Genomic DNA, 58,147 nt, shown 5'->3' on the forward strand with positions numbered 1-58,147 from the left:
ATACTTAAGAGAAAGTTAACAAATATGGTGAAGTTTGGATAACAATCTTTGCTACAGTAAAACGCATTGTTTCGTCAATAGTGTTTCGAAATTATTTACAAACACGCCAGTGATAGTGCAAAGGTTGAGCTTGTTTCTGTTCCACCAGGTCAGGAATAAAATGTTTGTAAAATGTTTGTAAAATGTTTTACTTATTTCGGATGTTCCTTCAGAGTTGAAGATAATTTCTTCCTAGTCCTAACCTCCAGCAGGACGACGGGGGATGGGAGCGGGCAGGGTTTGCGCGCTGGACCATCGATAAGTCCGAACGACAGTCCAGCGCGCAAACCGCACGACCAGGCAGCCATCCATATAGCTGCACAACGAATGTCACCTTCTAAATAAAGTCTGCTTCTGAATTTGGAATTAATAAGTAAAAAGCTAAACAAAAACTTACTTCGCAGAGATTTTTTTTTTATTGGAAATGAAAGAAGAAGGTGCAAGAATTTAGCTTGACATAAACTAAAACAAATGTAGTAGAATTTAGTAATAATATAAAATGATATTTTGAACAAAATCCAACTCACTACAAAACAACAACAACAACAAGTCTTTTCACACTCATTCTGAGGTCGTCTTGGCACCCAGGACAGCTTATGACATTGCTGATTATCTTGCATCCTCCATACTGCATAGTCACAAACCAATTGCTCAATTCTTTTCACCGTAACCATACAAACATTAACAAACACACTATTTAACAAAGACAATTGGACAATTAATTACAAACTTTTGCAAAGGCTATTTTTATGTCAATTTTTTATTCTGTATTCCAAATTTATATATATATATATACATGTATTGTTTAACCTTTCATCAATTATTATTCTTTAAATCTCAAGTTTTGCTGAAAATAGATTTACAGTAATTATTTTAATAAAATGTTATATTTAACATTATTTTTTATTTGTCTTAAAATAAATAAAGATTACGTCTATTGTTTTTTTTAAATATTTAGTAATGCTTCTAAAATTGTTTTTACATAATTCCGATGTTGATTCACAGTTGAATCTAATCTACACCCTAGTCCGAACCTCACGCAGGACGGCGGGGGATGGCTGTGGAAAGGGTATGAACCCAGAAACTATCCAGATGACTGAACCACAGTTCAGCGAGCATCCCATACGACCAGGTAGCTAGCTATCAAACTTGTTTGGGATTCTCACGATATTGTTTGAAGAGATAGACTTGTGTTGTATCTCTTTCTCTCTGACATGCGCATTTGAAGGTACCGTTGATATAAATAATAATTGACTACGATGTAGAAAATAATGACACAGATTGATATAATTGACTTCAGTTGAATTCTTGTAAAATCGAACTTGAAACAATAAATGTAAATAAAATACAACTCAAGAGTATGTTGTTAGTAATGATCAATTAATCTAACCAAGTATTTACTTAAAACCTAGTAACATCTAGCTCTCTATCCGAAGTCCTAACATCTAGCTCTCTATCTGAAAGTTCTAACATCTAGCTCTCTATCCGAAAGTCCTAACATCTAGCTCTCTATCTGAAAGTCCTAACATCTAGCTCTCTATCTGAAAGTCCTAACATCTAGCTCTATCTGAAAGTCCTAACATCTAGCTCTCTATCTGAAAGTCCTAACATCTAGCTCTCTATCTGAAAGTCCTAACATCTAGCTCTCTATCTGAAAGTCCTAACATCTAGCTCTCTATCTGAAAGTCCTAACATCTAGCTCTCTATCTGAAAGTCCTAACATCTAGCTCTCTATCTGAAAGTCCTAACTCTAAACTGACAATTCCTGCAACTGACTAAAAAAAAAAAAGCGTCAAATACTTCCTTCTAATCTCGTCCCACTAAACCACAAAATATTTTCTCTCACGCTCAAGCAATCATCCTTCACATTTGGTTTCCGGTCTTTTTGTGACCTCTCCCAACTCACGAACTGAGATCTGCAATCATCTTATACATAAAGATGTTACTTCAACAGGGAACATAATTTTAGCTGGACAACGAAACATTATCGAAATAATTGATTCAAAATTGACCGTGTAAAAAATAAAGGTAATGAAGGGAATTGAAAAATGTCTTAGAAAGCAAAGCATTTTTTAAATTGCTTTTTGAGTAAACTTCAATTTTGTATTTTATAATGCTTGACTCTTTTGGAGTTGGTCGACCACAGCCTTAGGGAGGCAATTTAAGAAAAATGTAGCTAATTACCTGCACTCTTCGCTTAATGCTCGCAGTAGAGGCCATTTACCCCTTCCGCAATTTTCTCGGAAGTCATCTCCTTCTATGTAAGCAAAATTAAAACCAGCTAGACCAGTTTTCTTTATGTACTTGATCTAGAATAAGAATAATTATATATATATATATATATATATATATATATATATATATATATATATATATATACTACAAACACAAACTCAAAATCGACACCGCAGTGGTCCACTTAGGCAGGCAAAAAGGCAGGTTTCAATATTTTTAGAAAGAAGATCAAAATGAAATTCTGTCAAAGCCAAATAACAGAGAAGAATGGAAAAAGAACGTTGACAGATCTTGTGTGGTGCCCCAACGATTCAACAGACTAAGAGATATGTGCAGGAGAAGTTAAATGTGAACCTGGCCTAAATTATGTTTTATAATGAATATCTAATTGATCTAATTGTTTGTATAGGGTCAATCTCTTATTCAAAGCCTCATAAAAAATAAACATTTCGTAAAAAAAAAATAATCCTTAGTTAAGTGTCTTACAGACATGAAGAATGGAGAAAAAGGTTGAAAGATCTTGTGTGGTGCCCTAGCGGTCGAGCAGACCAAAGGATGGGTGAAAGTGAATGTGAAGTTTAATTTGAACCTGGCCTACGTAATGTCTTATAATGAGTATCTAATTGATCTACTTGTTTTGTAAAGGATCAATCTCTTATTCAAATCCTTAAGAAAGAAACATTTCGTTTTAAAAAAAAAAAAAATAAATAATGTAACTATGGTTATTAACATCCTGCAGTTTGTTACTATTAATAGTGAATAGTTGTAAAAGTCGTGTATTTTTTATGAAAAAAACTGTTTGCATAAAAGTGATTTAAAAATATTAAATATTATGATGTCGGTTTTTCACTACCTTTTCTAGTTTACGAGATCTAAACGGGACGGACGGACGGACGGACAGACATTCAACACAAAACTAATAGCGCCTTTTCCTCTTTCGGAGGCCGCTAAAAAAACATCATTCAAATTAGAGCCTTGATATTAATTGAAACTCAAGTGCTGAGGGGAAATATTAGAATCAATTTTTTTTTATCTGTTAAAAGAAATATAAACTGTGAAAACAAGAAAAAATAAGCATAACCCTTCACCTTCACCCTGCCTAAGTCTATCGGACCATTGGGGCACCACACATGATCTGTTGACATTTGTTCTCCATTCCTCTCTTTACCTTGGTTAGAATCTCTTTCAATGGCAAATCCATCCATTATTTGTTGTCTTCTTATCGCTTTCTCTGTCTGCCTCTTCTTCTTTTTCTTGCTACTGTTCCCTAAAGGAAAGTCTTTGAGAGCCCTGATGAACTTGTTATATGGCCATAGAGTTTTAGTATGTCATTTTGACAGTAGTTAGCAGGTCATCGTGGGGTCTAATATATGTACTAATCTTTTCTCTAATCTCTTCAAAGAGGATTAACCAATGTCCCTCAAAGAGCTTTGCGCTCAATGCTTTTAGTGGTTCCACGTTTCACCCTAAAAGCTACGGTCTGCGGGCTTTTTCTGTGCACGGACTAAATGTTTGGAACCCACTCCCCATTGATCTCAGACAGACAACCTGCTAAACTACATTTCAAGATTCTAGAAATAAAAAAAATTACCCTTTGGGCCAGGATTTTGTGATGTAACCATCACAAACGAGATACAAGACACCGATAGCAAAGATAAACAGGTATGGGACCTCTGTTGTTTTCATGGCAATCAAATCATTAAATAGAAAAAATCTGATATCTGAGTGAGCCTGGTGTGAATGTACATTTTGTTTCCTTATAGTTATATCGTAATGCACAGATTGTAAGACAAATTTCCTTACGGACAATAAAAATTATTATTATCATTATTATTATTATTATTATTATTACTATTATTGAAGAAGAACATTAAGACCTACCTGTATAAAACTTTTTAGATTATTTTATTATTTTAGCTCTCTTGTTTATGTTTGTAATGTTATCACAGCGCCTTGAGACTACATTTTGTTTGTTAACAGCGCTTTATAAAAAAAAAATATTAAAAATCAAAGTTTGGCTAAAATCCTTTTAATGGGTGAACTGTTTTTTTTTTTTTGTTATCTGTAAACAATGGCTGCAAATTAACATGTCATGATATATGCATTACGTTGGTTATTAAAAGAGATATATGATATCAATGACACTATCATCTTGTTCAGTTTAATTCTTCCAATTAGTAGTGTGAATTATAAAGATAATTATTTTGAAAAGTGCAGTCTTATAATCCGTTATGTTAAAAGTCCTTTAAATCAAGTCCGCATTTAATAAACAAATATGTTTAATACGATTTAGAAATAGCTGAGATTTAATTTGTTTTGAATGACTTTTAATGCAAAGCAATTACATGTTAATTATAGACCTTAGATCTATTTTATACCCACTCAGATTTAATTATGGGGGGAAAAAGTCAACTGGGCGATTCAGAAGTAAAGAGGAAATGAAGGTTCTAAATTAACATGGCTTACTCTACAGATAATTTGAGCATTGTAACCCTAACGCTCTAATCAAACATAAAGGTGTACCCCAAATAGGACAAGACTCACCGATTAAAGCCCACCTGCATATTTATGGGATGCAATGAAATAATTTCTAAATGTACGCTTGGCCAGGTGTTGAGACAGATTCCTTCTTCTTCTTCTTCTTCTTCTTCTTCTTCTTCTTCTTCTTCTTCTTCTTCTTCTTCTCCTCCTTCTTCTTCTTCTTCTTCTTCTTCTTCTTCTTCTTCTTCTTCTTCTTCTCCTTCTTCTTCTTCTTCTTCTTCTTCTTCCTTCTCATTGTTATGTTGGAGTGTTCAGATGACTAGACCGATACATGAGATGAACTGCGCAGTGGTTTCCAAATCAGGGAGCTCTCCATATAGTTTTCTTTCTATTGGGGTGTTTTGGGGCCAGTGTCTTATTCGGGCCTCTTGGTAAAGAGAACAGTTTTGATTGAGACAGATATTAAACGATATTACGGCACGTGTAATCTCGTCAAAAGAATTCAAAATGCACAAGTTGATGTTATATTTTATATTTTTAAATCAACATATCTGTGCTAATTTAATTCTGATGATTATTATTGTTAGGCAATATTCTACTGTTATGTAATTTTTTTTCTGTTTTGCATATGTAACTTGCTTAAATGTTGTTGTTGTTTTTTTTTATTTTAGTATTAAAATTAATTTTGGATGTGGTAAAATAACTCATTGACATAAACGTTTCCTGTATATTTTTCAAAATGGGTCTCATTATGACTGCCTTACTAATATCTTCTGGTGCGTTATTAACACTTTCTACTATAAAATAACTGAATTATCAAACAAGGCCACCATATACCGTCATTTCCAATAGTGTGTAACCAGTTCTTCAAATGCCAGGGGTTAACTTTGGATCTTCCGTCAATCAATTTAAATTTAGTCTTATCGCTCAGTCTGTTTCTGTGATTAAACTACTTTTAAAACCAGTTTTATTTGTGCCACTGACTCCGAGTATTGTTACCTCTCGCCCAACCTATTAGTGAATGCAATTTTCTAATGCATTTTTCCTTTAATGGCGTCATGTTCTAATTTTGTATGTGCTATTCTGAGGTTTGCAAACAAAATTTCCAGTTGTGACTCTTTTATGTCCGCAGTGACCCATTCTTCCTTTAGTGTATGTCGTTTGTGCTGACTGTCGCCTCAAAGAAAAAAAAAGTAGTATCCAAGATTATCATTCTCTGAGAAAATAGTGAAAGTTTTGACTGTTATCTCCCTTTCTTTTTTTTTTTTTACTGGGGAGATTTAGTGATTCTTTGTCTGCTTCTCCTCTTTTCTTGTCTGGTTCTTCTCTTTCTCTGTTTCTGTCTAATTCTCTTTCTTTCTTTACTTATTTATTTAAGGCTTCTCTTTCCAAACCCATGTCACAGTCTCAGTTGACATTGCCTGATCTAAAGTTCACGTCATGTTAAGAGTTTAAAAGACACGTTGAATTCCTGATGTAGAAAACAGGAAGTAGAATGAATAAAGTTGACTTTTAGTTCAGTCAAGTCAGTCAAGTGTTATCCTCTGTATGAGGCAGTCTAGTATATTTTTGTTGAAGATAGACAGTAGCGACTTAGAAAAGTCGAGTAGTAATTTCAGTTAGTAACTTTTAGGCAGTTGTTGCCAGTGGTCTTTTGAGACATGTAATTGTATTCCTAGTATTATTCTGGATTATTCTGTACAGTGTTACCCACTGAGATGCGGACGTGATTTGTAATATACTCTGGAGAGTTTAACGTATTGGATACATTTGATACCGCTGTTATGCGGATAGGATTATTATTTCTTGACTTGTAGCACTAACAAGGAGTGCAGTATTATTATTATTGTTGTAAAATAAACTTTATATTTGTCTGCTGAAACGGACTTAAGTCAGTTTGTAGTATCTGTGTTTGTTACGTGTCAAGAGTACTCCAGGAAGCAAGAACCCAGCATTCCACGACATTCGCATTCTTTAACATTACGCCATTTAACCTTTTACACCCCATCAGATCTTTATCTAATCTTCATGTATTTTGTGACATAGTAATAGGTGTGTGTCTTTTACATTGATTCCCGATAAAAAATAGAGCTAAGCTCGGTCAGCACACTAAAACAAAATAAGAACCATGGTGACAACAATAATTAAAAGAGAGATGGAAGGGGAGGCTACTTAGTACATTACCAAAAAAATAGAAGTCAGGTCGATGTTTATTTAGGTTGCACATTCATGGGCGAAACATGGGTATACACTGATCTCGAAAACGGCTCCTAGAAATGTGACAGTTCATGTATAACGTTGTGAAAAGAATCAGTAGCACGTTGGTCAATTTGGGAAAACTCTAGTGGACCATTATAATTTTCTAAGTATAACAAATTCAGTTTAATTAAATGTCGCTAGAGGACTAGAAAATTTTTATCTTCAAAAAAAAGTTACGTGTTCGGGTATTTCCGAATGTAGACCCTATCAAAGAGTTTAATATTCAGGAACATTGTCTTCAAAGTCTAGATCTAAAGCTCTATCAGTAGATTTATACATTCGCTTAACCATATTTTTTTTTCTCTGGTTGGTGTGTGTGTGGGTGGGTGGAAATGTTCCTTTTTTTTATATCTAACATTCATTATTTATTAAAAGAGAAACAAAAATCGCTCTATACGTTATATCAAGTAAGTATTATCTTTTTAATTTTTTTTTTTTTTTATATCGGTTAACCGTGCTGTAGTCAGTATTAGAGACAAATTATATTCGCTGTAGACAGTTAAGAGTATTACCTTTTTTTACTCCCCCCCCCCCCCATCCACAAAAAAAAAAAATAATAATTTTTTCTTTTTGTTGAACCAAAATGCTGTGAGCTAATTAGTTTATTACTACTGGAAAAAAGTTTGACGAATCTATTTTTTTTTTAAAAGTTTTGTATGACATTTTATCAAAAGTTAGTCAAATTATTTAAATTAGGAACATTGGATTGTTAAAACAAGCAATGGTTATCTTATATAATACAGACGTTACTTCAAAAAAAGAAGATGAGAGGTTAAACAGAAACCTAACCCTCAACAAAAAACTCATTACAAAAACACGTCTTTTCACTCTGGCTTTCTGGAGTCGTGTGGTGTAGTCAAAACAGCTTAGGAAAGTGCTGTTTATCTAGCATCATTCATACTGCATAACCACCAACCAATTGCTCAATTCTTTTGACCGTCACCAAAGAAACATACACACACACATACACCATAACAAAAACAATATTTTCCAAAGGCTTATATTCCAAATTTTATATTCCAAGCTTTTATTTTGAATTTTGTATATATTTTTCTTTTCTTTCATCACTCATTATTCTTTAAATCTTAAGATTTTCTGAAAAACAAATTTACATTATTTGTTTTAAATGCATTTTAATAATTTAAAGTTATTTAAAATTATCTCTAAAATAATGAAGATTATTTGTAATGCTTGCCAAATATTTTTTAATGTTTGTTAAATGTTTTTAAAATGTTTCGGATATTCCTTCAGAGTTAAAGATAATCTCCTTCCTAGTCCAAATATTCCGAAAGACCACGGTGGATGGTAGCGGGTAAGGCATGAATCCGGGACCGTCGACACGACTGAACGACAGTATAGCACCCTAATCCCACGACTATGAAGCCATCAGACAGTCACGATGTTGAGATGGATTTGCTTTGTATCTTCTCCAGATCATCAGACATCAGACAGTCGGTGGTGCCGTTCATATATATCACACTCTACTACGATGCAATAAAATGACACATTATAGATACAATTTTCTTAAGTTAATTTTTTAAAACTCGAACTTGAAACGATAAATATAAATAAAATACAATTAATATGCAGGATAGAATGATCTTAGCAATGATCAATTAAACTAACCAACGGTTTGATTAAAACTAGTGACAGCTATCTCATACTCTTTAATCCAAACTATAGATGACCTTTATTGCAAATAACTGAAACCGATTTTAAAAATTCAACTACTTTCCTTATAAACTCGATGCGAAAATAGGCTTTACTGCGCAAAACTATAGAACGTATCAGCCTTGGCATTTCGTTTTCCACTTTTATGAGACCTTTCCAAACTCATGTACTTGAGATCTACACTAATGATCATCAACTGGATTAGATACGTTACTTCAAAAGGGAAGATGATTTCAACAGGATTATGAAAAATTGTCGAATTATCGATTCAAATGTTTAACTGTGTAAAAACGTTAATAAAATGAATTGAAAAATATCTTCAAAAAGTATAGCTTTTTTAAAATTGACTATTTGAGCAAACTTGTATTTTGTAATATTTGGCTCTTCTGGAGTTTGTCGACTGCTACCCTAGGGAGGCATTTGAAAAAAAAAAGACATGAAGTTAATTACCTGCACTCCTCACTTACTGCCCGCAGTAGAGGCCATTTACCTCGCCCACAGTTACCTCGGAAGTCGTCTGCTTCTAAATTAGCAAAATTAAAACCAGCTACACCCAACTTCTTAACGTACTTGATCTAGAATAGATGTATTATAAATCCAATTATTTGTATCAAAGACAATTTTCATATTAAGGTATTTAGTAATAAAACAAAACAATCTATTTAAATGTGCAGCCATTCACGAAACATTAAAATAAATTTTGTTCTTTCTATGTTACAACAGTGTACCTTTAATGTTCGATATTGCTACACGCTTATCTTTTCTCAAAAAAAATAAACAAAAATGTGTATTTTTGTTCTTACATGTTTTACATTTTGAAGATTTTTTTTAAACATTAAAACACATGAGTAAACTTTATATCTCGGTGTAACGGATAGAGAAAACATCTGTACACAAATATTAGGATTTGGTATCAAACCCGTTTTGACCTTAAAAAACGAAAATACCCGTGCCATGTGAAGCCTACAACATATTTTCATTACGTGCTTTCACAAGTCTTTTTTTTTTAACTTTTCCTTTTTTAATTACCCAACCATTTTGAAAAAAAAATTAAATTAGAAATGATTTTCATTGAAAAAAAAAACATTTACCAGACCATTCCTTAAATTAATTAAAGATCTTAAAGATAAAAACAAATGAAAGACTTAAAAAGGCTAAAATTTAAAAATTAAAAAAAAAAGTTTTAATTAGATATGTTCTGTATTACAACGCATTAATGACTAAGAATATATATTTAAAAAAAAAAAAACGGTGGTATATTTGGTATGAGTTTAAGTGATTAGTTTTTAAATGATAGTTGATTGTAAAGGTAAAGGACGGGGTAAAAATGGAAAGGTGTATCTGGGTGATCATTTTGATGATTTTTGAACGACCTAAATTCAAACTAGATGGCAATCTAGTACAATTTCTTACCTCGTTAGACATATCAAACAAAATAATTAATTACCAATAGCTAATTAACCATTTGATATTTTTTATCGGTTCTTTTTGTCAAGTTTTTTGTGCAAAATTTCAGTTTGATCCGAAATTGGGTGTAGGAGAAATAACGAATACAAACTTTTTACCGGACAGACAGACAGACAGAGTGATTTGATATAACCTTTGTAAAAAAAAAAAAAGAACAATTTGGGTCCAAAATTATATTTACAAAAGATTTACCCTTTCTTTTACACTGAATTCATCATCATAAAATACCAAATCCTGCGCATTTACTTGAAAAGGACTTATATTTAACACACGCGTAATCTGACCACCTTTTTTCAGGAAGTCGCAAACCTAAAACAGGAAATGTTCATTGTTATTTTTTTTTACAAAATTAATATATTATCTAAAAACATTTTTTTTTAGATTAAATAAAATTGTTTTATTAGTCGAAAAAATAAGATGACTTTTGATTACCACCGTTCACCCCAGCTCTACTACTCTAACCCTAACGCTATTGACACTAACACTAACGTCACATCCAGAACGAGACTAAAACACACACACACACGAAACTAGCTCTAGATGGTTCTCGATCATTTCATCCCCTGGTCATTTCATCCCCTGGTCATTTCATCCCCTGGTCATTTCATCCCCTTGTCATTTCATCCCCTAGTTATTTCTTCCCCTGGTCATTTCATCCCCTGGTCATTTCATCCCCAAGTCATTTTATCCCCTGGTCATTTTATCCCCTGGTCATTTCATCCCCTAGTCATTTCATCCCCTGGTCATTTCATCCCCTGGTCATTTCATCCCCTGGTCATTTCATCCCCTGGTCATTTCATCCCCATTTATTTTCATCACCTGATCATTTTATCTAACAAATAGAAACGTTAAATATCATGAAATAAGCACTATTTAATATATTCATTTTTTTTTTAAATAACAAAAAGTGTAACACATTAGGTAAGAATAAAATTAAAATTAAAAAGTGTTTTGTGTTCATCTACATCAATAAGATAGATTGACTATCGTTTGTAAGTACAAAAACCGATTTATATTGCTGAATAATGTTTGTAATTCTCTCCTGTATTTGTAGTGTTTAGAAGTATATGAAGCAAAACTTTTATAAGCGACATGATATACTTAGGATGGGTGAAGTCAGCCTTTATTAGAACAAATAAAACCTTATTTTAAGGCTAAAAATGAGGCGATCATTATCAAGAAAGAGCGATTGAAAAATAAAATAAAGTGAAAGATGGTCGTCAGGAGTTATCAGCGGCATGATCATTAGTAATCTAATCGTTCTCACCTCTTAAATTATTTCCACTACTTCCACCAGACCTTGGCCTTTGATCATTACGTCATGCGCAAGATAATATTATAATATTACATCCCCCACATCCAATAGAAGCGCTATAGCTAATTACACACCCAGATTTACAATATATTATAAGATTTCTAATCAAGAATGCAAAGTGGAAGAGGAAACACTATAAACGCATTAATGACATCTCTGTCGAAAATTATCAAAAAGCATTCTACGTAATAATATTTATATATTAGATGAAATGAGAGGTTAAAGTCAAAGCCTTAACAGCACAAAGAAAAGAAATGACCAGGGGATGAAATGAACGGGGATGAAGTGACCGGGGATGAAATGACCGGGGATGAGATGAGCAGTCAACCTCTGGATGAATTTGGCCCCATTAAATTCTTGGCGACGAAGTATGACCTTGAAACCACCAGACTGAAAGCGCAATCCGGAAGTTTCTAATTCTCTGTGTTTCTGTGTAACTGTAGTGTACTTGGGTATAATTGGTCTTTAAATATTGTAATATACTCAGAAAGACACAAAAATAAAGGCACATTTCTCGTGCCATATAATAGGACAAATTTGTACAAATGCTCCTTCTTCCTTAGTGCTATTTGAGCATGGAATGGGTTGCCTATTTAACAGCGTTGTTTGAGAGCCACTGCGACATGCAGTAGTCAAGGTTCACTGTGAACACTTGGTTTTTATATTTCACAAGAAATTTGAAATCTCGTTTAAAACCACGCGCAAGCCTTGTGTTGGATCTGGCCACATGGTCAGACGGTCAGTTTTTCTATTCAGTCCTCGGAGAGAAAGGACACATGTCTTGATGAGTTCTATTTGTAATGAGTGAAGTGTTATTAAGTATCATTATGAAATGTATTAAATGTTGAATCTTGCAAGTAATTATTGAAGTATTATCTGTCACTTTATGGCTGGATTTTTGGCCAGAGTGTTAGTACTTTACCTTTAATAGATATATTGTCTGCTAATCGATGAGTTATTTTGTAAATTTCAATGTCTGTTGAGCTACTCTAGTTACAGTAGACATGAGCGACAATAGAAGTGCATTGGAGCAAGAGAAGAGAAGACCAGATACGTTTCTATACAGTCTGTCTAGTCTGTGGCATTTTACGTCTCGAGAGACGATCTTTTCCCTTTGCAACTTCTTGTGTGACTAAAGAGGCCAATCCTTGATACACAGCTGCGATCGCAGGTTGGGCATATATAATCACCAGGCGCCGTTGCATTTTCACCCTTCTTTCTGCTTCTATTGTGTATGACATCTGCAATCTGTGACCCTTCCTTTGTGCTCTCTCTCCATGTGGATCTGTCCAGTGCCACCTCTTCCCAGTTGCAGGGTCGATTTTGAAGAGCTTCATGTCGCGTTTGCATACATCCGTATAACGTAAAAGTGTGCGACCAGTGGCTCTCCTGCCTTCTATTAGATCGCCATACAGGATGTCCTGTGGAAGTCGACCTACTGGCATTCTACGAACGTGGCCAAGCCAGCCAAGGCGTCTGCTGCTAATAACAGAGCGGATGTCCTGGCATCCTGCTCTATGTAGCACTTCCTCTTGCCACCTTTTTTTAATGATCCGCCTTAGGCATCGGAGGTGAAAGACATTCAGCTTTTTTTCCTGCCATGAGTAGGTTGACCATGTTTCACTTCCGTACAGCAAGGTGCTCAACACACAGGTCCGGTAGATTAGGGCTTTAGTACTGCTAGTCAGCAATATGTTGTCCCAGACTCTTTTCTGCAACCGTGGCATGGTGGCCATTGCCTTGGCTATCCTGTTGTTTATGTCTTTATCCAGTAGAGTGTTGTTGGATATGATGGAGCCAAGGTAACAAAAGTGATCAACAATTTCTAGTGGTTGGCCATTAATGCTTACTTGAGGTGCAGTGTTTGTGTTTTGGACAAGTATCTTAGTCTTGCTTTGACTGATGTTTAAGCCGAACTTCTGGCAAGCAGCAGATAGTTAGTCAACCAGGGACTGTAGCTGAATATCAGAATCAACCACAATAGCTGCATCATCAGCCTACAGGAGTTCCCTGACGAGTAGCTTCCTAACCTTGGTTTTTGCCCGCAGCCTTGATACATTAAATAGTTTTCCAGAGGATCTTGTATGGAGAAACACACCTTCGTTTATGTCGCTGTACGCATAATGCAGTAGACAGGAGAAGAATATGCCAAACAGAATAGGTGCGAGCACACATCCCTGCTTGACACCACTGCAAACCTCAAAAGGTGCTGATTGGGCTCCATTGAATTTGACATTACATTTAGTTTCCTCGTGAAAACACTCAATTAACTTCAGTAGTTTGGGAGGTCAACCTATTTTCCTTAGGAGTTTAAAATACAGTAGACACTTTAATAAGCACCAGAAGAGGTGTTACGGCCTAAGCTAACCGGGAAAACCAGTGACTTAGAAGAATTTAGATCAATAGTTAATATGCATGACTAAATGTATGACGAGTAAAACGTAACCATCCTCATGTATTACATAAGATAAGAAACAGATATCCAATTTTGCTTAAAAAAAAAACTTACTTCACCATAATCTATAAATCTGACTATGAGGTATCGAGGCGCAATTTGAGGTGGTCTATCATTATAATAAAAGATCGCCTCTAAATTAGTGCTGACTATTGTTTTAGACTTTACTGCTCCTAGCGAAACAATCCATTTGAAATAGTAGTCCTGACGACAGACGAAAGAGAAAAAAACAAAAGCAAATTGCATGTCAGAAGTTTGTATAGTACTAGTATAAATACAATGAAGACTAAACTAAATAATAAGACTAAATACAGTGTTTTATGACTTACTAAGTTAAAGGTGTCCTCTGGGTCTAGTCTATAAATTCTGCTGTGGTGACGACGACCGAGCGCTTCAAGGGATTCCAAACCTGACCAAGAGTATTCACCTACCGGTAGCGTATTGAATATTACGTAATCCGTAGAGCTGAAAGTGATGTCAGAACAAGTTCTTAACGTAACTCGAAATAAATATACAATGGACAAAAAAAAAATCAGATTACAAAACTATATATTACAAATAACAGATTCTCGTGCATTAAGCCTTTTATTTATAAGAAAAAGCTATTTTGTTTGAATATTTTTATTTTAGGGAATTTTTCTAATAAAAAAAAGATAATCAGCGAGAAAAAAACAAAAAAGAATGATGACATTTATTGAATAGCTTATAAAAGCTTCTATCATTGACGTAAAGTATCGTGTATTGAATATTTTCATTTTAAGAGGTTTCTAGTTATTACTCACTGTTAGTCGATTACTTGGTCATTGTTTTATTTTTACAAATATTCTGTTTACGATTTTTATTATTATTCAGTGACGATTAATCATCTGTACTTTCAATTTTTATTTAACAATAATATTCCATTAAAGTTATCATATTACTTACATATTTACTTAGAATTATTTATTTTTAATCGAGTTTTAAAGCAGTAAACTAAATGAGAAATATCCCAGTAATGTGTTAAATAGATTTACAGGCACTTCATATATCATACGATTGTGGAAATAATGCACACATCTTTTTTCAAAGAACTTTGTAGCAACATAGAACCTGCTTTTCCCAGCTTCCCTAAATAAGAGACACTCAGCTGTAGTAATTTAATTTGAGAGAACTTATTCTAGTTAAGTTTAGCTCAATGCGTTTATCTTAAAAGTATGAGTGAAGAGAGGTAAGGTGTGTAGTATTAAAAGTAAGCATGTAAGTAAAATGGCATGTAAGTAAAATGGCATGTATATTATTAGCTTTTATATAGCGCTACTTTCATGCTTATAGCATGCTCAGAGCGCTTTGGTCCAATCTCATTTGTGGACCAGTGGGGACGGGGGAGGGGGTATCTAGGAGTTGATTTTCCGTGCTGCCTTTAGGCGCTCAGTAAACACAACTCTGCCCGAGTCGGGTGTCGAACCTCGAGCCCCCTTCTAGGTAGCCAAGCCAAGCCAAGCTCGCACTTAGCCTCTCGACCACGCTTCCCAAGTAAGTAAAATGGCATGTAAGTAAAATGGCATGTAACTAAAATGGCATTTAACTAAAATGGCATGTAAAGTAAAATTACATGTTAAGTAAAATTAGATTCCTGATCCATATATTTAACAGCATAGAGTGTAACATTCTCTGACTAACATATACACTTATTAGAGCCCTAATCAAAAGTTGTAAAACTTTCTAGAGAACTTTGAGAATAATAACAGAATATGCATCCTCTGCTTGGGACCCTTTCCACTCAAGAAAACATTAAGAAACTGGAAAATACACAAAATAGAGCAGTGAGACTCAAAACAAACGAATATTCACTTTTGACTAGGGTAACACCTTCCTGACAGAACACTTAAAAGTAAAGTAACAATTATACATAAAGCACTGAACCATAATCTTCAAATACAAAAACAAAATCTAATAAAATACTCATAGGACACAAAGATAAAGGCACATTTCTCGTCCCATATGCTAGGACAAATTTGTACAAAGGCTCCTTTTTTCCTAGCACTATTAGAGGATGGAAAGGGTTGCCTGAGCTAGCCAGGAAAACCAGTGACTTGGCAGAATTTAGGTCATAGCTTAAAATGCATGACTAAATGCACGACGCGTAGGACGTAATTATCTTCTCTTTTGAAGTAACGTCTGTGTCACCACCACAAAGTTGGTGCCATAGAGTAGAAACCCTATTTCTATATTGTGAATGTTATTTCTATATTGTGAATGTTATTTCTATATTGTGAATGTTATTTCTATATTGTGAATGTTATTTCTATATTGTGAATGTTATTTCTATATTGTGAATGTTATTCGCAACTCATGTTGCCCTAAGGTGAACACTTTTGACCTTAAGTGAACCAGAGTTAAGGGCAGTCAGTCAATATAGGGAGTTGGTAGCAAGCACTTGATAGAGTCACTTAATATAGTCAGTTGAGTTAGTTGTTTAAAGAAGTTGGTTATAGATTAGTTACTAAGTTGTCATTATATTCGTCGTATTTCTATAGAGGATTAATACTGACCATTCCTGAATTGAATTGTGTATCATATTCACTACGTGGTGTTATTACTTATATTAAACTTATTTGTGTCTGCAACATCAAGTGTCATTTCCTTATTCTGTGCATTCTAATATGAACCCAATGTCACCACCGCGCCTACCTCGAGAAACCAACAATAATATCACAGCATCAAAATATAACCACAGTGACATTAATGGTGTCAAAAATACAAGAGGTGACAGTCTGTATTATAAAAGATAAGATAAGAAATAAAGGGAAAAGTTTGGAATCGAGAGTATTTTTGTCTTCTCTTGCACCTCTAGGCAACTCAAGCAGTTTTGACAGTGCTCCTGCACTGGGTCTCGCTTGTAAAAGGCGATACAATTTTTAAATAAACTTAAATCCTCTCAGATTCAACTAGTGACACATTTCTGATATTTGTTTTGTGGTCTGACAACCAGATTGAAACTACGAGATACCCTAGTACAGGGGTTTTCAACCTGTGGGTCGCGACCCCCTTGGGGGTCGATTGACCATTTACCAGGGGTCGCCTAAGACCTCGAAAATATGGATTGTTATTGTCTACTCTTCTATTGCTGTGTGTGTGTGTCGGGAGGGGGGGGGGTCATGGCAGAGTGGGGGGTTGTAAAAAGGGGTCACCGAGTTAAAAAGTTTGAGAACCGCTGCCCTAGTAAGTTTATTAAGGACTTCAACATTTGCACGTTCTCGGTTAATTGTGCTCGTCTCCCACGTCATGTTGCAAAAGGTATGCACACTAAAAAAAAAACAAAATTTAAAAAAAAAACTAATTTTATTTGAATTCAATGGTACTTTAATATCAAAGATATAAAACCTACTTAATAATATGCACACCTGTAAATTCTTGGCAAATCATAATTTCTTTGAATGTATTTATAAAAGTATGTCAAATCTCCAAACAATAAAAGTTTTGGTTTCCCTGTCCTTCTTGCTTCTTCAGTAAAAGTATTTTGAGCGTCCTGAAAGGAAATGTAACAAAAGGTAACAAATATGGGGAAAAAACTCCAACAAGACCACTGAATAACCCTTCGCCTTCACCTAATTTGATTGACTTTTTACGCACTGTTAAGGTTTTTTTTTTAGAAAAATTAAACATGTTTGCCCTGGCCCCTGACTGATACCTGAGATGAACTCCTATTGACTAGTCCTCCCGTAGTGCTCTGGCAAGAAACTTAGCCGTCCGGCGTAGTGCCTCATAGCTACCATACAAATCGAGTTACTGCACAGGCAAGTCCCCCCTTAGCTCGCGGAGCTGGGGACACTCGTACAAGACATGCGACACTGTTTCGACGCTCTCTCCACAGTGACGGCATCGGGAGTCAAAGTTAGTGCGGAACCGAGCAAAGTATGCCCCAATAGGACAGTGTTCCGTCCTGCATTGACTGCTCTGACCTCCTCAGTCGCCACCATGGATCGTCGCGATCTGGGTGACGCATGCGCTGCCAGACACCACGTGCTCTGTCGGATTCCTCACAGGACTTTAACCACTTCTCATGAATGAGTGCTCGGATTTGTGCCGTTGCTTGTAAGTACGTGCTTGGTGCTTCGAGGTGTGTGGCTGCCATTGCACCCTCCCTCGCGAGGGCGTCTGCCGTTTCATTGCCCCTCACGCCGCAATGTGAAGGCGCCCACTGACTGATACCGATTGTAACAGAATAATGACATAGCCCAGCGGTGAGAAAATTAGGACAAGCGGGCTAAATGTGGCCTGCCAGAGCCATTTAGGCGGTACACGGACACCCACAAAAACATAACCTGTATATGTAAAAAAAAAAAAAAAGCATGTAAGCATCTTTATACTTTTGTTTACACTTATTTTATTAGTATTATTATTATTATCATTACCATTATTATGACATTTGTATAAAGGAGTCTGACAATAAATAGGCTAAGGAAAAAACATTTACTATAATTCTGAAATGTTTTAGGAAAAGAACAAATATTCAAATTGGCAATACGTCGAAACATTCAAGAGTTGGTTCGTATTGTATTTTCGATAGACCAGTAGATCTAGTTGTCTTTACTTCATCTCAAAGTCGGATAGAAATTTAATAAATTGAATATTTAAGAATTGTTAAATTGGAAAAAGAATTTGGGGCTTAAAAAAGAAATGACGTATAGATGACGAAGTTTTTTTTTCCTATCATCCATTGTGGTAAAGCAGTTTGCTTGCTGTACTGTGAACTAAGGTGACGCTTTTTAGGTCATGAACTTACAGCGCAACAAAAAATTAAAAACAGATGTTGACTTTTAATTAATAAATTGAATAATTAAACTTTATTTTTTTTCATTATTTTTAAATCATTGAGAGTTCAATATTTTACTCTCTTAAATATAGATCTATATTTGATTGACTTTACTTTTAATTAACAATACAAATTTTAAAAATAGATCTAAAACCTACTTTCATTTTATTGATAGATCTAGACTCTAGATCTAAAAAACAATTTTCTTTTTATTTGGAGACTGGAACTCTTATATTTCTAAATATAACTTTTCAGTTTCAGGCATGAGTTTTATTCAAAAACGTAAACAAGACAGCTAGATCTTTATCTAGATCTACACTATTCTACAGAAAACATTTCAATTTCTATTAGTACGGACTATAAGTTCTAGTTCTAGAATCTAATTCCGTACACTATCATTCTTCTCTTGGGTAAACCATCTATCTCTACACTCTAGATGTTACTATGTCTAGATTTTTATCTAAATCAGATTTATACAAACGGAAACCCAAGCAAAGCCGGGTAAAAATAAAGCTAATCTAAATATATATATATATATATATATATATATATGTATGTATATAAAACATGTAAATCTAAGGCAATAACTCAACGAATGCAAGGGTGTCATTACAGCGGATGTATTTATTTACAGCTAGAAAAAACTTAACAGGCATAGACTTCAACTATTAAGTCCTTCATTATCTAAATACCAGTACAGACCACCGACACGCTTTCCAGTGCGCCCCCAGGCTCGCAATACAATTCACAGTTAGCTCAAAGACCGGCTCTTAAGTCAAGACGTCCAGAATCCAATAAATTACATATCACTCCATCCGGATCTACAACAGTCCTTCCTCCTAGTATCAACATGTCTTATACTGCTTGTCTTGAATGGTGCTCTCATGCGCACAATCAGTGTGACGCGGGAGCGGAGTTACAATATTGCCCCCTTCTCATCCCAGTTCGTCCCGAACTGATTCAGGTGCATTACAAGGAAGTGGACGTTGGTCAGTGCAGGTGGAGCTCGGTCTGTGGGAGCCACAGACGGCAGGGTGCGTGTTCCCCACGGGTGCCGCTTTCTCTTTCTCCAGTTGGCCAGTCCGTTCTTGAGACGATGTCGTGATCATGACGTTGACTGCTTCCTGACCGTTGCTGGAGACTCAGTGGAGACGCTCCCCAATTTTGACACGACGGACGTCACACGACATACTTGTAGACCCAGACTTAACCATGGTTGCAAGCACATTGTCATTGTCAGCCTTGTCCCTGAAGTATGCCCATAAAGCACCCTTGCAATGTTCAATGTGTAAAAGTTCATGAAGTGCTGAACCGGGTCCAGCTGAAATTGATTCACCATCGTTCATGTTACTCTCGCTGGTGAAAACACAAGTATCGAAGCCCACTGGTTTCCAACCCTGTTGGTGGGTTTCTTGACATTTGCACTTCCTTCGTGAAACACCGCATGTACAGTTCTTGTTTACCACCTGAATGCAGAAATCAAATTTCGAGTTGTCTTCGTATGCACTGGCAGATTGACATGGTCTTTAAGTTCCAAGGCGACAGGCTCGGATGCAGGCCCAAAGTTGTCTTGATCTGTCCGGGTTGTTGTGTAACTCTTTGCTGGTACAGTAAAAGCTTCAGTCTCATATCAGACTTCTCCTATTTCTTCTACTGTCTATTCTGTTCATCTGTGTACTTCTTGTTAAGATCGGCGCATTCTTTGTAATTATCAGTACAATCACAGTCTTTAATGAGTAACGGTTGGTTGATAATTACTGTCGGACATCTCTCTCTCAAAGCACGGTATGCATCAGTTTGTCCATCGAATGATTTATCGAATCCTGCAAGGTACTAATTTCTAGATAAGTTTGACATAGATCTCAATCTAATCTTCTAGATAAGTTTAACATCGATCTCAATCCAATCTTCTAGATAAGTTTGACATAGATCTCAATCCAATCTTCTAGATAAGTTTAACATCGATCTCAATCCAATCTTCTAGATAAGTTTGACATAGATCTCAATCCAATCGTCTAGATAAGTTTGACATAGATCTCAATCCAATCTTCTAGATAAGTCTGACATAGGCTGCCTGGTCGTGCGGTTTGCGCGCTGGACTGTCGTTCAGATTTATCGATGGTCCCGGGTTCAAACCCTGCCAGCTCCCATCCTCCGTCGTCCTGCGGGAGGTTTGGACTAGGAAGTAATTATCTTCAACTCTGAAGGAACATCCGAAACATGTAAAACATTTTACAACATAGATCTTAATCTTCTAGATAAGTACCTTAATACGCAAACTAAGGTCCACCGGACACATCTGTACAGAGCCAATATTAATATATTTTATGCTACAAATAGGTCAATTTCAAATATTTTTTTTGCTTTACTATATTTGAATACGCGCATTATTATTACAAAAAAAAAATCATTTATTTATAAAATAAAGAACAACTTGGCAGTTCTGTGTAGTTCATATACAGCAGTGATGCTCAACCTTATTCGGCCGGCGGGCCATTTTAATTTCCGACAGTCGTGTCGCGGGCCACATCTACAAAAAGTTTTTTTAAAAAAGAAAAAACGACAATAACCCAATTTTTATTACGAGCCCCTGAATCTAGTGCTTACCTTAATTCATAAGAGGTTTATTCTAAACCAATGTTTAAATATACGGCTGCATAGATGAGACGCCAAGTCACGGCACTTAATCTTGAATTTTAGATGATTCCGGATGATTCATCACATCCTTTTATACTTCTTTATACTTTCGGTAGTCATGACAACTAATTTCTCTAATGAAGAGAAAGATCCTCTGTGATGGTTGAAACTTCTTGGACAGGACTTCGCCAGTGGTGGTCCCATTCATGCTCCACACAGCTACTAACTTCTTTTATTTTAAAACTACTATTTGTACCGCGAATAAATACCTAGATTTTGCGCGGTATCAGATGTGTCGGTAGACTCGTCAATCAAAAGTAAACATTTCGAAAGATGATTTTTCTGATGGTTTCGAATGAAAGGAGATTTTTTTACCCATATCTTTCAATCGACTTCTAATCGTCATGAGAAAGGCGTACGGCTCCAACAACATTCTTCTTTTCAGGACACATTTCTTCCACCATAGCTAGGAAGTATTTTTTTATGTATTATTCTCGGAAAATGGCTTCATGTCTCATCCATCCTCCATTCTAGGTGTAATTTAACAATGGCGGCTCCAACCAAGAATGCCGCTGTTTAAGGCTACGTTCTTTTAAAAGAGCAACTCTTCCTTTATAAAACAAATATGTTGGCTTATTGGTAACAACATATTTACCCCAACGTCTAACGTAGGGAAATATTTTTGTTAACTGGAGGGTGGATTTTCTAAATTTTGTGCCGACGTTTCGGCGGGCCGGATGGAACCACGTCGCGGGCCGGATGTGGCCCGCGGGCCGTATTTTGGGCATCACTGATATACAGTATATGGCTATATGGGAATGACGTTTATTTGCATTACAAATATCTTTTGTGTTATATACATGGCGCGATTATACTTTGCAAATCTAATACGTAGCAGCAATGTCTTTCGTGGTCTATTCTAAAGAAACAATTTTTTTGTCTTGTCCTTGAATTGCTAATGTTTGATTTATTAACTCTCCCTGTTCTAATAGACGATGTCGACGTCGACTTGATCCACTTAAACTAAATTGACTTTTAAATTCATAAACCTTTATTTGTGTTGTGTAAAAAGAGCATGCTTTTCCCTATAATTTGATACCAAGTGTAACATTTTCTGATTACAAACAAAAAACTTAACGAAGATTCATCCTATCAGGATAGTGAAATACAAATGAGCAAAATGGTATAATTCTATTGGAACGAGGAAAATAATTATGGTGAGAAAGAGTTAAATAGTCGTAAGTCTAACGTTACGTTGGTTTCTTCATACTGAGACGAACACCCCAACCCCATATTGAATTTATAGGCAGATCTGAAGCCAGAAGCTATTATTGCAGCTTCGTAGGACAATTTGTTCATATTGTTAACAGGTTCTTACATCATACGATGACTCTTGAGTTCGCTTACTGGGTCCATTTCAAGAAGGCAGGACGAGTATTAGTCCGTAACCTTTGAAACTATAGTCTAATAAAAAGTTGATTGTTTTAAATTCAAGACCCCATACATCTACCAACTAAATAACCCATATTTCACTTATATTATGAGAGCTTTAAGTAGTTAAAGATGTTTCACTATACTTAATGACGATACAAAAAAGTAATTGTGTGTGTTAACAGTTACCAGACACAAAGTACACATGCCATGCCAGCGCTAGACGAGAGAGAGAGAGAGAGAGAGATTGCGGGAGGGGGGGGGAGAAGAAAATCCCCCCACCCCGAAAAAAAAAACATGCAATTGTCTTTCATTTGGACACAGATGCTACGCTTAAGTTAACTGATGTGTTGGCGACAATAGCCATTTGCAGTCTTTCACCCCCTGACCTGCAAATAATAAAGTCGCGAAAACAGTTCTTAGTATTTTTTTTTCCTTGTTAGCTACACTTTAAGATGATCGAAAGCCATCGATCTACATCAGCGGTTCTCAACCGTTTATGCTCGGCGACCCCTTTTACAACCCCCACTCTGCCGCGACCCCCTCACACACAAATACAGCAATAGAAGAATAGGCAACAACAATCCATATGTTCAATGTTCCTAAGCGACCCCTGGCAAATCGTCAATCGACCCCCAAGAAGGGGGGGGGGTCGCGACCCACAGGTTGAGAACCCCTGATCTACATTAAACTCGCCGATAGAAACTAACCTGTATAAAATTTGCAAAACTATCTTTAGATGGAGAACGATCGCCTAATTCTATTGTCATTCCGTCAAATCCGTTATCACGTAAATGCTTTACACACGCTTGAAAAAGCTCACTTCGTTTCGCTGGATAATGGTACATGTCAAAAAATGTGAAAACGACGAAAGCCAAAACAATTTTCAAATTTGGGTTTTGTCTTTTAGCTTGTAATATCCATGGATATCTGGGGAAAAACAAAACAAACAACATAAAATGGTTTAATATTGCTATCCAAATATATTTCGTTCAGTTCGAATGAAATATTGTTGAGGTCAATATTATTGGACAGTATACTATAAGGTGGTCATTTTGATTGAAATACTATTTTAGTATTTAATTGAACCGTACTATGAGTTATGAATTGAATTTTTGTCAAATCATGCTTTATGTAATTGTATTCATTTATCATTGTCGGTGCGTTATGGCATTCTAGCACCAATGTGTATTAAGTGCACAATTTGTGAACGCACTTTCTTTTTGTTGCCTTGCTTGTAAGCTGATGGAGTGTTTTTGTTCTGCTGGTGTAACGTTTGTTGAGATTCTTCTGTTCCCCTGTTTAGGGTTTCGCAGTTGTTTTGATGCCATAGTGATAGTCTACTAGACCTTTTTAGTTTGTCTTTACTTTGTCTTTACAGGGAGTTAGTATGGGATTGGAGTTCTACACTAAGTACTAGATTCAGCAGTGTGTTTTGGTGTGATTGCGAGCATTAATGTGTCACGTGGTCGGTTAGCAAGGTGTAGAATTATTGTTTAATTAATAAATTCACAGTATTAATATGTTCCAAATGCAATGTCATTACTCCATTAGTTTGTCATCAAAACTTATATTTATATCATTAAAAATTTACATTGTTACCAGTGAGTCATTTATTTATTGTAAGCACGAAGGTGCCTGGTTGAATGTCAGGGGCCCGGGCAAACGAGCTAAGGCCTTAACATAACCCTGACAATCATTCCCATTAGCCATATATCATTTCATTGTATAAATCTCATTAGATGTAATTTATAGTTTAATTGTAAATAATCATAATCATCATTGATTAATTTATGTACAACTGGGCGTGTTAGGCTGAAACCTTGGGACTAATATATTTATTAAGCAATAAGAAGCTATCATTTAATTATAACGAACACGCACATTGCAATCCAAATACATGTTTAATACCTAGACAACTTAATAATTAGTCATTAGGTAATGAAAGTCCTGACAAGGATTAATAAAGCTTAGACGAGTGGACAGGAAGATAATTGATACATTAAAAACACTATTTGATAGATGGCTGCCTGGTCGTGCGGTTTGCACGCTGGACTGTCGTTTGGATTTATCGATGGTCCCGGGTTCAAACCCTGCCCGATTCCATCCCCCGTCGTCCTGCGGGAGGTTTGGACTAGGAAGTAAACTATCTTCAACTCTGAAGGAACATCCGAAATATGTAAAGCATTTTACAAACATTAAAAAATAACCGTTTCTCACGATTTGCTTGGAAAACTCAAAGGAACATTTTGTATGCAAATTTCGTATCGTCAAAAATTGACCCAAACTATTTGATAGAATTACACTTTTTATATTTTGTTTTTTATCAAAGACGCTAGTATACGTTTTTCTTTCCCTTGTTCGATTCCAAACAAAATAAAAAAATTACCAACTAATCAACTAATTGGTTAAATTTTTTTGTATTCATTCCTGTTGTGTCAGGTACTAGAAATAATTGTCCCTGATTTGTAACTTGATAGTGATTAGGTGTGAGAAGAAATAACGTGTACTCATTTTCTACCAGCAGACTGTCAAACAGACAATGTGAATAAATATCAGCTTGCTTTGTTAAAAATAGATATTAAGATGGTGTCACAGTCTTAGTTGACATTGCATGATCTAAAGTTCACGTCATGTTAAGAGTTTAAAAGACACGTGGAATTCCTGATGTAGAAAACAGGAAGTAGAATGAATAAAGTTCAGTCAAGTCAAGTCAAGTCAGGAAGGTCTTGCTCCCGGTCCAGGAAGGTTGGACGTTGCTTTCTGGACTGGTGTATATATATGTATATAGCATGAAAGTCGATGGACTAATGATTGTTGATTAATTATATTTGAGAGTTGATTTCATCATATGCTTATTGAATATTAAAGTATTATTCGTATTTCAATGGATATCTATAGTTGGAGCTCCAGTGTCACTAGTAGTAATTGTTCTTATTGTTACCCGCTGAGATGCGGACGTGATTAGTAACTAACATATTGGATACTTTTGATACCGCTGTTATGCGGATAGGATTGTTTATTATTTCTTGACTTGTAGCACTAACAAGGAGTGCAGTATATTATTATTATTATTGTAGTAAAATAAACTTCATGTTGTCTGCTGAACGGACTTGAGTCAGTCGTATAGTGTTTGTCTTGTCATGTGTCTAGAGTACTTCAGGAAGCAAGAACCCAGTATTACACGACATTCGCATTCTACAAAGTTACACCATTCAACGTTCATTGACAGATGGTTTCCTAACAGGTCTCTCGTCGCTACCGTATGGTCCCCATACACCCCATACACTTCTCCGGCACTCCATCTTCGCTTTGCTAACGGGTCTCCCTAATTGCTCCTGTCATTGTTTGTCCCAAAGCTTTGTTTTAATTTTGGCCCTTTTCGTTTCCTAACCATGGCCACCGCTTCACATATATTTCGTGGAGTCAACAGGTCTTTCAGTGTAGTCGACATTCCTGCATCAGGTAACTGTTTATTTCTATCAGTCCCAATATTTCTGGGAAAAAATGTCATCGACGAAACTGTTGTTCTCGTTATTTGCAAGATGGCTGTAAGCTTTGTTTGCCAAACCTGTTTTCAGTGATGAACAATTGTGTATTGCTCTCTCCAGAGTTTCTTCTTTTCATTTACTCATAGTCATTTGTCCAAACCCACCCAATTTGGACACATGCGTTTTTCAGGAAGTGTTCACCCGTCACTAAATAGCCGCGTATGCTACGCCGCGGGTCGGCTTGATGACTTTAAAGAGGGGAAATACTGTTATAACCCTAGTGGCGGACTGAAAGGGTTAACGTGTGTGCGGCCTACTGACACACATGATTCAGGCCTATCACACAGGTCAAGGGCTGGTGAACAAGGGACATTACTGCTAGTTCACGCAAATATGACCCATATTGTGGTCATGTGATCGAGAGCCTTCACGACAGTGTGTAACGATAGACAGCAGAGTCCAGGACAGCAATCAGTAAGGACTGTGTGCTACAAAGTGAGTCCTTGACATTGTTGCTGTACGAGTCTAGAAGTAGACAGAGAAAGACTTGTAGTGTTTTTAGTAGGCAGTTCTATTGTACAAGAAAGCATTTGAATTTGATGTGACCCATTGTGTTGCATTGGCTTTTCATGTGATTTTAAATAAACCGCCACCTTGTTTATTGAAGCTCTTGTTGTCAAGTTCTTGTGTTAGATGTGCTGTGTTGTGTTTAGCAGTGTTTGCAGAAGGCCTGATAGAGAAGAACGCAACAATACTTACACTGCACGCACTTGGGTTTTGACAGTAATCACATTCTCTGCATTATTTTGCACGTTTTCGATGATAATATAAGGGCAGAGATTGAAATCGTTGTCTAAACTAGTCAACTTTGTTTGAGAACGTCTGAATGGGGAGAACCTGCACACTAACATCTTGCATTGCCCTTCAAGAACATTAAACATTACAAATGTGTTTGAATTATTTTTAAAAATATCATTGTCACACACAAAATTCCGTCTTAGTAAACCAAAGACTTATGTAATTTCTTATGTAAATTGAAATGAAATTACGAACACTTGTTTGTTTTACCTCAATAAGAATCAGTTTTGATAGATTTGCAAACTAACTGCATACAATTTAGAATAACCGATAGCGTTTTATTACCTTGTGATATGTCCCCTTTCAGATGTCCCCAAGAGACTACATTAAAAATACATTTGAAATCTTTAATTGAACTACAAATATTTAAAGTCATAAAATTGATATTTTAAAAATTCATCACTGATCCATACTTCAACATTTTACACAATGTAAAAATTATTTCCTTTATGCTCCCTCCACAAGGAAATAGCTCCATAAAGTTATTACAGATTATCGTACGTGGGACTGTCGTGCGCATATGGATTTCTAGGGTCCCAGATTTGAACTTGGCAAAGACTGGGATTTTTCGGGATTTTTAAGGCGCCTATGAGTCCACCGAGTTCTAATGCTTACCTGACATTGTTGGGCAAAAGTTAAGGTGATTTGTCATCCTGCTGGCCCCATGAAAACCTTGTTAACCGTAGACAATTTCAACTTTACGTCATCTGACTTATAGATCGAAAGGTCTGATTTTTTATATACTTTTGATATTATCAAACTTTTTAATAAAGCAAGTAGTTCAGAAATTAGCTACTCTGCTATAAGATATAGTAAAAACGATTTAAATACCTTTATACATGGTAGCCAAGATAAAAGAGCATGTTATTATTACATCAGTCATTTGATTCTTTTTGAGCACTCGTTTAACTGTAACGTGAAACATGATTTTGAGCCTCCTTTTTCTTGGCCACCCTGTATTGTTATATAGTACTATATTGTATATGTGCTACACTCTGGCAGAACCTGCGACCCCGCTGACCCCAAACTGTATCGGCACTGCCGTTCCTTTGGATACATCAGCTGCGTGGAGTGGGGGGGGGGAACTGATGTGTGGGCGACATCGTTCCGACCACAACTAATGCCCAGGCATTCATCTCATTTCCATGAGATGATCCATAGTCGGTTCGCGACTGAAGGCGGCCATAGATAGATTGTATATTACTATTATGAAATACTTGCTACACTAATCTTATTCTTTTATTCAACCTTATCTGATTCTGTCCATGGCTAAATCTTATCTGGACATTCCAAGACCACGTCATTAAAACGGGGACCCATTAACATACACAAACTCTTCTTTCGCGTAGCTGTGGTGTATAATTTTTAATTCCTCTTATGTCTTGTAATGATTTATATTTGCTAGGTGTCTTAATTAATTTCTTCTATTAACTGTCCCGCTAATGATTTTGTATGTGGACAGGAACTTCTATATAATATGGTGCGCAAAATGTTTGTGTAAGTCTTATTTTTTTCTTAACTCATTACTGAATACATAGTAGATCGTAGAGAGCCAATCCTCTTCCTCTAATGACGTTTCAATAAAGGAGTTATAATTGGAGGTCTCTAGAGTTGCAATCCTTCGGTTTAAAAATTACTAACATATGTTTGTATTTTTGGTTGTCATTGTTTAAAATATTCGGTCCCATTTTGCACTAGCCGTCACGTGTGCGACATATTTTACTTTTAAGCAGTACTACTTGAGTCTAATAGCATATTAGGAACATCCGCAGGGCTGTTCTTTTACAGATGAAGAAAATTAAGTACCTTTCCCGATGTGCTCGGCCTTTGGCCTCACCGCTTTTTCTGAGATTCTTGGGACAATAGCCTTTGGTAATATGGATTTAAACAATGTACATCTTTTTTAATCTTTCTCATATGAAAAAAATTGTTTTAAAATGCCGCTTAAAAGGATGTTTCAGTTTGTCTAGAGATTCAAGAGACTTTGACTCAAATCTTAAATCAGTTTACAATTATCCAGCATCCCAACTAGAAATAAAAGCTAAATCTTTACTGCAGGCTGTACATGAAATACTTTTTGCATAACTTAATAAAAGTTGTTTTTTTTTAAAGTGTGCATAGTAAAATTAAAAAAAAAAAGAAGTTTTTAAAAACTTACCAGAACCTTGACATACAAAGGTTAACAAGAAGATGGATATTGCTATTGCATTCTCCATACTAGAAGAATAAAACAGGAACCTTTGGTCAGACAAATTTAGAATAAAGAAAATGTGTATTTTATAATTTACATAGCAATTTTTTTTTTAAATCTCAAATTTTAAGAAAATTGTGTAATTTCTCTACACCGTCTTGATCGAGACTTGATGCTCACCAACAACACATTCTTTCTTCTCTAGTTTTGACACTTTTTTGCTACACTGTATCGTAACAACCGCTAAGTATTGTCCCACGTTCTATTTCGATATCATCCAATTATTTTATGTTATTGAAACAGATATAAAACTACTCAAAATTTGTATCAAAACTACTTTTTTTTAAAGATGATTTCCCCAAGAATATTAAATGTACCATATGAATGAACTGTAAAACTTTAACTGATATCAGATGTTTTAATAACGTGCAATAACTCATATTGATAAAACAAGAAGAAGAAAAGAATACCAAAAAAAATATTATTAAAACCATAACTAGTTCTATAGTAAACACTACGTACACATCAAGGGTGATTATCTTCCCACATTGAACAGTCTCCCCCTGCCATAGAGTTGTTTTGTCTGTGCGGTTGTGCTTGTTTAAATAAGCTACATAATTGAATATTGAACTACATATACACATTTTAGCATAGTCCAATAATATAGAGAGTAAGTGTGTGTGTGTGAGAGAGAGAGAGGGAGAGAGAGAGAGAGAGAGTTACCAACAAAGTGTGTAATGCGGACACTCTTTAGAGTGTGCTAGAGTTGCAGTTTACAATGGCATTATAAAGTATGCTTTACGTTGTTTTTTTTAAGCTTAGTTGTGGTCATTGCGTATTAATGTTTTGTTTCTTTAATGGTGAGCATTGAGTATTGTGGAGTGCGTTTATGCAGAAGCCTTTTAATGTTAAAGTTTAAAATGTTGTCTTATAATAGGTTGACATGTCACACTCGAAGGAGATTAACTCTTCTGAATGCTTAGCAAATTAAAATGTCAGATATTATTTTGTTGTTTCCCTTAGATTTAGTTTCACTGTCTCGGGCTACAGTACGAAATGCTGTATGATATGAAACAGTGGCGTTAATAGTGAGGGGGAACCCGGTGCGGTAAGCTTCTGATGTCACTCCCCCCCCCCCCCCCACCAGACCAAACAAGTTCCTGTTGGTTTTTTCTTATGTTGAACCATATCGCCTACATTGAGCAAAAAAAAAAAAGGCATTTTTGTTCTTTTTTAAAGTTCGTAGTTGGTTGCGATTTTTCAATAGTTATGACCTGAATTAAAATGTAAGAATAACAAGATTACAAAGAGAGTCTGTGTTATCACACAAACTCAGAGGTGGCACCCATCGAAGTCACCATCAGGAGTATTTAAGCCAGTCTTGTTTTGATCGTTTAAATTAATAAAATTGTAAAAAATCATTTGGATTTTTTTTTCACATAAAAGCAAACAGGACAACACTTCGTCTTTGATCAGACTCTTCTAACTCTTCTGGAATAAGTAGAGTAGAGATCCAACTGATCATCTAAAAAGTGCAGTAGATATCGAACTGATCACCTAAAACATAAGGGAAACCTCCCAGACAGTGTCGGTGGCACCTGGTGCGGTAGCTCAGGGGGTCATCCCTTCCCATCAAGTTTCTTCAAATAAACACTATTGCTAGTTATTTCTTTTGGGGTTGTTTTTTTTTTTTCAACCAATACAGTGAGCTGATTACCTACAATTATGGATTTAAATAAAAACAAAATAAAACAAAGAACCTTCTTCCAGATACGGCCTCAACCACCGGTTCTCAATTAAGTTAAAAAGTATGTGCGTGTAGACTTCCAGTCATTGCCAGCAAGGAGATCTGGAGGAGCGCTGTGGAATTCCCCATCGCGGGACGAAGCCCCGCCGCCAAGCACTATGTCCGGTATTAAAAGCCAACAAAATACATATTCTGAGGTATCTATATGCATTATCCTGCTATCAAAAAGTTTTATTTTAAAAAACCTAATGTGCTATTCTTACTGACTTAGACCCTTCCGAGCTGTTCGGCTCCTTGGGCGGAAAGCGGTTTCCACAAAAATCTGTCACTGGCAATGTATGAAGCCTCTTACCAGCTGCTCTGAGGACCTCCATGAAAGTGTGGCTTGAAGTTTTACTAAGATCTCTCTGCGTTTTCCTCGTATTGGCCTCCATGTCATCGCAACTCTTTGTATGCGTAATTCATTTTGTCGGAGATTATGTCCCGCAAACCTCACCTACTCTCTGTCACAATCTTACTAAGGAGTCGTCTCCCAGTTCGGCATAGGATTTCCTTGATAGAGACCCGATCTCTATAACTGACTCCTAAAATTAGGAATTAGCTGACTGTAGTTTAGTTTGTTTTAGACTTTATATCGAAAAGGAATGTTGCTAAGGGAAAAGATAGTCTCTCGAGACGTAAAATGCCACAGAGATATATAATATATATACTTACCTATCTAACTATCTACTACCTACCTACCAACCTTCAAATAAATATAAATACATCATACATACATACAAACATACATACATACATACATACATATTACATAAATACATGCATACATACATGCATACATACATACATACATACATACATACATACATACATACATACATACTTACATACATACATACATATGTACATACATACATACATACATATATATATATACATACATACATGCATACAACATACATACATACATGCATACATGCATACTACATACATACATGCATACATACATACATGCATACATACATACACACGTACATATATATAAACATACATACATACATACATATATATACATACATACATACATACATACATACATACATACATACATACATACATACATACATACGTACATATATATAAACATACATACATACATACATACATACATATGTGCATACTACATACATACATGCATACTACATACATACATACATACATGCATACATATATACATACATACATACATGCATGAATAGCTGGTTAAAGAGTATAGGATTACTAAGCAAGTTCAAAAGGGTTAGAAAAAGTTGAACCAGGATCACGGGAGATTTATTAGCTTTTCTTGATAGACTATTGGTGTTGAAGTTTGAGTGATTACTCAAACACATTGTCATATATCTCAATACAATTAGGCTAAGTTTTTATTTTTACATTTACCGCAGCATAGGTATTTAGCAGATTTTGTTAAGTTTTTTTATATAAACATTAAAGAGATGATAGTCACTGAACTTCTTTAGATTTTTTATTAGCAATTCGGTTAAAATTGGAATCTTCAATTATTTGTTATTCATGGTATCATCTCGGAATTTTGAATTTATAGCTTTGTTAATTGGCTTACAGTGAATTTTTTTTTATTTTTTTTATTTGCACTTTTTTTTTTCCTCTAAGGACATATTTCAATATGTTGAACGTTTCATTTTTTTTTGTATAAACTCAGTATCCAGTATTGTTTCCATTGTTTTATAGCTAGAATGGAATCATCGGAAAATAGTGTACACTATATTCTTTGATAAAAGAATTTAGGCGGGTCATTTAGAATTTAAAAAAAAATGTGCCCTTATCTCCAATACTCAAAAGAGCCATAGCTTTTCGTGTGTAGGTGGAGGGGAAGACGAGGCGCCACTAAAGTGCTATGCACCGGGCGCAAGCCATAATCGCTATTCACTCCCGTGGTCATTTACATTTAAACAAATGTCTATCCATATTATCTGCCCTGTTGATGATTCACTCTACCTGACAATTTATTTGTTTTTAACGATTTTTTTGTAGAGTTGGGACATCACGATTGAAGGAAAGGTTTAAACTTTAATATCTAGCAAGTGTTAATCTTGTCATTTCTTTCTACACCCCGACTCTTCGCACCCGCTCTTTTTGCTTTGAGGTACGGAGGTCGATTGGTAAGGCTTGATATATAAATCGTCCTCAATACGGATCCACCAGTATTGACACAAGCATTGACGTTAACAAAGGCCGCATCACAAATGGGGAGATTTGAAACGTACAGACCAGTGGCGTCACTAGAGGGTGCGGCTGGTGTGGTCCGCACTGGGTGACACCCATTGGGGGCGGGGGGGGGAGAGAGAAATGGGAAAATAATATTTGTGCGAAAAAAGAGACATACACAAATCTCTAAATTTATACTCAAACATGCTTAGACATATCTTCTACTGTGGTTAACGAGATTTATATGTTTAGGCTTTATTTTTTTTTCTTCGTTGGTACAAATGTGCAAACGTCACGTGCTTTACGTGATTACAAGGGGAAGCAAAGCTGTTCTTACTTGAAAAAAAAAACGGTTGTATGTCTTTTGTGCTTATTTTATATTTGCGTGTTGATTATGTAAAAAAAAATTACATCACTTTAAAATTTAAAAAAAAAAAAAAATTAATTTAAGGGACGTCTTTTTATCTTCCGAATAGAGCCTTTCTACCTTAGTAAGTAGATCGATTCTAAAGGTTCTTCTTAAGAAAACATTTTAATGCCTCTTCATAGAAGCGAATTTATGGTCTTACCGCAAAACGGAACAAATTTTCCCGTATAACCATCCATGCTATTGACGTCCTTTGCCATTGTACTACTTACGTCCTTTGTCATGGTACTATTGAATTCCTATGCCATTGCACTAGTGACGTCCTTTTTGATTGTACTATTGACGTCTTTTGCCATTGTTCTATTTAAGTCATTTGTCATTGTACCAGTGACGTTTTTTGTCATTGTACTATTGACGTCCTTTGCCATTGTTCTATTTAAGTCATTTGTCATTGTACTATTGACGTTTTTTGTCATTGTACTATTGACGTCCTATGCCATTGTACTATTGACGTTTTTTGTCATTGTACTATTGACGTTTTTTGTCATTGTACTATTGACGTCCTTTGCCATTGTTCTATTTAAGTCATTTGTCATTGTACTATTGACGTTTTTTGTCATTGTACTATTGACGTCCTATGCCATTGTACTATTGACGTTTTTTGTCATTGTACTATTGACGTTTTTTGTCATTGTACTATTGACGTTTTTTGGCATTGTACTATTGACGTTTTTTGTCATTGTACTATTGACGTCCTTTGCCATTGTACTAGTGACGTCCAATAGTAGCATTTTATAGGTAATGATGGGCTTGAGAACAATACCACCCTGAGCTGACCGCACCGGGTGACACCCAAGCTAGTGACGCCACTTATGAGTACGCTACTGTACGGCAGTGAAACGTGGACCACCAAAGCAAAGCAAGAGACAAAACTAAATGATTCCATTTGCGCTGTCTCCGAAGGATCTTGAAAATCACTAGAGAGAGCGTGTGCAATACTGAGATCCTCTCGCGGACGGGCCTTCCCAGCATCTTTACAGTCCGCAAGCAACGCCGCCAGCGCTGGCTCGGACATGTTCGCCGGATGGAGGACAATCGCATCCTGAATATCATTCTCTATGTACAACTCGCGACTGGCTCAAGATGTAATAAAACGGGACCTCAAATCAGTAAACATCGATACTGACCATTGGGAAGACATAGCTCTAGACCGCACTACATGCAGTGACCAAGAAAGTTATGGACATAGGTCTTAGCTCTGGAGAAAAGCTTACTATGCGAAAAATGGCCAGCTCCTCTACCACCAAAGTGAAAGTCACCTTAATCTGCAATATTTGTGGACGAGTGTCTCTCCAAAATAGGGCTCCACAGCCACAAGAAAAAGTGTTCCAGACAACAGGTCAACATATTTACGTCCTTTGTCATTGTACTATTGACGTCATTATGTGAAAAGTACAAGCTCAATGCAGCCCACCTTGCTAAACGAGAGTTTGATCGTAAGACAGCAAGCCCATTACAGACTTACTTGATCTACTCCGGGGGGGGGGGGAGCACTCCGTAAGGGGCAGGACGTTTTTTAGCGGCCCCCGAAAGGGGAAAAGACGCTATTAGTTTTGTGCCAAATGTCTGTCCGTCTGTCCGTCCGTCCCGTTTAGATCTCGTAAACTAGAAAAGATATTGAAAATCCGACATCACAATATTTTAGATCATTCAAAGTTCTGATGCAACGGCTACTTTTTTTTTTCTGAAAGCGAAAAATCTAATTTTTAAAATCAGTTATGCAAGCAGTTTTTTAAAGAAAAAAAAAAGCGAATTAGTATGCATTATAAGTTAAACCTAATTTAAAACAAATAGTAATCTTGTAAACTTCATTTTCATGGAATTTTTATTTATAATGCGGATTTTTTTTTTTTTTTTTTTTTTTTTGAGGATTCAAATAAGAGATTGAACATTTTTCAAAACAATTAGATCAATTATAAGACATCAGTTATGCCAGGGGAGGTGAGGTGGCTGAGCGGTAAAGCGCTTGGCTTCCGAACCGGGGTCCCGGGCTCGAATCCTGGTGAAGAATGGGATTTTTAACTCTGGAATCTTTGGGCGTCCACTCAGCTCTAATGGGTACCTGACATTAGTGGGGGGAGAAGTAAAGGCGGTTAGTCGTTGTGCTGGCTACATGACACCCTCATTAACCGTAAGCCACAAAAACAGATGAACTTTACATCATCTGCCCTATAGACCACAAGGTCTGAAAGGGGAACTAGTTAGTCCAGGTTCACATCTAACTTTACATTCACTTTCACCTATCCTTTGATCTGCTGGACCGTTGGGGCACTACACAAGATCTGTTAACCATCTTTCTCCATTCTTATCTCTCATTTGTCTTTGATATAATTTCATTCGGATGTTCTTTCTGAAAATATTAAAGCCTGCCTGGGTGGGCCGGTTCTGGTTCTTGTTTATTTTAAAATGGTAAAATTAAAAAGTTTTATTTCTATTATTTTTATCCATCAACGTTTGAATAAATAAACCCAGTAAAATGGCATTATTATCAATGTTTTTAAAGTGAAAATATTGTAAGTTAAAATAATAGTATTGACCTTTTAAAATGTTACGTTTTTGAAGAAGAAATTCCAAAACTTCTCCGCTTAACTGATCCTTCTTGAATGGTCAGAATGTTTTAAAGTTCTCTCTAGTATTTAACGTCGTAAAGTTGACGACCTTTATGTGACAATAACTAAAACGTTCGGGGCAAGTTTTCTTTCTTAACACGAAGATAATCCTAATTTTTTCTGAAGGCATGCCTGCGCTATAAGTACCTCGAACCTCAGTCGCATAATAGTATTAGCCAAATTCTTAATTTGAGCGACTTTGTTTTACTAGGATTAATATTGCGCTCAAATTAAGAGAAATTGCTTCATCATCATCAAACTCCATTAGAGTGAGGGCTTGAGAGGCTCAAATCCTCTCTTGCAAAAGCCCTGGACAGAAACCCTGCTGTCTTGCGTAGTGCATAAATGTCGCCATATAGGTCGAGAATTTTGGGTTTCCCAGACCTGTCGAGACGGAGATCAAAAAGTCTGGGGGCAGTCAAACAGAATATGAGGCACGGTTTCTTCTTCCCCGCAGCGGGGGCACCGTGAATCAAAATTTGGCCATAGCCGCGAAAAATATGAGCCAACAGGACAATGGCCTGTCCTGCACTGTGCTATAATAGCTTGCTCAGGCCTGGACAGCCTCCACCACGGGAAAGTGCGGTCAGGGCGCCTCATGCGCTCCCAGACTCCACGGGCTTTTTGGGACTTATCGCAGCACTCAAACCACTTTTCCATTTCTGTTGTTTTTTTTTAAATTACAGCCAGGGCTTGATGAAAACTTACAGCCTGTTCAGTGGGTGGAATTTGCCCTCCCTGGTGGGCCAGTCACACCTATGTGACTCGGTACCCACTGCATAATTACAGGGGCGCCATAGCGTTGTTTAATGTTATGCTTCATTATCAGAACGTTCCACTCCATTTTACTTTAGCATTGTTATGAGCTCTTCCCAATACGGGCAGATAAATTGCAATGTAATCGCCAGAAAAAAATAATTTCTGAAGTTCATAACGCAGGAAAACTCTAACTACCTTGCTGGATGAATAGGGAACCAGTGACACTTTCTAAAGGAATAACGTTTTCGTTTACACAAAACATTTTAAAATGATCTAAAATCAATATTTCAAGAAAGAACAAGACGTTTAGTGGGGGGGGGGGACAACGGTATAAGTGTGAGAAGCTCTGCTCATTCGCCTCGGACAAAGACGGATGTCTCTCACTCTTCAGATACAGCCAGCATTCATACATACATACAATCTGCATTCTAATGACTAAGACACAAACACTCTTTTCTAACTCTGACAATCAAATCCTTAAATAGAAACAATTTGATATCAACTTTTTCTCATGTAAATTATGAGTGAGTCAGGTATGAAGGTACATATTTTTTTTTATAGTTGCTATGTTCTGTTTGGTGTAATGCACAAGTAAATTGTAGGACAAATTTCCTCACGGACAATAAAGATTATTATTATTATTATTAAATAGTATAAACTAGACTTAAGGGTTAGTGTTTGGGAAACATCTCCTCCCCACACTTAAATGTTTTGGATCCACTTGTATTTCACAATAATCACTCTCCCGAATCCTTTTTTTCAACCTCTTGATTCATTCTGAAGCAAGAGAAAAAAAAAAACGTTAGCAAAATGAATAGCTACAACAAAATAACATTGACCAGACATACAACTTCCTCCCCTTCAATTCAAGGAGTCTAGATCTTTTACATTCTGAATATCAGTGTAAATTAAATGCTGGAATAAGAATTAGATCGGAGACAAACAGGTGTAAAATATATTGCACAGGTTAGGCTTGACTTAAGTGTAAATGCAGATTTTAAAAAAGGTTGCACGAGTGCATGGCATGCTTTGTTGTTTTTAGCTACACAGAAAGGGTTTCCCCTTTCTTAAATAGTGTGTGGTCGGTCTGTTTGTCCGAACGTCCATATTTCACGATTAGATCTTAGAAACTAAACAAGATAGCGAAAATGCGATCTTATTATATTTTGTAGCTTAAAAGCGAATCATTTTGCTTTTAAAATAAAATATATAAGCCTTTTTTTCTATTACAAAATTACACCATTTCTAAAACTATTTCAACAATTAAGGTTGAATTAAGTAAATGAAGAGTTATATTAGTAGACCTATATATCAAAACATTTATTCTTTAAGTTTTTAGAGAATTGTGGTTGTTATGACCCTTCATTGCACACTGTCATTAGGCGTGAAATTGTGCACCATGGAGCACAATGGAGAATCAGAGAAGATAACGTAAACAAGGACGCTGTAATTAGTTAGGCTCTAGTTTCTTATTTATGATTAAACGCGCTAAACGTGGTTATTTCGCTTAGTTACAAACATTTGGTGTCAGGAAGTGGGATCCTCAACGAAAGAAGGGATGAAGGCATATGTACAAGACATTGAAATCAACATAAGTTTTGGTTTAAGTTGATTAACGTAAGAAGGATACTGAATGGCGTCTACAAAAAACACTCGGTTAACTTTCATTACAAGAACAGAGACAGGAACTCAGAGGAAGAGAGCTGAAGGTAAGCGGCAACAATGAGGCACTCATGGAGCGTCTTAGGCAAAGCATCATAGTGGAAGAACAGGATCCGGACACCTATATGTTTAAATTGAACCAGATATAAGTGAGCTTTTGAAAACGATACGAAAAACAAAATAACTACCATGCAGGATACCATGCAGGATACCATGCAGGATACCATGCAGGATACCATGCAGGATACGGTAAAGGAAAACTTGTGGAGTAATTGAAGAATAAACTTTAAAAAAAAACAAATTAGGGAATGAACTGGGTTCGATAAAAATCTTTGTGTTCGAATTTAATAAAAGACATAGACAATTTCAAACAATTAAGGAATGAGGTAACCGAACTTAAGTCTCAGTTGGAAGAGGACGTCAAATCTAAAATTCAACTATTACGTAGTGAAATAAAGGCTGATAGGAAACAAGCTGCGGGAACCACTTTGATTGAAATGGGAAAGATTAAGCCACCGGTGTTTGACGGCCCTGTGTCTTGGTCGGTGTATCGACTACAGATCGAAGCGAGGTCAAAATCAACAGATGGGATACTAAGGCATAGAAAGAAATTGGTCTCATGTTGGCACTCAGAGAGGCAAAACCTCCAAATTGTTACAGTCAATGATGGATCAGACGAACTACAATGCCATAGTCAAAACAATAAAACTGTGATATGGCGATGATCATCTGCAAGAAGTGTTTAGTATGCCATTAAAAAATCGACAACAGAAGAGCATTGAGACATTACAGGAATTAGCACCAGACATAGAGCGTCTTGCTTACCCTTCGGCAACAAATGATTTTCTGTATGTTCTGGTTACAGATGCTTTAATAGGTGGAGTGCGAGATTCAGAACTTAAGAAAGCCATCCGAAAAAAAAAAAAAAAAGCCAAAAAAACGAAAATCAACAAAGCCTTCACCATTTGCCATATCTTATGAGGCAGCCGGAGTTTCAGCAAAATCATACACAAATGTCGTGCGTTAGATGGGTCAGAAGATGATTATCCGTGGCTGATCCGAAGAATGGTGGAGAAGGCTCAAAATGAACGGAAATCTTATCAGAATTCAAGACAGAATAGAAAGACTTCGTTTTTGGAATTGTAGCACTCCAGGTCATGTACGGAGGAATTGTAACATGATGTTCCAAGGCCAAGGTTGTGAGTCAGAAAGTCAACCACTACGGTCCAGGGACAAGGACTGGTAGCCCAGAATATCGGAACCCCTAGAATAATCACCCCTTTCAAAGTGTTAGATCAAAACAGAATCTTGAAAGTGCAAGGAAGGTTTGGTGTTGGTTTTTAGTTTCTTCTTGGTCACACGAGCTTCACGGTTAACAGCTAGCCTTAACGGAGACCATGAAATAATACGAGTGAACGGCAACACTGTTAAAACGGTTGGTTACAAACTGTTACGTATTTAAGAATAGAATTTCACTGGTTGATTTAGGGGGGGGGGGTAGATGATCGCCCCCCCCCCTCGGCCGACCATTGAATATTACATTGAATACTAACAATGTAATGATGTTAATAAATCAGCCATATAAACAACACAGACATCTTGACAACAGTTTCGCCTAACGAAACTTCTATACTGTAATGAGATAAAAAAAGATTTAGTTCGCTAATAGTTTGTACCTCATAACTTTCAATATTCATGCAGAAAATATGAAAACCTGTTAACTCCATTGCTAAACCAGCAGATAAACAGTGGGTGGATTTATCGGAGTGGGTACGCTTCTGGGTTTATGTGAAAACACAAACTCTCTTCGTATTCTTGTATCTATTTTTACAGCTAAAATTACTCCAACTAAAAAGCTAAGTGTTTCAATTGGTGATGCGTTAGATTACATTTTAAAAAAAGGTTTGGGAAGCCTTGCTTGCTTTATCTGATCCCTTCATTGTCCAAACCGTGACCAAACCTAAAGTAAAATTCTTCTAATTCATTTGCACTTTTCTACCCACCTTCCACGAGTTGAAGATTTAAACAATGTCATGCAATGTTCTTATATTCTCCTGGGATAGGAAGGGAAAAGGTTTCGTCTATTGTTTTTTTCGTTTTCAAGAAATGTATTGCGTCTTCTCATTCATCCCCCCCCCATCCTCAGCCCCCTCCGACCTTCCATTTCTAACATGTCTAAGTTCCCTTTTAACAAACTGAATGCGCCCGTTATTGTTTCCTGTTAGCCCAATCAAATGACGGTTCTTCCAAATCGTTCACGTGACTTGCCGTGTTGTGAAAGTGTTCTTAAACAACGGCTACCACAACAATAGAATCTTAGCAAGTTAGCTGCTGGATAGAGCCTCTTGTATTTCACCATTCTGAGACCATCTTAATAGAACTAGCAGTTCGGTTGCTCACTGAATAGGTGTTTCAATTTTCTACTAATCATTAAGTTTCCGAAAAATGTAATATACACACACACAAAATATTGTCATTGTGAAATCGAGGTGACAAACATAAACGTCTAATGTATTTATTTTTGTTTTTGTAAATAAAGTATTTCGATTATGAATGATTGATCGCGAAATTAGATTAGTGTAAAAGCAAAAGCTCTACCAATATACAAAATGTTGTTCAAAATTGTATATCCGTTACTGTGTTTAAACCTTTTAATTTTGTGCACAAAAACGCTTTCATTGGAGCAGACTGAGAGGGCGCGGAATCAAAACACCACAATAACCAAGCCAAATGAAAGAGAGAATGATGAGCAGCCAATGGTTGAATTTATAGTAACTGAAGGAACCAACAGTGGTAATATCACACTGACACGGTCCATCACATACCTGTAAGTGTTTTTAACTACAACTTCTAGATTCACTATTTTAGTTAGTTTTGCTTTGAATATTATACAAGTTTAAAAATCATTCGTCCTAACTTTTTAATCGATCCTAAAATGTCAAAAGTCTGAAATAGGTCCTTAAGCGTTATTTGTTTGTAGAATGATTGTAAGCATACATTTGGGTTAATATCAGAGCCTGTGCAACCCTTCTGGTGTAGCGCACATAGTCTGAACTTGGCGTTTTTTATATTACTTTACAATATACCAAAGGTGCAATAATTATCCACAATGTAATGAATATTATACAATTTATGAGGCACAAAACTGATTTATAATCCATATCTTTAAAAAGTAAAAAAGTTCCCATTTCAGACCTAGCGATTTATAGGGCAGATGATGTAAATGTCTTCTGTTTCGGTGACCCAAGGTTAAACAGGGTGTTATGTGACCAGCTCAACAACCAATCGCCTTTACTTTTTCCCAACTAGAGCTGTGTGGACTCAGAGGCGCTCAAAGATCCCAAATTTGAAAATCCCAGTCTTTCCCATGATTTCTATTCAGGACCCCCCCCCCCTTTTCGGAAGCCAAGCGTTTTCTTTTAACTTTCTTTTAAAATTACTAACTAAAATCTCCACTGCTTGCTACATGGTTCGTTAACTGATTGACTGATTTTTAGATAATAACCTTTTAAGTCATAATTGACTTACTTGTCGTTCTCTCGTTCACCTGTACCACCGTTAAGTCAGTGTTCTCTTTTACATACTATCACAATCGCTATTCAACAAATGCTCATTCAATTTATACAAGTATAAAAAGGTTACTTGTTTACCTTTGACAAATTGAAAATTGTTTTCTATTGTAAGGTTGTATTCTCATAAAAAATTATGAAGGAAAAAAGCGTCATCTGTATGCTAACTACTCGTCTTTTTAGCTTTTGCTGAAATAGTTTATTGCAAATAAAAATAGCTTTCTCTCTCTCTCTCTCTCACTCTCTCTCTGTCTTTCTCTCTTTCTATATCTCTCTCTTTCTCTCTATGTCTTTCTCTCTCTCTCTCTCTGTCTTTCTCTCTCTGTCTTTCTCTGAATTTCTTTCTTTGTCTTTCTTTCTATTTCTTTTTCTTTCTTTGTCTTTCTTTCTATTTCTTTTTCTTTCTCTCTCTCTTTATTTCTCTTTTTTTCTTTCTTTTACTCTGTGTCTTTATCTCTCAATCTTTCTCTATCTCTTTCACTTTATGACTTTCTCTCTCTTTCTCTCAATTTCTCTCTTTCTTTCTCTCTGTGTCTTTATATCTCTATCTTTCTCTCTCTCTTTCTCTTTATGTGTTTCTCTCTCTCTCTCTTTCTCTTTCTCTCTCTCTTTCTCTCATGTTCTCTCTCTGTCTTACTCTCGCTGTCTTTCTCTCTCTTTCTCTCTGTCTTTCTCTCTCTGTCTTTCTTTCTCTGTCTTTCTCTCTGTCTTTCTCTCTCTCTCTCTTTTTCTCTTTCTCTATTTCTCTATCTCTCTTTTCTCTTTTTCTTTCCTCTCTGTTTTTCTCTCTCTGTCTTTCTCTCTCTTTCTTTCTCTTTCTTTCTCTCTCTGTCTTTCTATCTTTCTCTTTCTTTCTCTCATTATTTTACTCTCTCTCTTTCTCTCTCTCTAATTCTCTCTCTCTTTTTGACGTTCTTTCTTTCTCAATCTCTTTTTCTCTCTTTTTTCCCCTCTGTTTTTCTCTGCCCTTTTCTCTCTTTTACTCTCTGTCTTTTTCTCTCTGTCTTTCTCTCTTATTCTTTCTCTGTATTTCTCTCTCTGTCTTTCTCTTTCTTTCTCTCTCTGTTCTTCTCTCTCTGTCTTTCTCTCTCTCTCTCTGTCTTTCTCTCTCTCTGTCTTTCTCTCTCTCTGTCTTTCTCTCTCTCTGTGTTTCTGTCTCTGTCTTTCTCTGTCTTTCTGTCTCTGTCTTTCTCTCTCGGTTGTTCTCTCTCTCTCTTTATCTCTCTGTCTATCTCTCTCTTTATCTCTCTGTCTTTCTCTCTCTGTCTTTCTTTCTCTCTTTCTTTCTCTTTTTTTCTCTCTTTTTCTATCTCTCTTTTTCTCTTTTTCTTTCCTCTCTGTTTTGTTTCTCTCAGTCTTTTTCTCTCTTTCTTTCTCTTTCTTTCTCTCTCTGTCTTTCTGTCTCTCTCTTTCTATCTCTCATTATTTTACTCTCTCACTTTCTCTCTCTCTCTCTAATTGTCTTTTTCACGTTCTTTCTTTCTCTATCTCTTTTCTCTCTTTTTTCCCTTTCTGTTTTTCCCTCTCTGTTTTTCTCTCTCTGTCTTTCTCTCTCTGTCTTTCTCTCTCTGTCTTTCTCGGTTGTTCTCTTTCTGTCTATCTCTCTCTTTATCTCTCTGTCTTTCTCTCTCTCTTTGTCTTTCTCTCTCTGTCTTTCTCGCACTCTTTCTCTCTCTGTCTTTCTCTCTCTGTCTTTCTCTATCTGTCTTTCTCTCTATGTCTTTTTTTCTCTCTTTCTCTATCTCTTTTTCTCTTTCTCTCTTTATCTATCTTTCTTTTTCTCTTTTTCTTTCCTCTATGTTTTTTTCTCTCTGTCTTTCCCTCTCTGTCTTTCTCTCTCTTTCTCTCTTTGTCTTTATTTATTTCTTTCTCTCTGTGTCTTTATCTCTCTATCTCTTTCTCTTTATGACTTTCTCACTATCTCTCTCTTTCTCTCTCATACATTTACTCTTTCTCTTTATGTCTCTTTCTCTCTCTCTCTCTTTCTTTCTCTCTCTGTCTTTCTCTCTCTTTCTCTCTCTCTGTCTTTCTCTCTTTGTCTTTCTCTCTCTGTATTTCTCTCTGTCTTTCTCTCACTCTTTCTATCTCTCTCTGTCTTTATCTGTCTTTCTCTGTCTTTCTTTCTTTTTCTTTCTCTCTCTGTCTTTCTACCTTTCTCTTTCTTTCTCTCATTATTTTACTCTCTCTTTCTCTCTCTCTCTAATTCTCTCTCTCTTTTTGACGTTCTCTCTTTCTCAATCTCTTTTTCTCTCTTTTTTTCCCTCTGTTTTTCTCTGCCCTTTTCTCTCTTTTACTCTCTGTCTTTTTCTCTCTGTCTTTCTCTCTTATTCTTTCTCTGTATTTCTCTCTCTGTCTTTCTCTTTCTTTCTCTCTCTGTTCTTCTCTCTCTGCCTTTCTCTGTCTTTCTCTCTTTCTCTGTCTTTCTCTCTCTCTGTCTTTCTCTCTCTGTCTTTCTCTCTCTCTTCCTCTCTTTCTGTCTCTCTTTCTTTCTCTCTCTCTCTGTCTTTCTCTCTCTGTCTTTTTGTCTCTGTCTTTCTGTCTCTGTCTTTCTCTGTCTTTCTCTCTCTAAAAAAAAAAAAAAAGAGATTGAGCCTTTACAAAACTATTAGATCAATTAGATATTCATTATAAGACATCAGTTAGGCCAGGTTGACATCTAACTTTACATTCACATTCACCTATACTTTGATCTGCGACCTCGGGGGCACTACACAAAATCTGTCAATCTTCTTTCTCCATTCTTATCTCTCATTTGTCTTTGATATAATTTCATTCGGATGTTCTTTCTGAAAATATTGAAGCCTGCCTGGGTGGATCACTTCGGGGGCCGATTTTGAGTGTGTTTCCACACAAACTGTCATTGTAACCTTGTTATAAATTATCATTTTCCCAAATTACATTTTCAATCATGTTTTTACCCCCAATGTTGTAATATGCACTGTGCGTCCGTCGAAAAAAACCGTGGTGTTAAAACGCAGCGAATTTTACATAAATATTGTTTGAAAACACGTGATAAGTTAAATTCGGACCCGCGAAAGTTAAGGGACCACTGAACTTTTAATAACAATAATTTAATTTATAAGCCACTGTTCAACAAAATAAAGGCTGGAGGTGCTGTGGTAACATAACAAACATGAACATATGACAATGTGGTCTAAAAAAGGTTTTGTGATTTCATTTGAATATTGTCTCGTTTTGTTGATTGACAAATCTCCAAACCGTCTCCCCTTTGTGACAAATTATAACAAATTAGTAGATCCCCCCCCCCTTTTTTTTTAGCTGTTACCTAATATTTAAACGTTCCCTTAAGTAAAGTTTTCTTAAATTATCATTTTGCCCATAAATATTTTCTCCCACTTTCTAATACTTTTTGGCAAAAGCAGTGGTTCTCATACTTTAACTAGTGACCTTTCAGTGTCCAAAAATAGCGATCATTGGTCCTTGCATATGTAATTAAAAATGTGTCTCTGTCTTTATGTCTTTCTAAGTATTTTTTAGTTTGTTTGTTTCTTTTTTATTTTTTTAAAACTATGGTTCAGGAATTTATGTGTTATTACTAATTTAATAGGTACCTTCTGTCCGAGGTGTCTCTAAGTCTAGTGATTATACTAATGGTGTTACTCTTATCGATTGTGAGCATTCATTTGTTTTAAATCTTACTGCCCTACTTGGTATTTGTTCTAGTTTCTTTATGTTTCTTGAGTTGAGGGATCTCAAACAGTAACACAGATTAAAAACGCAAAATACCTAGGTGTTATAAAAAATGAGACACTGTCATGGAAACTCCAAATTGACGAAACTATCAAAAAATCTAACAAAGCATTAGGGTTTATTAAAAGAAATTTCTATAAATCAAATAAGATCATAAAACTAAAATGTTATTTGACCTTGGTTAGGCTAATAATAGAATATGCATCCTCTGCTTGGGAACCCTTCAACTCAAGAAAACATTAAGAAACTGGAACAGACACAAAATAGAGCAGTGAGATTCATAACAAACGAATATTCACATTTGATTAGAGTAACACCTTTAGTAAAATCACTAAATTTAGAAAGCCTTCAGGACAGAAGACTCAAAAGTAAAGTAGCAATTATACATAAACACTGAATCATAATCTTCAAATACAAAAACACAATCTAATAAAATACTCTGAAAGACACAAAGATAAAGACACATTCCTCGTCCCATATGCAAGGACAAATTTGTACAAATACTCCTTCTTCCCTAGTGCTATTAGAGCATGGAATGGGTTGCCTGAGCTAGCCAGGAAAACCAGTGACTTGTCAGAATTTAGGTCATTGGTTAATATGCATGACTAAATGCATGACGCGTATGACGTAATCATCTTCTATTAAAGTAACGTCTGTATTATATAAGATAAGATTAGAAGAGCAAACATATTCTAATATGGCCTAATGTTAAATAGCATTTTAGTTTCATTTTTCTATTTGGTTTGTTTCATTTTTGTATAAGTGCATCAATTTTCTGATTCTATCATAATTTATCATTTATTATAACACTAGGTATATTGAGTTTTTAGTATGTTTGACTGGTTTACTATGAATAAATTAAGTACATTTTAGTTGTTTTGTTGCTCATTCTAACTGGCATTTTTCTGGGTGGAAAGACATACTCTAATTTGATTTCCATTTTTGTAAACATGGCTTTAGGAAATATATCTGATGTAAAACTCAACTAATAGGATTACTTGATGATTTTTCAAAGTTATTAGATAATAATGAGTAAATAGACGGACTTAGTAGACTTTTCTAAGACATGTGGCAAGGCTCATTACTATATCGTGCTTACAAAATTAAAACACTTTGGCATTAATGGTTTGTTACATCAATGGATTCAGGATTTGTAATAGGTGGAAATTAAACTGCAATAATAAATGGCTTCAAATCAACATCGATAATAATTAACTCAAGGGTACCTCAAGGAACAGTCTTGGATCCACTACTAATTAAATAGGGATTTAGCCCCTGAACTAATGCAATAGAGTTAGGTCATTTATGTAAATTAGAATTAGTAGAATTGTTGGTGTTGATTCGGAGCCATTTATTATTGCAGTTTTCTTCTCTTCCTATTAGGAAATCCTGAGTTTCTACATGAGAGGGTGCGCAAATGGTTCATCAAATAAGTTTATTTATTTGACTCTTTACGTGTACAACAAAACATGCTTAAAGTGATCAAAATAAAATGACACAAGTCAATCTAATTTACAAGATGACTCTTTCATTCCAGTAGTAATATTAAGGGCCCTGGTCTGCTTTAGCGCATCTTACCATTCTGAACTATCCTGGGCTTTACGTCTCTATGCCCGACTCTTAGCAGTTGTAGATCTGCCTCTACATCATAAAGTCACTGTGCTCGTGGTCTGCCTTTGGGGCGTCTGCCTTTTGGTATGTGCTCCTCTTGTCTTCTCTGGTATTCTTTCGAGGTGACCTGCCCAGCGCAATCTGTTCCTTTTTATTTCCGTTCCTATGGAGTGGTTTTCACATTGCTGGTATATTTCTTGGTTGGTGCGAGTTTTTCATCCAGTTTCCTCGTTTATGGTACCATAAATTTCCCTAAGAAAATTTCCTTTCCCAAGTATTTAGCAGTTTTTCTGTTGTTTTTGTTAGTGTCCAGGTTTCACTTGCATCTTCTGGTCTTATGATTGTTTTGTACAAATGTTTCTTTGTTTCTTAGATAGATACACGTTTCCTTTAAGTATGTGTTGTGTGTTATAGAAAGTTCTTGTTGCCTGCCACTAGTAGTTCCTTTACTTCTGACATCAGGTCATTGTTGAAATGTATCATGCTTCTTAAATATTTAAACGTCTCATTATGGTTATTAATTTTAATATATTGTTCTTCTGCCTGTTTTTTCTTGTCATAAAATTATAATTGGTTTTGTTGTCATTTATTTCAAGTCCTGCTAGCTCTTGTTTCAGTTGTGTAAAAGCTCTAGCAATGTCCGGGCCATCTTTACCCAATAAGGCAATGTCCTCTGCATATGCAATGTATTGTAGACGCTGGCTGTATATCGCTCCTATTAGTCGCGGCTCTATGTTTTCTCTTCTGAAGTTGCTAGTAATTGTTCCCCTTGATTTTATTTGTACACTTCTTATTACTCGTTCTATAGTCAGATTGAAAAGCAGGAAAGTGAGTCTCCTTGTGTTATTCCTCGTTTACACATTTCCGTGAATGTTCTCCCTGTATTATGACTTGACTTTTTGAGTTGCTTAAAGTTATATGCATAAGTCTTGTCAGTTTGTAGAGTATTCCAAAACCCTGTTGTGTTTGATATAGATATTTTCTTTTGATTTTGTCATAATCTGTTGGTATACTGTATTTATAGCATTTTTCTAGTATGCATTTTTGTGTGAAAATGTGATCTGTTTTGGATTTATTGGGTCTGAAACCTTATTTGTAGTCATCTAGGATTTCTTCTGAATACTTCCCAAGTCTATTGATAATAAGTTTAGTTAGGATCTTATAAGTTACATGCAAAAGAAATATTCCTCTGTAATTACAACTTCTTAGTTTGGATCCTTTTCTTTTTATTGGGATTATAAGTGCTGTTTTCGATTCTGTTGGTATTACTTCTTCTTCTCAAACTCTTACTATCGGTCCGTGTATTTGGAAATGTAGGTCTTTTCCTCCATATTTAATTAGTTTTGTTTAAATTCGGACCTCCCAAGGTTCTTTGTGGTTCTTCATGGTTCTAATTATTTCTGATATTTCACTCAGTGTTGTGGGTTTACAAAACAGAACTGTTCCTCCCTGTGGCAGTTCATATACTCTCCTTTGTCATCATCTACGTTAGAATTTAGGAATTCATCAAAGTGTTAGGCCCGTCTCTCAATGCTTTCTGTGATGAGCTGACCATCTCTGTTCTCACAAACATGTGATGAGCTGACCATCTCTGTTCTCACAAACATGTGATGAGCTGACCATCTCTGTTCTCACAAACATGTGATGAGCTGACCATCTCTGTTCTCACAAACATATGATGAGCTGACCATCTCTGTTCTCACAAACATGTGATGAGCTGACCATCTCTGTTCTCACAAACATGTGATGAGCTGACCATCTCTGTTCTCACAAACATGTGATGAGCTGACCATCTCTGTTCTCACAAACATGTGATGAGCTGACCATCTCTGTTCTCACAAACATGTGATGAGCTGACCATCTCTGTTCTCACAAACATGTGATGAGCTGACCATCTCTGTTCTCACAAACATGTGATGAGCTGACCATCTCTGTTCTCACAAACATGTGATGAGCTGACCATCTCTGTTCTCACAAACATGTGATGAGCTGACCATCTCTGTTCTCACAAACATGTGATGAGCTGACCATCTCTGTTCTCACAAACATGTGATGAGCTGACCATCTCTGTTCTCACAAACATGTGATGAGCTGACCATCTCTGTTCTCACAAACATGTGATGAGCTGACCATCTCTGTTCTCACAAACAAGTGATGAGCTGACCATCTCTGTTCTCACAAACATGTGATCTAGCTTGAAATCCATTCTTTTCATCTTTAATTTTCATGTACATTCCTCGCATATCACCCTCTCTTGCTAAATCCTCAATGTGAGGGATCTTGGATTTTTCCTATTCTCGTCTTTTTTTTTTCTTTTTGACAACTTTTGTAGTTCTTCTTGTTGTTTCATTGTATCACTGTCTGGTGTTTGTGGCCTCTCTCTCTCTCTCTCTCTAGCATTATCACCCGAGCATTGTTTTTCTGTTCTAAAGCATGTCTTTATTCACCGTCATACCATCCGATTCTCCTGTTCTTCTAATTAAATCCGACTACCTCTTCTGCTGCTCTTTTAATAGTATGTTTTATTTTCTCCCATTGGTCATTTATGTCATAATTTTCATGGTCTTTTCCAATGTTGCTAGAAGTGGTTTCGAGTGTGATTCTACAAGTTTCTGTTACAAGTGGGTTTTTGTAGGTTTTTGACAATCATATTGTTGTGTTCTTTTCCTTTGGTGATTTATAGAGTACATATTCTTTGTCTGAATTTGAGTCAGCCTCTGCTCCTCTGAAAACATCTTACACCTAGTATATCAGATTCATGCCTCTTATCTATGAGTATACGAACTGTTTATTTTTGTGTGTTCCCATCAGTTTAGATACAGATGGCTTTGTGAATATTCTTATGTTGGAATCTAGTCCTTTTCCTGTGCAAAATACACTAATCTTAGTTATATAAAATGTTATATATATAGTGCAGAATGTGCGCATGGTCATAAACTAGTCTAATAAGGATGTTGTCGTTATAATCATCTTCTTTTTTGAAGTAACGTCTGTATCATATAAGATAAGATAAGATAAGATAGAGATAGAGAGAGAACGATTTTGACCCAAATCGAAAGCTAGAGCTAGAGTTGTGCTAAAGACAGTTGTTGTTCTAAATGTATTTGTGATGCCCTGTAAATAAACATATGTTCCTCGTTGAGTTGCCTCCCTATATATATATATATATATATATATATATATATATATATATATATATATATATATATATATATATATATATATATATAGAGAGAGAGAGAGAGAGAGAGAGAGAGAGAGAGAGAGAGAGAGAGAGATACATAGATAGAGATATTGCGGGAAGGGGACCCTCCGACAAATCCTAGCTATGCTCATGATCTTTCAACTTCCTACTTCATGAGTTTTGACTTTGGACTTAGGTTGTTATTATTTTCCACAATGGTTATGACTACTGGATGTTGGTCGCAGCTGTGGTGCGTATCGAAGTGAAATACTGAACTCTTACTGAACTCTTCATTGATACAACTGTCCTCTGCTGCGGATTTTCTTTGGTCTCAGATATATAATATATATATATATATATATATATATATATATATATATATATATATATATATATATATATATATATATATATATATATAAGGCTTGTCTTCGAGTTCGAGTCCGAAGAATAGTGAGAAGAGCAGTATTTCCCGTGGCTGCGCAGCCCCAGCTGTGACCTACACATTTTGCCACATCCAGGGCAAGCATGACCATTGTCCGCAGGTAGTCAATTTAGATTTTCTTTTCGCAGTCTGCATTTGTTCTCGGCAGCGGGTTTTCTTTTGGCTTCAAATGCGTATCCCGCGGCCTTCGTGAGTGACCTCCAGGTGTCTCGTTCTGAGACCGCATGCAACCAGGTGCTCTCTTCCATGTTAGCCAAGGAAAGTTGACGCCTAAGCTGATCTTTGAAGAGTTTCTGTGGGGCGCCTCTGTTATTGTCACATATCATTTGTCAAACATATTATTCCATTTAATAATTATTTAACTAATTAACTCAGTTCAAGGTTATATGTCAAGTCTGGTTTTCCCAATGACGCTGTGATCATTAAGGCAGCGCTTGATAGAAAATCATTTGATCAGCCAAAGAAACCATTTCATTGGTTATGTTAATTATGCAAATTTAGAGGTTAAGACCGTCACGTGGACAGAGAGACGCGCGGAAGCTAGAATTCTTCAGTCGTAGGTAGATCTTCATCGAAGTAAGACATTTATTGTTATTAAGTCTCGAGCCGATTCTCATACTGTGTAGATCGTTTAAAATCCAGTAGAAATATTTTGAATGTATTATCTAAGTTACAGTTTAATCATGTAATTATTGTACATTCGCTGTTTCAAGTTTTGAATTAAAAGTTTCTGTATTTGAATTGAGAAGGATTTTAGCCTTTTCATCACTAGATTGCATTTAGATCTAGATATAACATAGTTCTTAGCGAGTCACAGTAATTCTTCTAGACAGCTGACATCTTCTAATCCTCAGCATCACAATTACAGGATCTTTATCTAAGTGGCAAAATTTCATTCAAGATCATTATTACTTCAAGAGCTCATTCATCTATCATCATTAAAGATCTTCTCTTCAGTAATCGTGATAGAATGGCACCTTTTACTCAACTATTTATGATCCAATGACTGTGACATATATATATGGTGTAATGCACAAATTGGAAGACAAATTTCCTCACGGACAATAAAGATTATTATTATTATTATAAATCATGGGCGTAGCCAGGGGGGGGGGAGATTAGTGACTGATCTTTTGCTTTAATTTTGTTTATTCTAGGTTAAATTTTAATATTAAACCATCACTTGCCCTAGCACAGCCAAGGGGGTTTTGAGTTTAAAACCACCTACCAGGGGTTTGAGTTTAAAACCCCCTACCATGGGGTTTTATGTTTGAAAACCCCTACCAGGGGGTTTTAAGTTTAAAACTCCCTACCAGGGGGTTTGAAGTTTGAAACCGACTACCAAGGGGTTTTGAGTTTAAAACCCCCTATCAAGGGGTTTTGCATTTAAATACCCTTCTTCTATAAAACAAAAAAAAATGCAAACGACATTCCCCAAATTCCAAGAGCACATCTAAGGAAGATTTTGATTTTAAACCCCTCTCCAAAATTTACGATAAACCCCTCTTCAATATAAAAAAGCAAATTACACATTCAAAATTGTATGAGCGTAGCCAAAGGGGTTTTGAGTTTAAATCCCTCTTCAGCTGGGTTTGAAGCTAAAAATACCTCTTCAATATAAAAAAAGCAAATTACGCAATCAAAATACTATAAGCATAGCCAAAGGGGTTTTAAGTTTAAACCCCCCGCCAGCAGGGTTTGAAGCTAAAAATAAAATCTTCAAAATAAAAAAAAATAAAAAAATTCGCAATCAAAATGCTATGAGCATAGCCAACCCTTTTGAGTTTTGAGTTTAAATTTCCCTTCAGAGGGGTTTGATTTAAAAAAAATACCTCGTCAATATAAAAAAAAAAAGCAAATTACACACTACAATTCAAGCCAATGGGGGGGGGGTTGAGTTTCAACCCCTCTCCTCCGGATGGCTTTTAAAAATAATTAAAATCCCACAAGATAGTTTTGAGTTTAAAATCCCCCTACAGAGCGTTTTAAGGTTGAAAGCCTCTCTCTTCAATATTATTTCTAAAGCAAAATACAGTCACCTAATTCTATGACCGTAGCTAAATGTGGTTTTGATATTTTAAGAAAAACCAACAACTCCAGATATATTTTAGTTTAAAACCCATCAACAGATGATTTTGACGATAAAACTTCCCTTTTTCGACATAACATCTAAAGCAAAACAGTCATCTAATAGCTAATTCCAAGATCGTAGTCAAGAGCAGTTACACATGTCTACCAGTGGCTGGGCTCCATTAATAAAGTGCAATGAATAGTCATTTAAAAGCACTAAATGTGGCTCTACAAAAATGGCCAAGACGGATTTTAAGAGTCAGTTATATAGATCGGGTCTAAATCAAGGAAATCCTATGCTGAAGTGGGAGTCGAGCCCTTAGTAAGGTTGTGACAGAGCGTCGCATGAGGTTAGCGGAACATGTTCTCCGACAAAATGAATTACGCATAATAAGAGTTGCGATGACATCCTAGTACAATTTGGCGCCACACTTTCATGTAGGTCCTCAGAGCAGGTGGAAAGATTCTTCAGACATTGCCAGTGACAGATTTTTAGTGGAAACAGCTTGCAGGAAAAATAGCATATTAGGTTTTTGAAATAAAACTTTTGAATAGCAAAATAATGCACTGTAGATGCTTCAGAATATGCATTTAGTTGGCTTTCAATACCAGAAATAGTGCTTGTCGGCGGGGAGCTCCCCCAGACCCCTTGCTGGCAAGGGCGAGGAGTCTACAATTTTTTCACAATAAACGTCTTCCAAAAAGAATGAAGGGTCAGAATGTAATCGAGATTAATTATGTACACACACACATCCATCCATACAAACATGTATATATATATATATATATATATAATTTTTTTCGGGGGGGGGGGGGACGGACGGACGGGGGGAGAAAAAATCCCCCCCAAACCCCCCCCCCGAAACAAAATCCTGGCTACGCCCATGATATATATATCATATATATATATATATTGTGATGTATGTTTAATTCTGTACTGAAGTCAACTGTAGATGTTTGTTAGATTTCAATCAATTACTTAGCAAGCGTTTGGGTTTCTTGTTCGGGTGTATTCAATGTAGTTAAACAACAGCACAAAGATAACACACATCTATTTTAACAAGTGAAAAGATGTGGTCAACACTGATGAACAATGAATAATCCAATAATCCAATAAAAGGCCACAGTCAAGTCTCTGTCAAATAAAACACGTCTTTACCCAAGAGAATCCTATTGCTAACTGATTTTCCAGTCTCTAACCCAAAATATCACAAGCGTCACTAGTCCCGTTCAATATACGTCTCCTTTGGTGCGTCTCTAACTAACTAATAATATAAACTAGGTGCCTAACAATATATATTGTTACAAATGAACAGTGATAGGTAGAGGTCAACGTATGACCCCGGCGAGATGACACAGCAGCGAGTGTCCTCTGGAATCTACATGTACAAACAAAGACAGGATGTGACGTGCCCTCACGTGTTGTTCCAGGGGACGAACAGATCTAAGTAGGGGGACAGTTACTAATGAATAGTGACAGATAGAGGTCACAACTTGTGACCCCGGCAAGATGACACTGCAGCCGATGTTTTCTGGAATCTTCATGTATAAACAAAGACAGGATGTGACGTTTCCTCACGTGTTATTCCAGAGGATACTAGCCGTGTTTGTGTAACTTTGGACAAGCGATTAGGGACTCTATATAAGCCAGAGAGTTAATGCGAAAGTCAGTCGTATGGAGTCGTGAGTGAGCCGTTACAGTCGATACAGACTATGTAAGACGTGTGCGGCTCTGTGGAAGAGAAATGTGTACGACTCGATGCAAGTTAACTAGGGTAGAGTTAACTGGAGTGGACTACTGTCGTTAAAGTCTATACAGTGAACTACAGTGGACTTGAGCCGTTACAGTCGATACAGTCGATGTAAGACGTGTGCGGCTCTGATTCTATAGGTCTCTTCTATTGTTTCTTCAGCGGTCTCATTCTCTTCACTTCGTTGGTAGCTGTTACTATTTCAACGAAAAGCAGTATCTGTCAGTTTATAGTTAGCTATACTTTGTTGCAATGCATCTCTTCACTTCGTTGCAATTCCTCTCTTCTCAACTTTCCTCGAGCCGTATTCCACAGAACAGACCAACGACACACTTCCCAGTGTCGCTCCAGGTCTCCCAAAGCTGAACCAAGTCGTACTCAAGTCTACCGAATCAGAGCCGCACACGTCTTACATCGACTGTATCGACTGTAACGGCTCAAGTCCACTGTAGTTCACTGTATAGACTTTAACGACAGTAGTCCACTCCAGTTAACTCTACCCTAGTTAACTTGCATCGAGTCGTACACATTTCTCTTCCACAGAGCCGCACACGTCTTACATAGTCTGTATCGACTGTAACGGCTCACTCACGACTCCATACGACTGACTTTCGCATTAACTCTCTGGCTTATATAGAGTCCCTAATCGCTTGTCCAAAGTTACACAAACACGGCTAGTATCCTCTGGAATAACACGTGAGGAAACGTCACATCCTGTCTTTGTTTATACATGAAGATTCCAGAAAACATCGGCTGCAGTGTCATCTTGCCGGGGTCACAAGTTGTGACCTCTATCTGTCACTATTCATTAGTAACTGTCCCCCTACTTAGATCTGTTCGTCCCCTGGAACAACACGTGAGGGCACGTCACATCCTGTCTTTGTTTGTACATGTAGATTCCAGAGGACACTCGCTGCTGTGTCATCTCGCCGGGGTCATACGTTGACCTCTACCTATCACTGTTCATTTGTAACAATATATATAAACTTACAGTTTTAATTTTCTTTTTTTTTTTTCAACAGATATTACAACTGCATATGTGACCTGGAATCTGAAATCTGTACAACAGGAACTGAATTTTTCAAAATTGAAAAAATCCCATCAGACTTATGGTCATCTGTATATTACTATGCTAAGTACTCATGTGAGTGGGTATTGGATCTTGACTTAATTTTGTGTAAAAGACTTAGCACCAACCATACGTCATCTAGCTGGAACGGGAAAAACAAAAAGATGGAGGAGCCTGTATTGAATTTCAGATGCACAAACTTTCCAAACCAATTAGTGGAGGTCTACTGGCAGGAAAATCAGACGATGACTCTACAAAACTTTTCTGATCTTACAAACCTATTCCAGAGAATTCCTATTGACGCAATCAAATTCCATGATGCCGAGAGTAACACTAAAGATAATGATTGTGAGTATGAGTGGGTGGTATGGCTTCTCACAGCTTTAGTCATAATCTGTTTGCCCCTAAATATTCTCAAGCTTTTCAAATGCTACAAATCCCCTCGTCTCTGCAAAGAAGAAAACCCGACAATTTACAGTTTCGAAACTGACAATCATTCACATATGCCTTTGGAGAGAAATCTGTTTAGAGGACTAGCATATAGGACTGAGCCAGTACAGTTGGAGATGTCTGAGACAAGGTACTAATATAGAGGCAGACCAAACTGTAAGTAAAAAGAATATTTTTGTATGTCAAATTTAACTTCATTAGTTTACTGACCTAACTCGTGATGTAATTCTTTTGATTCCAAACAGAAGGGTTTTGGGTTTGAATCTCTGTGAAAACTGGATTTTGAATTTCGGGACTTTAAGGGCTCTCAACTCATTTCTTCTGGGTAACTGACTTTATTTAGTAAACTCAACTCAACTTTTACGGGTAACTGACTTTATTTTGGGCTCTCAACTCATCTTATATGGGTAACTTACTTTTATTTGGGCTCTCAACTCTTACGGGTAATTGAAATTTATTTAGGACTCTCAACTCAACTCTTACAGGTAACTTTATTTTATTTAGGGCTCTCAACTCAACTCTTACAGGTAACTTTATTTTATTTAGGACTCTCAACTCAACTCTTACAGGTAACTTTATTTTATTTAGGACTCTCAACTCAACTCTTACAGGTAACTTTATTTTATTTAGGGCTCTCAACTCAACTCTTACAGGTAACTTTATTTTATTTAAGGCTCTCAACTCAACTTTTCTGGGTAATTGACTTTATAAAGGGCTCTTAACTGATATCTTCTGAGTAACTGACTTTATTTAGGGCTCTGAACTCAACTCTTCTGGGTAACTGACTTTATTAAGGGCTCTGAACTCAACTCTTGGCATGCGTCTCAAATAGCCTCTGACAACAAGTCCAGCTCCTGGCCTTCATGTGTGGCTCAGATATATTAAATGGTAGTATGTAAAATAGGATACCACACTCTTACCATGCGATACATAGGACATATAATTTAAGGTTCGTCTGTTTCTGTAGCCATACAACAAGGGGGGTACACAAAATCACGTAATTCAAGATCCCAGTTCTGAGGTTCGAGGCCGAAACCCCTCGCTTCAGAAGTCAAGTACTTTACCACTCAGCCACTTTTTTTTTTGTTTTCACTATGAACTGAATAATGTCTATGACGCTAAACGTAACTTTATTTTGGCCAATTATATAAAAAAATGTGTATAAAATGTGATTCTGTAGTTCTAATAAGTGCTAATAAGAGCACACACATAATTATATAGCTCTCTTTTATACTGTACCCAGGATGACGAAATCTGACACTTTCATTCGTGTGTCTTGGATGTTTATTAAATAAAAGTAAAGTTTTCACTTTCACACCTTGCGATCTGATGGGCAGATGATGTTAGGGCCATCTGTTTCTATGACCAACTGTTTAAGAGCAGGGTGTCACGTGGCCAACACAACGACCAACAGTCTTTACTTTCCCCTACTATAGTCAGGTGTCCATCAGAGTTGGGTGGACTCAGAGGCACCCTAAAAATCTCAAAATTCAAAGTATTAGTCTTCACGGAGTTTCGAACCCAGGACGGTG

At 36.3% G+C, this 58,147-nt stretch overlaps 1 protein-coding gene across 3 annotated transcripts; it reads right to left on the reverse strand.

The window, feature by feature from the left end:
• Window positions 1–796: 796 nt before the first annotated feature.
• On the reverse strand, window positions 797–29,745 carry LOC106068187 (acidic mammalian chitinase-like). Of its 3 annotated transcripts, none has more exons than XM_056014868.1 (10): window positions 29,506–29,745; window positions 29,293–29,351; window positions 27,036–27,198; window positions 23,496–23,715; window positions 17,306–17,430; window positions 14,252–14,387; window positions 13,977–14,126; window positions 10,345–10,461; window positions 2,224–2,348; window positions 797–886 (listed from the first exon to the last, which is right to left on the reverse strand). In XM_056014868.1, exons 1-10 carry the CDS (start codon window positions 29,514–29,516, stop codon window positions 877–879), a joined length of 1,116 nt encoding a protein of 371 aa, XP_055870843.1. In that variant the 5' UTR covers window positions 29,517–29,745; the 3' UTR covers window positions 797–876. The 3 variants fall into 3 exon arrangements, with proteins under 3 accessions (XP_055870843.1, XP_013082949.2, XP_055870844.1); XM_013227495.2 differs by lacking the exons at window positions 797–886; window positions 2,224–2,348 and adding exons at window positions 7,999–8,109; window positions 9,136–9,260 and having other exon boundaries at window positions 29,506–29,736; XM_056014869.1 differs by lacking the exons at window positions 797–886; window positions 2,224–2,348; window positions 13,977–14,126 and adding exons at window positions 7,999–8,109; window positions 9,136–9,260 and having other exon boundaries at window positions 29,506–29,740.
• Window positions 29,746–58,147: the final 28,402 nt, after the last annotated feature.

Source organism: Biomphalaria glabrata, chromosome 16, assembly GCF_947242115.1.
Source record: "Biomphalaria glabrata chromosome 16, xgBioGlab47.1, whole genome shotgun sequence".
Lineage (NCBI taxonomy): Eukaryota > Metazoa > Mollusca > Gastropoda > Planorbidae > Biomphalaria > Biomphalaria glabrata.

Bases quoted from the DNA above. Each gene is read 5' to 3' on its own strand.
- LOC106068187 (XM_056014868.1), bottom strand. The intron at 17,431-23,495 runs GTTAGTTTCTAT...ATTTCCTTTCAG, and splicing joins GTTTTGCAAATTTTATACAG to GACGCTCAAAATACTTTTAC. The intron at 2,349-10,344 runs GTAAATCTTTTG...TTCTTATTCTAG, and splicing joins AATTCAGTGTAAAAGAAAGG to ATCAAGTACATAAAGAAAAC.